This window comes from Nothoprocta perdicaria, unplaced genomic scaffold (genome assembly GCF_003342845.1).
Source record: "Nothoprocta perdicaria isolate Ctin4 unplaced genomic scaffold, notPer1 scaffold_59, whole genome shotgun sequence".
Classification (NCBI taxonomy): Eukaryota; Metazoa; Chordata; class Aves; order Tinamiformes; family Tinamidae; genus Nothoprocta; species Nothoprocta perdicaria.
In genome coordinates, this window is record NW_020455854.1 from 3,441,885 (window position 1) to 3,508,132 (window position 66,248).

The following is a 66,248-nucleotide window of genomic DNA, read 5'->3' on the forward strand; positions in this document are numbered from 1 at the left end:
AAGTTCATGTTTTAAATATTGTAGTAAAACTAATATTAGGAGTGAACATTAGAGTTATGAGTGCAGCATATTTAAAAATAGACTGAGCTAATTTCGAGTTGCTGCACTAGCCAAGACAATTAGCTTGCTTGACCGTGATTGCTTAAGACAGTGCAAGGGATGGGCAACCCTGGAGAAGAGACACCTGTGCAGTTGAATATCAAAGCTAGAGGTGCTCAATAACAGCACCACATCTTCTCTGCAATTAAATTTTGGCTAAACTCTAATGCTGGTATAGTAGCAATAACCTGCATACCTCTGATGATTCCAAGCAGTGGAACAGGAATCACGAGCGGAGAGGAGGGACAGGAGATTGGAAGCCAGAAGTACACGGCCACTGTGGAGAGACAGAAGTTCTTTGGCAGGAGGCAACACTTTTAGCAGCACATAGACCAAGTAGACCCCCCTGAGAGCACCACCCAGGGCTGCCTTTGGTCACCAAAAACCTAGTGTATGCTAAAAAACAGAATATCAAGGGAGATTAATACACATTTATTTCCTCTGGAAGCAGTTTAGCACTGTCAATACTTTAGATTCTCTCCTTCTTGTCTCCCCAGAACTGATTAATGCCGATCAGGTTTATCCCTGCACATGCGGTGTATTGCTCAGCACAACAGTATGCGAAACAGCATCATTTCAAATGATCACCTTTTGTTTATTTGCACAAGTGTTGACAATAATGATTACACCCAGTAACAAGACTGCTCCAGATTAGGAGTTTGCAAGTCCAGGGCCCTCTTGCCAGTTATCAGCTTGTCCTTGCCAAGCACAGTCTTCTGCAGAACAAAACTGCTGTCAAACAGACATTAATTTAATCATTCTGCATGACACATTGCAGAGAAGTTAGTAATAAAACTGCTAAAGGGATATAGAGCTGATGGTAGTGTACTGCCTCTTTGTATGTGTTCACAGAGTCTAAGAGTTTAAACACAGCTCTAAAGGTGGATGTCAGTCCTTGACCATCAGCAGCTGCACTCTAATGCAGCCTATTTCTGTCCCCAGAAAGTTTCTGGAGGAGGGTACAAGCTGACATCTTTCCAGAAGGGTGTTTAATGAGTCTCATTTGTATGAAAAAAACTCCACTTCTACCATCTTAGCAAATCAAAAGATAACAAAATCCTCCTCTGCAGTAGGATGACCCATGCCTAGGGGCATGGACCTTCACTGTTCAAGTCACTTGACTTTATTTAGGACAGCCTTTAGTGTAAAAGACCATATTAAATACATCAAACATTTGAACACGAAGCACAGTTAAAGAAAGTATCAAAGACAGTTACCTATATTTGTGATGTAGATAATTGCTGTAATTTGTCCAGGATAACACTGAACAAAAGGAATCATTAGCGATTACTACTTTAAGCTAGTGCAAATCAGCTCAGTGGGATAAAAAGGCACATCTTAAGACTGGAACAAAGAGAAGCTTTTCCACAGGTACAGCATTTTCTGCTTTAAATTAATTTAAGCCCTAAGAAAGATGTCTCAGCAGCTTTGGAAAGCTCAGTTCTGCATTAATGCAGAGAGGTTCTCCATACAGCTCTGCCAGCTTACCTTCTTGCTCCCGCTGGAGTCTTGCCAGAGCAGGAAAGAACAAGTCACTCTTGGATCCCACTCAGTTTTTAGCTCTTATTTAGTGGGTGTTTCTCCAAATTAGACGGGGATCTGCTAACTCATCTCCCAAGTCTGACTGAAGTGTCAGCACTAGCAACCAGTGCCATTAAGTTCCACATTAATTTTGACACTTGCTTGTGCAGAGTCAGCATTTTATTTACTCCATGGCCTGCTTTCGCTTGCCATCTGAATCCAGTACAAAGGCCTGGGATTAAATGGTCTTTACTCTCTTTGCAGTATTTGATTCTTCCTTACCCTATGCCATTAGGGATCTCTAAATTGATCTCCAGGTTAGATATGAAAATAGGTGACTCGTTTGCACCAATTAATTTGTTCAGAGATGCAGAGCGTGATTAGAGGGCACACAGAAGCAGCAGCAGGGAATTTTCCAGGACTTCTCAGAATGAAGGCATCAGTCTTGCTATTATTCCTTTTAACCATCTCTAAGCATAGCTAAAAAGAATGCAAATAGCTTGATTAGCTAGTATAATATTTATAAAATACACTTTTATATCATGCTTTAATCACTGTTACAATATTTTTCACCATTAATTTAATATTTTGTTCAAGGACCTTAAATGTATTTATAAGTCAAGTTACTTCTCGATCCTAAAATTAGACACATTGCTGAGGCTGGGCCTACAGTCTGAACTTTCTTCTAACCACTGTTTTTCTGCCATTCTGCTTGGTACCTGGAGAAGAAAGTCCTCTTCACAACGAGGAACCACCTTTTTGGCAATAGGGATTCCTCACACTACAACTTATTCTAAAAGAAATCTGTGAAGAGTTTTGTCACAAAACACTGGTCTGTCAGAAATCACATCTTCCCTAAGCTTGATATTTTAGAAAAATATCTATATTATTTAAAAATGGGCTTCAACATCACCTGTTTCAGTCATTTTGAAAATAACTTTAAATGGTCTATTAGAGAACAGAACATTGAATGTTAATTAAAAGATTTGATTTCTCCCAAATTTCCTGCAATATATGCATCATATAGTAGGTCACTTCAAAAGCACAGTTACAGTACTTTAAAGGTCTGTGAAATCAGTGTGCACAAGTCTCCTTGCACAGTTCTCCCAGCTTTCTTAAACTCTTTTAAGGACTTTTAAGCATGTTAAATATGCTCTCCAAGTAGCTGATGCAACATCTCTCAGCAGCCTCCTGTAGTGGCTCACCCATATTCATTATAATTGGTACTTCATTTTGCTAAATAAAGCATTATTTTTCTTTCTTTAGGGCAGACGGATGGAATGTGTACAGCAAGTGATTTTGAAATGCATCTTAACTTCCAGATCAGCCTTCGAGAAATTAATTTCCACTTAGCTTTTTGGAGTCATTCCAGCTCATCCTCATGAGTGAAATATGGGCATCAGAAGGTGGAACAGAAAATACAAAGCTAATGATCTGATTCATGTTAGTTAGTTCTCTTTTAATCCTTTGAAAGATTGCATTTCCTGTCTCTGGAATTTCCCTTCACTGGCAGTTTTTAAAAGCAACATGGCAATATTTGCCATACGTTATATATCAAGATTAGCTCAAGAAGCAAGGATGATCATTTCAACCATCCCTATAAGCCTTGCATAAGTAGGTCTATCAGCTTTCAAGGACAGGACTATCTTGTCTTTAAGAATAATAATTCCCACTGAAATTTAAACAAGGTTTCTCGAAGCAAAACTAGAAAGTATGAAGGGACCTGGTTTTATATCCCTTTTGCACCCATCCTTCTTGCTGCTTTCAGAGCCTTGAGTACACAAGTGCTGCAAACCTGCAGCCACCTCACCTCTGAAAAGGGGCATTGCCCCTTCCCAGGCAGCCTTGTGCCATGACCTCCTCCAGTTTTGTGTGTCTTTAGTCTACAGCAGGGATGAATTCCCACACACTTCAGGCTTCTGAAGTGTTACAGGCTTTTCCTTCAGTTTTTGCATATCTGCATTGCTTTCAGCTGAGCCACCTACAAGATTTTGGCATGGAAGATCCCTCAGGAAGGGGAGCCAGGAGTCCACACTCCTTTTCAGTTACGTTAGACTGATTTTGCAGTACAAGAGGTGCAACAGAGACCTGGCAGCTGAGCTTGTGCAGATATATCTGGAGTTCTCCAAATTTGTCATTAGCAGGTTTAAGAGCCAGTGAGACAAGATCTGTTGGGAAGCTGAAACCAATGCACTGTGCCTTGGTGGTCCAGCAGTCAGATCAATATCCTGGTTCGATGAAAATCAAGTTTCCAAGCATTTCTCCTTCTGCCCCCAAATTTCCTTTTTCATCCAAGCAGCTCCACCAGCAGTGATGCAATAATATTGCACTAATGATGGAGTTATCAGCTGTTTTGCCAAGATGCAAATAAAGAATTGTTTAATGTCATTGAACAAACAGTAGATTTACAGTTCAGGCAAGGTTTTATCTTTACTTACAAATGGGTACAAATACATATTGGAAGAATTTATATTAGCACAAAATGATCCCAGATATCATTCTCTCCTGCCCCTCATTTACAATCTTGGAGAGTGCCTCTTAAAGAAATAGCATTATGTCAGTTAGGTAAAGAGTAAAATTTAAGAGATTAGTAGTAAGGAAGATACCGGCTTTTAAGTAGGTGAAATTTTCTTGTAAATAACTAAATTATTTCAGCCTTTGTTATTGGAGATCAAGATTTAGCATATAGACATTCATTACTTCTTTCAAAACATAACTTGTGTTCAGGTGCTCATCCTTCTTCCTCTCTTCTACCCCTCAGATTACATAGCTGGTGAGACTCTTATGCTATAAAAGACATTAAATCAGACAGCCTGTGCTTGTCCTACTTTCCTCAGTTTTCTACTTGCAATTCCATGTTTAGCAAAGACAGAGAGAGACAATTTCAACAACCAGGCCCTAATAATATCCCTCTGGGACTACCTGCAGCTCAAAAACCAATATTAAAAGTAATAGTCACATTATTTCACAATTCACAAACACAAATCCTTCTCTTTTCTTCAGGAGCTCATCACACACCTCTTAAGGAGCAAAACACTGCAACATGTACCCAAAATGGAAACACAAAGCAAATAGTGGAGGAGCAGCAGGCAACTTCACGGCATATTTGAGGTAAAAATATTGCAGGTATATTTGCTAAAAGAGCAGAACCATCCCTGCCTGCTATGATGCACTATGCAATAATATTCATCATCTCTCATCAGTATTTAAGGACTAGGAACTGGTTAAGAACCCAGATCCTCAGCATATTGCTTGAACCTTGATCTAGATGCCAAAGGTATGACTGAAGCCAGCATATGAGTATGGGAAGGGAAAATAAACTCCCTTAGTTCTCATTATAAATATGTACCTGGCATTAATTAAAAGAATGGGAGAGTAACATTGGAAAGCACAGGAGGAAAATTCTGCCATTAGTCTAAGACCATGTTTCGTAACTGAGCTCCTTTTTAACTACACCAGATAAAATAGTGCGTGCAGATATTCATCTGGTGTCCAGCTGGGCTTCATAATGATGCTCTGAGTCTTTATCAGCAAGCAAAAAAAAAAAAAAAAAATGTTCTTACCCTGGCAGTGGAATTTATTTTGGCATATGATTTTAAAGGAGAAAAAAAAAGTGGACTAAAAAAAAAGTGGACTTTCAGTTAATATCCTAACTTTATTTGTTAATCCAAATGAAGTCTTTTTCATGTGATGAATAAAATACAACCTCTTCCTTGACTAAGTTCAAGCTTTTTGCCCACCATCTATCAGAATAACCCTGCTTTCTCCACACAAGCAGCTTCAGGACTGCATATTATCTGATCTTGTATCACACTGCATTCCAAGCACACAGCTATCCACAGAAAACCACGGTCAGGAGGGACTGCAAGAATCCCTTTCAGGACCCCAGCCCAAACCCCCTCTCAGCCAGGGGTGGGTGAAAAGGCAGAGCTAATGCATCAACCCAGTGGCCAATGACCACCTTAAGCTTTGAAAGACTCAAAGCAGAGAAAACAGGGCTCCTGAACTGCATGCCCAGCAGCTTCTGCTCTATTGCTCCTCACTTAAACCCCTCGGTGTGAACTCCAGCTAGAGTAAACATGTAGGCAGTTCATACCACACTTACTGCAGAAACAGAAAGGAAACTTTTACCAGTGTTTCTCTCTCATTCCTCAATAAATAGCAGCATCTCCCTTAGAAACTGTATCAATATATGGTTGTTCAAATAACTGCTATTATAGAAGTAAATGAACTCTTCCGATAGACCCGTCAGCCTCCCTGCTGATGAGAAGGCTTCCATGCAATCCAAATCCACAATTGCTTTGGAAGTAGAAGACTGACTTTCCCTTCCTTTCCTCCCTCCAGCTATATTCCTGTAGCTTTTCTGGTTTCCTCCATCTATTCTTCACTTGTTTTCACAAGTTCCTCGAATTGTGACAGAAACTTTTGAGATATCCTGGTAATTGGCCTGACTGTGAGGAAGGGAGAGGTTGAGAGTGACACTGCAAGGCAAGAGAGCCCTGAAAAATCATGTCTTGAGCAGCTTGTCATAAATAGACTTGCGTTATGTGGGTTTGTGATATATGTGCAATGCTACGTAGAATTAATATTCCCTCCTGACCCAAAGTTTCCACACATATTGTAAGGTTCATGCATGAAATCACATCCTCTCCCTACTACCTCAGGTTTTCGTATTTTTTGCAACTACTGCAAACTTCGCGCAAGGTCAGAGAAGTCCTTAAATGCACAGCTTGTTTGATCAGAAGTGTAACATGCTCCCTAGATGAAGACTCAAATGCTTAAGAGGTAACCTAAGCGCAAGCAGCTTCATTATTTTACTGGAACTACCTAGACACCTGGAATTCATCATGTGCTAAAAAGTTCCATCATACCAAGGTTAAGCAAAAAAAAATAAAATAAAAAAAGTTGTATCCTTAGCTGCTAGGAGCCAAAGGTCCACTCATCAGTGGACTTATCAGTGGACCATCACCAACACATGGCTTATACTCTGGCTATTCTAAAGGGAGTTGAGTTGGTTTTGCACACATGCTAACTTCAGGAATTGAAAGCTGCTTCTTTCAGCACAGACTCAAGAGGAGCTGACACACACAGAAGCAGAGCACAAAGGAGAAAGGACCCAAGAACTGCAGGCCAACAGGCACAGAGGTGAACAGAGAGAAGATCTGCAAAACAACAAAGACAGAGATGGGCAAAAAGCTTTGGAAAGTCAGAAGAGCCATAAGGTGGCAGGAGAGAGAAGCTGTTCCTAAGCATAGACTCAAATTAATAAAAGGAAATGCCATAGCAGCAGGGGGGAGGGACTCTTTTCCCTACATTTAATAAGAACATATAAAATAATTGCACAATTAAAACAGGGTTCATTCTGTTGACCATAATCAAAGTCAGCTCACAATCAAGTTGTGCCCTGTCTGATTCTAATTTCACATGGCAATGCTCTGCCACTCCTTTGGTGATGTTCTTGTTACTACCGGTGCAGATGCCGAGGTTTTCAGTTTAACATTAACATCTCACTGCAGGTATTAAAATTAGAACAGCATCCTCCATAGGAAGCACTAAAACACAGTCCACTTCAGCTGCTCTCACTCATTCCAAGCCCATAGGCAAATGAAGGATATTTTCTAGAAGGATGCTTAATGCACCCAGCCCCAAAACAATGAAGGCTTTTATGCACTGGCTTAGTGTTAATTCCAGTGTACTTAATCACATACTTAAATTTAAGTCTCTACATAAGTGCTTTTCTAAAGCAAGTACTGGAGTGTGCATCCCACACCAAATCAAATCTATGCTAACTACATGATTTGTTGCTCTATTTTGGGCACACTTAATAAAACTCCTCCAATTCACATGCCTTTCTATACCTATAGCTTAAGGTACTTTGGGATCCCCATATAGAGGTTTTTCACATGAACGAGATTTCAGGCAGAGAGGCAAGTTCTCCACCCAGTCCCTGTCTGTATCAAGAGCAGTCTCACTTAAAAGCCAGCAATCCAAGGGCTCTCCTAGAGGCCCAGGGAGGAGAGCAGCACCACCAGACTGCAGGAGACACCTACATGGCAGGAGCGACTGGGAGAGGTCAACAAGAACTCCTGGTCTATTCTGTTCTTGGGCTTATTGTAGGGACAGAACCCAGATGCTGGGACCAGGCTAAGGAGCTGCTCTTTAGCTGGCCAGCTCTTGCTTCTTTAATCATTACATAATAATTAAAAGGGAAAGACACATTGCTATTCAGAAGAACCTTTGATTAATTCCAAGAAAAATAGTTGGGCAGACACCAAACCTTTGCAGCACATGGACACTTAGCTGTTTTACTGCCCTGCCCAGCAACTGCTCCAAGCCTTTGCCAGAAGAGAGGCAGGACTGGTAACTCCAGCAGAGTTCAGAGGGGCCATTCCTTTTCCCAGACAATAAAGAGTAGCACCCCAAAGCCTGACTCAATTCATAGTTTAAACCCCAAACTTGAATACAAACACAATTCTTGAATGAGAACTTCAATAAGAGCCTACCTGGATGTATCAAACCACTATCCCTAGGGTCAGGAGGCAGCAAAGGCAGGATTACTGCTTGAAAACAGGTGAACCAGGAGCCAAGGATGACAGAGCAGAGTTCCTAAAGGCAGCAGGCAGAGCACCAATAACAGGATCCAGTATCAGTGTAAAGTGATGAGCTATATCCAAAGCCTAGCTAGGGAGTCAGGAGCACCCAGAGGGAGGGACCCATCTGGAGCCAGGAACTCCTACAACTTAGCTCAAACCAGGACTCCCCCTTTTAACTGGGATTTATAGGCTACTGGGTGGGTGGCTGCCCCAGGTGCTCAGAGCTACCATGATCATTAAAGTGCCCTCAGGGTTCAGCCCCTAGCAGTGTGAGGAGCCACAAATGGGGAAAACAAGGTGTCCTAGACATGTTGCCATGTGGCAGAACTGCCAAGAGGCTAGGAAAGGAGGCAAAGGTCTTTTACTTCAGCCTGCATTTTGAAAAATGAGATTAAACATACTATTTAAATGTTATTGAATGAGTTAACACAGAAAGCCCTTGTTTTGTCTCTTTTTCCCTCTCTCTCTCACCAGCTTTATCTATAGCCCAAAGGAAGGAAGTGTTAACATAATCAATAATTACTCTCATCCCTTTCCTCTTCACAGACATCAGCTTAGAGAGTGAATGAGGAACAGAACCCAGGGTGCCCAAGTCCCCCCAGCCATGCCATTCATCCACACGTGAATCCACTTTCTCATAAACAAGGATGTAATAATGACATATCCCAACCTACTGTTGGATGCTTTCTGAAATGATTTCTGGTTTAGAGTTATGATTTCTGGTTTAGAGTTAGCCTTGCTTTCTGTAGAAATATCTCTACCTTGTTCAAAGTGCCACACTGTTACCCAGACTGGGCTTCTCTTGGCTGGACCTCAGGTGTGCTCTATGGTGGGACTCAAAGTTGTCTCCTAGCCATCCACCATTGTAGCATTTTGCTGGAGGAATGAGTGAAGAAAGAAAAACTTCCTGATTTCTTTGTTTTATTTTTCAGTTCACTTGGCAATTGTTTGAAACAGATGAAAAATAGTGAATTGTATCTGAGGACCTCAGTGAAACTAAGGGATGGGTAGAGATCAGCGATTTTTGGTGTATTCAATTTGGCTCCCAGTTCTGTAATTTATTTGATGATGGCCGTCACATATGTTATACATTACTGAGTGCTTGTTTGGGCGTGTATATATAATATATAACTTTTTAGTTTGACATTATTGATCGAAAACCCTTCAGTTTGATGAATGAGTGCATTATGCAGTGAACAGTGAAACCAGTCTTGATGAGTCACTGGCAGGATTTTCCCAACTTTTAGAAGGCATCCTCTCCCCTGGGCTAGAAATCAGAAATACCCTCCCAGTGTTTCTATAGCTGTAGATGAGTTTTTGACTGTGACACACCAAGACCAGGTACGACTTCAAGCCTGTCAGTTCCTCCCACTCCTTCATCCCCTCTGCATGCACCCTAATATACACATGGACGATCAAGAGATGCAAAGTCTCTCCAGGTTCTTTTGGATTTGCAATGCATTTCTTTCATGTTAGTTTTCCTTTTCCTTTTTTTTCACCTGAATTCACTCTGACGTCTTGCCACAATATTGTCAGTCTCAGGGAAAACAACAAGCCAAAGCAGATGTGCTGAACACATGGTGACCAACAGAAGCAGTTCCCAAGCAAAGTTAGCATGTGAAATCATTCCAAAAGAGAGATGTCTTATCCAAAAAATAATCTGCATCTGCTTCTGTTCTTTGGTGAGTTGGAGAGAAAACAAAAAAGCAAAAAAAAAGCACCTCCATGTCTAAGCTTACAGTTCAAATTTATACACCTCTGAAGTTGAAAGTGTCATGGAGGGATTTTAGGCAGTGCTGCTTGGTCCCATTTTAATGAATTTCTCTTTTGGTTGATAATAGAGATGTACAATGTTTTTAGTGCTTTGATAAACAGTAAAACATTGCAAAGGGCCCATTAGATTTAGGAGTCACAGAAGTTATAATGTGTAACTCCAAATTTCTACTGGTGCCCTAAGAATAAGAAACCAGATAAAAGTTATCATTCTTGAAAGCAAACTGTGAGTTTCCAGTGGGGGAAAGAAAAAAATTTACATTTTGCTTGTAACTGTTTCTATATACATTTTTTTGTCCCACAGATGTGAGATGACTAATCTCAAGTTGGGGTGTTGTCTGACCCAAAGGCCACTGACATAAATATATAGCAATTATATATTTATGTGGTTAATTCTATTCCCTTTGGGATCTGCAACCACTGACATGGGAGACCAGGGAAGATGCTCTCTGAAGAGCAAGACACATCTGGTGAGCTCTGAATCTATACTTGGCTCTCCAAGGAAGAGCACAGAGCAAAAAGCCTTGGATCTACTGACCAAAGAGGGGAAGATAACCGACCTAAGTTAATTTTTAGCAACAGTTTTATGTTGGATAAGAGCACTAGCTATTCCTCCTCAAAAGCAAGTCACTCCCCATTCTTTCTGCCCCTCTGTCAGTGCAGAAACCTGTTCTGGACTGTTTTGAGCTGTTCAATATAAATAAAAGAGGCACAGAAAAGAAAAGCCAAAACAGTTCACATAATATGATTGCAAAATCCATGCCCATGTCTGGGGGCAGGAGTGGCCAGAAGGCTCAAACAGTCAAAATATACAATCTCTGAACTTTTGACGACTTGCACAACTTCAACATAAAACCCTGAGAGATTTGTCCATTGCAATGATTTGATTACCCATACATTCAGATTGAGTGTGCACCACCTGTTAACATACAGAACAAAACACTTCCACTAAGAGCATTTGGTAAATAAATGACTTGGAAAATACTATTAAGCTCAAAAACAACATTTTACCATGTTTGATTTGCCACCAGATGCTGTGGGATCTGAAGACAGAGGAGGAAAAAAAAAAGCTGAATAGCAGCAATGAGAGGGTAAAATACAAGAAGGAGAGTTCTGTTGTGAAATTATGGCCAGGAATGAATGCAAGGCTCTCACTCTACCCTGGACAATGTCATTTGCAGTAAAATCAGTCCATTTGTGGAGAGGAAGCCTTTCTGGTAGCCTTTGTCACCTTTCTCGGGAAGATGTTGCACCTCCGTCAACCAGCCAAGTGTGTGCTGAAGTGATACGACTTGTGCACTGCCCCAGGGCTGGGCCAGGATGATGCACAGATAAGTGACAAAGTGGCAGCCTCTCCTTTTGAAGACAAGACTTCAAGGAGTGTTTCTTGTTGGGAAGACGGATGCAGGACTAAGAGTGATTGTTAATGATGCTGGCAACATTTTTATCATTTTTCCCCATTTATTTTCTTTAGTTGAGGAAGAGGGACTGTTTGTGTAACCAAGTAGTAAAAGTTCTGTAAGATAACATGAGTTTAGCAAGTGTGTACAGCACTTCTAGTCTTCAGAGATCACTCTTCTAACTGTTTAGCATATGTAGGTCTCCTTTGAGGATTATCAGTCTCTGTGATTCTGGGAAAATTTAACTAGAATTTTCAGTAGCTTGCCAAAGATCATGGTGAGAAATGAGTGAGAACCATAGAAACGAGATGATAAGAGTTGTTTTTGGCCAGCTGTCTTCTCAGATTCTCCTGATTGGCACTTTTTCACCAGCAGCTGGGTTCACAATGGGCTCAACACCAGCATCCCAGCCCAGAAAAGATGTTCGGGGGCTCAGTGTTCGTGGTCCAACCATTCTCCTGCAGACTGGAAAGAAAAGTGCCTCTCTGCAACATCACCACATATGTAGCACAGAGGACTCTTGCCTTTTCAAGCATGGAAATGCTAGCATCCTTGAGGGAGACCACAAAGCCTTAGTTTTGCAGAATTTTCATATTATTCTTATTCTACACTCAGACCCCAAATCCACACGTAGCTATGGACATATGTGGCAAAATGAGCTAAATCCACTGAACTCTCCCTCAAACTGAAATATGGACATAGATGTTACCTTTTAAGCTGATACTGTTTTCTCACTGTTCTTTGCACTGTTCTAAAGAGCAGCACCAAAGCACACTGCCCAACAGCGTGTTTCTCAGCCCACTGAGCTGGTAGGTGAGGCCCAGGTTAGTGATCCCACCAGCTTATTTTCTTGTGATTTTTTCATTCCTTTTCTCTGTGGTTTGAATCTAGCTTTACTCCAAATCAACCCGACTCCAGCACTAACGGGGCAGATCAGACCTCTTTCAAATGCTTCGCTTAGATACACGGATAAGTGCTGGAGAACAAATCTCGCTTTGTTACAAAAAAACCCACAAATCCTCACTGGAGTCTTTGGCATTTTTCCAAGTCATACAGCGCAATACATGGCATTCTGGTCCCCCAGAAAGATGAGGCTAAGAAAGCCTATTTCTTCAGGCACCCAAGTTCTAGTTATCTGGTGACCAGGGAGAGAGAAGGAGAGAAGGATGAGGGCTTGTTGTGGTGGTATTTTTTGTTTTGTTTCGCTTTGCTTTGCTTTTGCTTTAAAGTGAGAGCAGGTTGAGGTTATATGACTAGCTGGAATCAATGCAGGTTCTTAATGATGCATTAAATGAAATATTGCTGTCCAGTGCACAGTGAATATTCAGCGTTGCGCTTTATGATAGATACATCCGATGTTGATATGACAGGGGAGGAACAGCCTGCGCACCAGCTGCACACGCTGCCCTGCTCCCTTCCCCGCGCTTTGCAGCGAGCGGGCTGCTCTCCTCTGCTGTTACACGCTCTTCTTTAGGCTAACACACTTGGCAGCCAGTTAAGTGCTTTAGCCAAGAGGCAAACAGAAGCATTTTCCATGTTTTGGCTCCTGCTTTGGGAAAGCAAACAAACAAACAAAAGGATCTTACAGGACTTCTAAACAAAAATATGCCCTTATCTGGGACTTCTGTGGCTTATTTGTATGCTGCACTCCATTTTTTTTGCCCTTTTAAGACCTCTATAAACATTACCAGTTGAAGCTGAACGGAGATGGATTAAAACACTGCTCAGTCAAGCCCAGTGTATCTGTAGTTCAAAGCTTTTTCAAGTCAGAAGGGAGAAGCAGCTTGGAAGGGGCTGAGTTTACAGAAGATGGAAGGAACGTCCCTACCTTTAAGAGAGACATCCTGGAGCCAAGAGAAGGAAAGAGGCTGTGAGCAGAATATAAGCTGTCTGTAGTTCTGTGTTGTTTTAAAAACACATGATGGTCTACTTGGAATCATGGCTTCAACAGCTTTTATTGGGCCTGTTTTCTTACATTTCTTTCATCATCTCTATCATCTTGTGAAGCAGAATTTGGTGTAAGGAGGGGAGTGATGAGAACAAGGACTGAGATATCAGCTGGTTCTGAGTAACAGCCAGGCAGGATCGGGCCAGTTCTGGGAGGAGCACGTGGGGGAGAAGCAGTGGGTACAGGGCACCCACAGCTGCTGCCTTCTCTGTCTTGCCCAGATCCATCCAATACACTGTTTGAGCAGTCAATGGTTCCATACAACACAATAGGAGAATCAGTTCCTCGTGCTTTCATATTTAATGGAACTCACAGTCCCCCATATCCAACCTGTCCCTGCTTATAAATAATATGGATGCCCCTTCTCCTTGCTGTTGGGCAGGTACCCAGGACAGCACATGCTGCACGCTGAGCCTCAGCCTTTCCCCTGGTCAGTTCTGCTCAAGGTGACAATCCAGCCAGGGAGACGTCACCAAGGGTTGCTCATCCAATATTCCCCCTTGGCAGAAACCCATCTGGAGTGTTTGCTTGGGGGCACAGGATCAAAAGCAAGTCTGAAAGCAGGAGAGAAAAAACCTTTTTCCCCCAGAACAAGTGCAGGAAGCCGGAAAAGGAGCCATTCCTGACCCATGATTTGTGCTTCCTATCCCTTTACGATTGCATCGTCTAGTGTTTTGGCTGGTCTCTGCTAATCCTAAGTGCCTTCCTCCTTCCAGTAGCTCCTACTCTCTGACTTCAGCTTTATCTTCATCTTTTAAAGCAGCTTGAATTGCCATTTCAGACTCTTCAGATTTATGGTTAAAATTAAACTTTTGGCAAGCCTCTGTCACCACATTGCCCATTACTGTGGTACAATCTAATGTAATTAATGTTTTTATGTTTAAGGAAGAAGAGGCACATATGTTCTTCAGCTGCTGATGAACAGATTTATAGGTAACACATCTGAGTCGGTGCCCATGTTTAGACGTTAGCCTGACAGATCACTAATCATTTTCTAAAAGCTGTGCACCACTACCCTCCTTCCCTAGATTTGCAAGAAGGGCTGCGCTGGGATACCATAGGGAGATGATAGATTTGAGGTGACACAAGGGGAGGAAGCAAAACATCAGTAAATGTTTCAGCATATCTATCTCTTCATAAGCAGATGTTCTTGTTTAACACGTACCATTAAGCTACACTATACACTGTGTGCTTTCTTAAAGGGAACCCCGGCCTGCCCAGCTTAGGCAGGCTGCAAAAGCATCCTGAGCAGCCGGGGCTCTGGCCCCAGGATGAGTCCTTGCTGAAATAAATCCTCCCAGTAACGAGGAGAAGCTGTCACTGCCCTGCTTGCCTGGGAGGGCTGAGTTTTGTGCCTTGGATCCTTTCCAACCCTTGTTCTCTTGCCTCGGGAAGATCTTCTAGGGGGTGTTTTTCACAGCATTGCCCAATTTCTTTGTTACAAGAGCTGTATGTGTGCGTATTACTGTGTGTGAGTGCATGCACATGCATCCTTCTGTGGTGGCAAAAGAAATTTTACGCTGTCCTTGAACAACACTAGCTTTCACAAGGTCTCTTCAAGCCTATGCTCAGCTAGCCAAGATCGAGGCAGTCGATACTGCCTTTGCAAAATGGAACAGACTGGAACCCAATCCAGACTGGTAATTACAACAGCAGAAGTGGAGCGTAGAAACTCAAGAGAAGATCAAAAGATTCAGCTCTTTTGCAGCTTACACTGCTCGTACCGTTGTGCACTCAGTGCAGGACTCATTAGCAATACACTGATGATTTTCCCTGAAGTCTCTATAATAAAAGTTTGTATGGTGTGTTTGTCAGAAACAAATACAAGAGACTTAAATAAGGGAAACAAACCTCTTGCAAGAGAGAAAAATCTGGAGTTTGTGCCTCCTTTTCACCAGTCAAGGTTTTGCACTTATTTTGTGTGTTTGGGTGGACTCCAAGAGACTGAGTGCTCTAGGAATTCTCTTACCTTTGAGCTCTGTTTTTAGGGTAAAAGGGAAACACAGAAAATATAGAAAGATTAGGGCCCTAGCCCACCCTTTTTCACATCAGAGAGGGGGACTCCCCTTACTTTGAATGGTTCAAGTTGAAGTTCTCATATATCAGTGAGTTTTCTCCTATGCTTACAGCTGGGGGTAGTTTATGTATTTGGGTGAGTCGTCCTCCACATCCAAGTGTTCTTTCAGAGCTCAGAGTGCTCAATCCATTTACTACTGATTAAATGGCACTAAGAAAAATATTGCAGTTTAAGAAAATCTTTGCATAGAGCAGATTTGTTAACCCATACTAAAGCCCATCGTGGGCAGTCTCACTCAGAATTAAAATGGCTTTAATTCAAGTTAGTGTTTGAGTTAGATCTAAATTAAATTTGAATTTAAATCATTAAATCTGCGCAAGGGTTTACTGTGGTTTACATAATCAATTTTAAGTTCCTACCCTTCATTAAATTGTATGACTATCATTCAGTCTTTGCTTACTTAAAAAAAAATATATCTAATGCATTTATTAATATTATAATACTCAAACTGTTATTCTCAAAGACAGAAGAAGTTTGGACTTTAAAAGTCTTTAAAGTTTCACAACATCAGAGCGCCTTGCTCCAGAAATTCATTTCATTCTCATGTACACTGAGGGTAGGAAGGGCTTTAATCTCCCCTTAAAGACCTTCTGAGCCACCTCCACATTGTCCTGCTTATGGATACATCTCTGCCACAAAGATGGGAAATTACCTTTGGAAATTACGGCCTTTTCTGTGGAAGCCCCTGCTCTCTTTCCTGCCCCAGGAGATGCCAGCCATCTCTGATTAAAATCCCACCTGTCACTGCATTTCCAAGGAATTCAGAGTGGATTCATTCTACAGCAGCAGAACCAGATGCTCACCGAAATAGCTTTCACTCTCCCAAGGTCTACTAATCATTTCAGGAGACAAGCGCAGAAGAGGATATCTCTGCTGACACTGGAGAGCACAAATGTTGACAAAAATATGAATCTGAATTTTCTGACAGTAGCTGATTGTGTTGCTTTGGAAGGTTTAACAGACATGCCACTCAGCCGCCAAGAGCCTGTTTAATGCTTCACTTTAAGCATTTGTATGATCTTTAGGCTTGTCAATTCTGGGAATTGCAGTTCTTTAAAAGCAGTTCCTGTAATCCTCCTATATATGACACAGGTAAAATATAATGCCCGCTTCTTTTTCGAACTGGTCCACTGGTAATCCGAAATGAGGTGGCATCTTCTTTCAAGAGAGGTTGGTAAATCTTCTCCATACTTTTGCTGCTTTGTAATGGCCAGATTGCATTGGTGCCAAGTGCTGATCACGTCAGGCAGGCATGTGTAAAGCAGAGCTCTGTCACAGGAGGATGTGTCCCTGTCCCATGTGTGGTCTCTGGAACCACTGTCCCACTTCATTTCAGAAGAACCTTACTTCAAGGCTTGAAATCATATATTCACTGGTTTTGTATTGTTTTTAATTTTCAGTGTGTTAGCAAAATTTAGTTTTCAACAATTCAAAAAAATCGATACCTTTTAATATAGTCTTTTCTCTCTCAGCAAAGAATATGTGACATGAATTCATAGATAGTCATAACTCTACTAGAATTACTGTTAGAGTAAAACAGAACACTCAGGTGAAGTGCTAGCCTGTTTCCAGCAGCAGCAAACAACTCTGTTACCCTTGTAAGGCTGTGCTTGTGCACTGCTCGCTGCTGGAGTTGAGGAATCTGAAATTCCATGGGAATGCAATGAATATGATTAAAAATTAAATTTTGTAACTGCTTTATATGTTCAGCATTAACATTGTCTTTTGTTGTTTACTAATAGTGATAATTATGTGTTGCATTACTCTAGGGTATGCTTTGTAGCACCCCTGGGAGGAATTTCATGCACAAAATAAATGCTACTGTATACATAAAACTAAATTTTGTTGAGACAAAGTCTCTGTTGGTTTCTTTTCCATGTAGTTCAATTTCATGCTCTTCCTTGAGACCCATGAAGATCCTTTTAGAATTTCTGTTTAATCAGCATTTTTTATTCCTCCTATGTCTGAGCTGCCATTTATCTGAGACCTTTCATCTGCCCCCGTGTCATCCGCAGCACATGGGCAGACTTAACCAAGCAGCTAATGCTCTTACATTGCTGGGGCCACTTGTCCCGGGCTGCGCTAGTGCACATTACCCTCAGCTGGAAGAGGTGCCTGACAAGCACACGGGAGCTGTCTCGCAGGGACCGGTGCCTGCTGATCTGTAACCGCTACGCTCCCAGTGCCCCGTTAAAATAAATGGCTGTAAAGGCAACTCTCCCCACAGTAAATATGCCAGGGGACACTTTACGTACGCACGTGTTTAATGGCAAGAGTGATGGAAATGGCTTTCAGCCTGATGGAGGGCCAACCTGGGCTGTCTCGTTTTGATTGTCACCATCCTGGTGGGTATTTGTGCTCTTCTGTGAGGGGTAGAGGGGAAATAACAGTTTAGCTGCACGTTAAAAACACATATAAAAATTATAATAAAAAGATAGGTCCTTAGTGATGGAAATCTGCAAGTTTTCAGCGTGGGTCCTGAGAGAGTTTCTTAGTCTAACTTTTGATTTCAGTTCAAAATTCCTGATTGCTACATAATAATCTAAACTGGTCACAGACACAATGCTCCAAATTGAGAGAATATTCAATTCTTCCTCTAGAGTGATGAACAGAGTGAAACTCTCATCAGTTGACTAGATCAATTCCTATTTAGTAAAGCTACCAGGAATTCAGTAAGAATACTGCTGTCATAAATACCTGTTATAGAAATTTCTAGTTATGATTCCTGGATGTTTTAAAGTGGGTCATATTAATCCATTGTAGGCACAATGAGAACATTATAGGCGATCCTGTAACTTTCAACAATAACAAAATGGAGAAAGTGAAGATAAAAATAAAGCTGGAGGTAATCATTGTCTGAGCATGAATTGAAAAAGTGGATCTTCGTAATTCAAAACCCCCCATGAAAAAAATACATAGATTGCTGACTGTTACTTATTTAGTATTACATTATAGCTATTATTATGATAATCGATGTGAAGTTCTGGAGATGAGTGACCACCTGCAGTTTGCGTTGATGCTCAATTTGCAAACAGTCAAACACCATTCAGTTTGTGCCAGCTTGCTGCTTTGCTTCAGCCATAAAAGATATTGTGTAACCCAACAGCAGCTTTTTAACTAAAAATAGGTATGCTGCTTAGATCCAGGAGAAAACTGGTATTTAGTGATTACAATACAATGCATTCCGATTTTTTCAGCTGCTTCCAGCTGAAAGAACAGCTTTCTTGGCTGCAACAGCCGGGGCAAACCTCCTTAGAGGAAAATTTAGTAACACCAGCGATCTCAGAGACAAGGCAATTGGGTAAATTTACTACTGCCATGGCTCTGCAAAAGGCTCCCTGTATGACCTTTGGCAAACCTTCAGCTGTGGCTGAAGAAAGGCTGAGCACTCAGCACTGCTCATGACCAGGAACAGGCCCAGGATCCAAGCTGCTATGAAAATCAGGCTCTTACTTTTTCCCATTTGTCACTGAGGCCATGCAAGTCTTCCTGCTGACCTCAGGGAGCCAGATCAAGCCCTCACTTATGAGGTGCAGCTTTAATCGAAGGGGTTTTATTTTCCCTGTCATGACAGATCACCTGTCCAGAGAGAGAGCAGTTAGTGCAGCTACCTGTGGGTAGCGGCACCTTCTGCTCTGATGGAGAAACGGGGAGGCAGGACTCGTGGGAGCTGATGCTGTATCACCTTGTGGCTTTGGGCAAAAGGCTTCGCCTCTGTGTTTCAGTGAACCTGTCTGAAATACTTAAAGCACCCGAGCGTGGTGATACTTAATTGTCATTTTTAAAGTGCTTGTTTTTTGCCAGAGAAATAATCTTCCAGAAATTAAAACCACAGTCAGCTGCAGCAAATGTACAGAATGCGGATTCGGTGGCTGGGCAGAGAGAAAAGCTCTTCAGATCCCCGCCTCGTCCCTGCTCGGGTGTGGAATGTGTTAAACATCAGCACGTAGAGAGGTTTCTTATTCATTAACAGCCTTACTGTGTGATGAAAGGCAAGGCAAACTCTGCGACCATTTTGCTGATGTTAAGGATTTCATACACATAATAAATTATATGTGAACATTGTTGCCACGTATCCATTCCCGAATTCAGCCCCTCGGGGACTCAATCATGCTGCTCTTCTGTAGCTAGGAATATCAATGTGCTGAAACAATGAGCTAAATCGACGTGTATCTCATCAGCGGATGTTATGAAGATAACATAAAATGGGAGGGAAGGAATGTGGACCTCGCTCCCTACCTGATCGGGGGAGAAGGTTACCGACCTCATCATCTAATGTAATAAACACCAGCCAGGTAGCAGCAAGCACAGAGCCCTGAGCAATATGAAGCCCCGTGGAATGAGATACAGCAGAGTACATGCAACTTTCATAAAGATTTCCGTGTGGGTAGTTTTTGTTTTTCATAAGGAGAAAGGAGGAGGCTGCGTGCCCTGCCATGAAATATGGGCCGGAGGCAGCGAGCCTTTTCTTACAGCACCCTCGTGTGCTCTCAGCAGAAAATGTCACTGGGGGAGCGCAGGGTCTTTCAGCGACACTGTAACTTGCTGAAAGAACTCATTTAAATTAAATAGGACAGCCAGTACATATTAATTAAGTATCAATTGATTCTTAAAAGAGTACTTATTGAAGGTTCTCAAGTTGGGAAGGGATAAATCTGACTGTCATGTAATTAATTCAGAATGGCACAGGCAACAAATGCATATTACGTTCTCTCCCTTGGAATATTAACTTGTAAAGAATGTTTACATATCCAATTAACATTTAACAAGATAACCTTATACTATGTTAATTAGCTATCTGCTAATTAAAAATGTACCAAAATTAATATAGACATTAGGCAACTCAACTGCACTACTGCTTATGCAAAAGGAGAAAACAACATGAAATACTCAGAAAAGCTCTTGGAAGCTTAAGATGGGAGAATCTTGACTTGTTACGTCTCACTGCTGACCCTGGAAACCAGTATCTGGCCAGAGGAAACAAGGCGCTCTGGGACTTATTTAGCTTTTGTTTTTTGTACCTGGCTAATGAATTGCTCTCTGGACATCTTTAATTCCACTGCTGATGGTCCAAATGCTTGGAAGCCTTACAAAATTCGATTTGATGCTTCTGTTTGTGTTTGATCTTAAATAGGGTGGATCAGAAGAAAATGGGGATTTTCTGAGCTATGTCTGTGAGAGAGAAATACAAATGAAGAAGAAACTCAATCGTTGTTAAACTAAACGCTTTGCTTGGCCTCTTAGATACATGAATGCTGCAAGCATCTGACCAGTCGCTGTGGATATCATCAGATACCTCTCTGCAGACTATAATAAAACAACTTTGCAGTGAACAGTGAAAGGAAAATGGGTGCTTGTCCCTGTGTTTTGAAGGACGGAAGTAGTTCTTGCTTACTTTTACACTGAGACGTTAAATAATACTTGTGTTTCTGTCTTCTTCACTGATGCTACTGTTTGAGCACCTGCCTTAGCACCTCTAATTCTCCCTATGAAGAATTATACACCTCTGCTAAAGGACAGAAGAACCAGGGCTGGTTTCCTGAGGCAACCTATCTGGTTTATAAGCCCCTTCTGCAGTAACTGCAGCTAGCTGGAAATTCAGACCTGAGAAGGTTCTAAAACAGGCTGTGGCATTTGGAAAGCTCGCGAATTGCCCTATTTTTGCAAGAAATAACTCTGAAGAGAATGTCTAGGAAAAAAAGCACCACAGCTTTGTCTCCTCTATTGTCCAAAACAGACCTTTTGCTTACAAAGAGCCACATAACAGAAGTGCAGCTTTTAGCCAGCAGAGAGATGTGCACGGTTTTTTGTGAGGATACTCTAATGTACTGTGGGAAAGTGTCTGGCACTTACCAGTTTATCAATTGACTCAGTTACATCTGCATGTATTTTATTTGCAAGTGTGCATTTTCACACATGTATTTGCATATACACACCCACACCTACACACTGTATATGTATACACACACCTCAATGTTTTCATACGATTATTCTCCTAATGCAGAACTGTAAGACCGATTAAAGTATTTTAAGATGCAGTTGATCTCTTTAATACCACCATCAAACCATTTACATTCAAACATTACAATATTCATTTTCCATCTCAGTTTAATCATAGTATGGGTTTAATTTAATCCCTCTTGTAAGATTTTTAAGACCTATGTAGTTCAAAACCTGATAAATAATAATAAAAGTGCCAAAAACAAAGCACCGAGGGAATTAAATATATACATTTATATGGAGAAATTAAAATCCATCAGCAAACACTAAGATGTAACAGTGAAATGGAGAGGAGGAAGATGCCACTGAGAAGGAGCTGAGATGGGAACAGGGCAAAATGTGGAAGATGTGTGAAAAAAGTAATGGAAAAAGCTGAAAATAGAAAGTGATTCTGCAGCATTTAAGAGTGATCAGCAGAAAGACAAGGAGGACCTAGAAGGGAAAGACAGATGTCATGTTCTCGTAATGGAACTGACTGTGCTAATACCTCTGCTAAGCCTCTCAGCACACCTCTTGTAAATGAGATGTTTTCAGAAGCCTGAAAAGAATCAGGCCAAGTTTACCTATGTGGTCAAAAAGAAGGGAGAAGAAAAGAAAAAGAAAAAAGAAAACAAGGTGTACGCTGTGGCCTCTCTCTGCCTCCCGGTGCTCCCTGTGTCTTACAGGAAAGCAGAGTTCCTGTGTCCCTGCTCCAAGGCTTTTTCAGTAGACCTTGGTGAAGGGATCTCCTTCATAGGAGATATAGGAATTCGAGAAAGGAGAATAAACTGCAGAAGAGAAGAGTCTGAAGGAATCATAAGAACATTGATCTGTGAGCATATAGTTCAAGTGCACCGGTGACCTTTGAGCAAATAGTTTTCTTAAGACAGACAGTTTGCTTTGAGAAATATGGAGTCCACTCCACCTGACATGCAGTACACATAACTAAAATGGTCAGGAGCCATCTAACATCACCCATAGCGGGGAGATAGTGAGATTTAAGAGGAAGCAAGAAGTCTGGAGACAAAAAAAGAGTTCTGTAGATCCAGACCCCACCATAGGAAACATTGAGCTTCCAGACAAAATCTGAGTGCAAGCATGGAAGCAGCCGAAAGAAGTTGAATCTGCATATGGAAATGACATGGCAAATAAAGATGAAAAGGTAAAATAAACAATATTTAGAGAGACAAGAAGGAAGATTCCAATGTCAGAAGTTCTGTTCTGCCTAAAATACTGGGAAAGATGTCCAAACTAGTGAGCAGACAAAGAAAATCATAGAATCCTTAAGGTTGGAAGAGACTTCTAGAGGTCATCTAGTCCAACCTTCCTGTACATGGAGGGTAACCTAGAATACATGGCACAGGATTGTGTCCAAGTGGGTTTTGAAGATCTCCAGAGAAGGAGATTCCACAACCTCTCTTGGCAACCTGTTCCTGTGCTCTGTCACCCTCACCATTAAGAAATTTTTCCTTTAAGGAAAATACAGCATACAGGGTGGCTGGCCAAGAGTACCAGATCTAGCAGTTCCTCTGAATAGCAATATCATGCTTACCAGGAGAAGGATCAATGCAATAACAAAGCAAAAACTAGGGAAGATGAACTTAGTGGAACCAGGTGCTACTGCTCTAGCAGCCATGCTGCTGAACTCCAAGTGGAAAGGTAGCAAGAAGATGGTACAGGAAATGAAACCACTTCATGCTATCCTCTGCCAGGAAGACACCAGCAGCAATACAGGCTGTGGCTGTAACTTGTAGTTACAGGAGGATGCCTATACTCTTAGAGCAAACCTGAAGGTTCTCGGCATACGCATACTACAGAAAAGGCTGTCAGCCACTCCACTGCCATATTGTCATCTGTGCTAGCAAGCCAATGACCAGTTCAATTCCAGCTCTAGAAAATCCACACGGCAGGGATAAATAGCAGTTTGGAGTTGAAGGAATATAACCAGATGCTGGAAAGGTAACAAACTAAAGGCCAGTGCCTGGGCACACTTTGTGGCAGGAGTCACAAAAAGGAAGAGACATTGTTAGCAGTTTGGAGTACTTGACACATAGGAGCACTGCTCACTGCTGAAAAACAGGGACAGGTAAGCTTGATTGATATTAGTACAGCACCAACATTTCTTCAGGGTGAAGAAGGAGAAAGTCAATTTGGGCATCAAGCACTATATTGACTAGAATATTTTCTACTAGTATAGCAGATTTCTTTGAAGAAGGTGAAGAGCTAGAGGGCAAGCTGGAATTAGAAAGAGTCTCCACATGAAACCATCAGAATGCAGTAAGTCATTCTTGTAGCATTACTGTGAACAGTGAACTAATGAGTGCAGGAAAGGGGCACTGCTGCAGCAGCTTATTGCTGACAAGAGAATCATTTCAAAGTGCTGAGCAGCTATAGGTGCAACACGATGTGTTCAAAAGAAGACTAGGAGATCAGGAGCCCAGAGTATTTGTTACAAGTGTCTTAACACATACAAAAAGGGGATGGATGGATGGATGGATGGATGGATGGATGGATGGATGGATGGATGGCCTTGTGTGTAACCTTAGAAGGTTATGCTGCCTTCTAGGAAGACAAAAACAGTTTTGTCTTTTGTCTTCCACCAAAGCCACTTCAAAATTTTATGATGATTTGAATATGATTTTAAATTTTATGATTTTATGAATAAAATTTATTCATGATCTGTTCAAAAAAGGTCAACGTTCTTCTTTCATATGTGCTGAAGTATTTGTATCTTTCTTTGGGATGTTCTTGTTACGTGTATTTTGGGGTGAATTTCAGTTCTAGATTTTTGTTAGGTGCTTATATTTGGATAATTTCAGGTAGTGAGCTGAAGTAACTAAATCATAGATTAGTCATTTTTTGTTTTTAATCCAAGCCAGTCTGTTAACTTGCACTATATATTTGAGTGTCTGTCTCCCTGGATGCCATGTTTCCCATCTGAAAAACAGACATGATGATAGCTACCTTAAAGATGAGTCATGAAGAATGTTATGTTCATGTTTGTAAAATACCTTCAAGACACTTTCTTAGCTTGGTTTATGATCCCTTTGCTATTATTAGATGTTCTCTTATGCTCATTTCCAGAAATACGTATGTATATTTTCAAATGGATGAAGTAGACAGGCTGCTACCCAAGTTTAGCAGATAATGTATGTACATAAATAAACTCCTTGGTTCCTCACTTCTCAGTTGATCTGTCCGTATTCTTAAACTCCCACCAATAAAAAAAAAAATGCAGAGATTTTTAATTGTATCACTATTTTGGAGAAGATTTAAAATGACCCTAGAAACAAGGGGCCTAGAGGTGAAACAGAAAGACAGATGAATAACAGCACTTAATCCATCTACTGTTTTTAAACCTGGAATAATTGGGAGGAGTATATTGTTTGGGACTATTTTTTTACGTGTTATAATTGATTTTATACAAATCTGTGTAAATACAAGCAATCTAGGATTTCAGGCTACTTATGTGTGTGTGTCTTTTCCTGGAACCCATAATATATGTATGGTCTCTTGCACTGCAACACAGAGCAGGATGATTCCTGGTTGGAAGCTAGCTCTAGTCCCAGAGGAGACAATAGTTATTTGCTATTTATTGTTACAGACGGCTGCATTACCAGAGGGACTTAAGGACATTTAGCACAACACATGCACTCTGTAACTTGGTGAACATGCCCTTTTGCAAATACATCTTCCCCTCTCAGTGCTGCCTAGAGCACTGCAACTTTCAGGCATTCCCTTATCTGCGATTGCCGACACCTGTTCTATGGGAACAAATAATTCTAGGGGCCTGTCATTTTCTTCTCCAGCTGCCATCTCACCTTCCAGTCTCCTAAGGGCCTTGTCACCCTTAATTACAGTTTTCTTTGTGATGGAAACCACAGGTGAAGAATCAGACAGGTTCCAGACTTGCCCACAGCAGAATTCTTTTCACTTTATTCCATGAGAAAAGGATGGCAGGAAAAACAGGAAGACAAGGGTGAAAATGCAGATGTACTACAGCAGGCAACCACACTGCATGCAAAGGAACATCAATATCTCTCCTGTTTTATTTTCTTTTTCAGTAACTCATTTCCCTGTGTGGAGTTCAGGTATCCTAATATTCCAGGCAACGATCGTGGTGTCATAAGCTTTGAGGTGAGCTAAGTATTGTCTCTGTAATAGTGAGGAATGGATTTTCATCCAAAGCTCTCCAACCCTACTTATGCTAATTGCAAGTTCTTAGCTCTGGTTTACCTCATTGGAGCCTGAGTTCATATCTATTCATTAGGAACAACTTCAGCCAGACTTTCAGGTGTTCACCATCACCATCTGTACCGCCCCTTCTTCCATTTAGGCATCTACATGGAAACAAACAAAAGAAAAACGAAGCCAGTCTTAGGACAGCACTCAAAAACATCCAACACATAAACCCTTGGAAATTTTGACTGTGCTAGCAATGCTAAGCCTATTGAGGAAGCCAGCTCTCAGTAGTAATCCTTTGGTTCTGTAATAGGACTTAATCTAATCTAAGGATATCAGGACAGCTACATGCTGCTGAGGTGGTGAAACAAGAAAAGATCTTGTACAGACCAATCACCAATGTGATAATGAATTCCTTCAAATTTCACAATGTGAGGGTTAGACTGGGCAGAAGTTACATTAATCAGTTTTCAGGTTCACTGTTTTGGCATCACAGCTCATACATTTTTTCTCTGATTGAGTCCAGCATTCAATGAAGGACTCCGCAAAACCAGCACACCTCACCTGATTGCTACTCAGAAGAATAATCAAACTAGGTCTGGCCAAGAGTGAAGTGTCAGTCACCATGTCCCACACTACGATTTGTAATAGAAGTTGAAAATCATTTTCACTGTCAAACTTTGTGTCAAAAAAGCTGTGCAGTTACGGTGCAGAGTGATGCTCTTCCTTAAACATAGTCAGTCTATGCCATTTTTCCCTGCTGTCACTACATTAAACAAAACAAACAAAAAAGGCGCATTTTGAAGTATCATATGCCTCATTTCAAAAACAACAACAAACTATAAGAAAATGTACCTTACTTCTACTGCAAATTATGTGCATATGTTGAAACTACGTTGTTCTTGTTTAGGACTTTTGCTTGTGCTTGGCAAAGATTTTTGCTACCTTCTCTGGTCTTTGGACAAAACACTAAGTGGGGCAGCATTCACAGATCAAGATTCAGAGGAAAGTTTAACTGTGCACCTTTTATTTTATAGCACTTTAAAACCAATATTTACAACAGCTAGTAACAAGTGATTCACCACTTAAATGCTTCCAAACATCCTATCGACAAACCTGCAATTTCCCTTCCATCTTCAAACTCTGAATGGTTATTTTTGGCCCTATCTTTTCTTTTATACATATTGACATTTAACTTTTTCAGCATAGAATGTATATTGACAGAGCTATCAAGAGAACAAACACATTAAACCTAAAACAACAAGCTAAGGCTCTAAATAATACAAAGTTGGACCTACAAGCATGTATGCTGAAGAGCTTTAGATAGTGGGGTCTGCAAACAGATCCTCAAGCTTCCATTTGGACTCATGTAGCAAACAAAACAAAAGCAAATCTTGTAATTAAACAGAAAACATCAATTTATGGTATTAGGTTAGAGCCAGACTCAGCTTCCCCGGCTCCAGCCATTCTGCAGCATATCTTGATGCAAACACTTGAGTCTGTTTAGAGCTACCCTGCTAAATTTGCACAGGCAAAATATTTGCTTCTTTTTTTTTTGTCTGGTAAAAATCAGGTATTACTGGTTTAGATGATCATTCTCTGAGCCCAGCCAATGGACAGACCAAAGTATCGCCCTGTTCTGCTACAGTCCTGCCTGGGGAGTCAACTTATGGCCTACGAGGCGCAGGAGCTGGCAGGCACCAGGACGCTCGTATACAGCAGCTGTGGCTCTCCAAGGCCCTACGTTCTTTGCCAAGACTTGTAGTTGAGTAGAGAATCTGGCCAACCGCTTCTGTCAGATTTCTTTCATCTGTTATTTGTAAGGAAGAAAACAGCTGCAGGTCAAGTACACTTAGGGCAGTACAGCAGCAGGAATCACCTTGACTGCCTCATACTATCCTTAGGTGGAGGTTTAGACATCTGAAATTACACATCCCTTAGCAGCACAGGAGCAGCACACAAAATGGAGAAGAAGAGTTGCAGGCAAAGGTAACATTATTTTCTCACAAAGTCTGAAAACGGACAGATATTCTCAGTCCTTTGCTTTGTCTTCTACACTATGATTCACTTCTATTTTCCTTCACTTCTTCACTCAGTTCGGCAATCTTGAGGCAACTGTTTTGATCACCAGGCTGTGTATGTTTTCTCTTTTATAAATCATCCCTGTCTCAGTAGGATGCAGCATTACAGCCCAGTCATTTGCTTCAGGAAAGGGTTTCCTTCCCTCTGGCAGTAAGATCTCTTCTCATGTTTGTGGATCTGGGCTTATGGAGCAAACATTGGTTTAGTAACTTAAAAATCAAAACCTTCCTGTTCTTGGGCTGCATGAAGAATGTCGGCCTGAATTGAGATATCTCAAAAGATTAGGACCATGGGTGAAGATTCCAGGATATTTTCTTTTGGGAATTTTCTCCCCCTTCTGTGACGGGATCTGCAGCAGCACCCAAATCCTGCATGCAGAGGCTTACCTCTTCACACAGCCAGAGCTGCACAGATTTCTGTGCCCATGCAAGCATTCCCAGCATGGTAAATAACATGGATCTGCCTTTCAAAGGGGCTTGGGGAAGCTGGCATCAGATTCCTCTTAACTTGAATGGGGCACTAAGGCGGAAAACAAGAACTGTTTTTCCGTTGTACTCAGACATGGCATTTACCGAAAAACTGGAAAAAAAAAAGCATATGTGATGAACTTTGGCTCGATTCTGCCCTTTTCGGGAATATTTCTGGGTTTTTAATGGCAAGGAACAGAAGCGGGAGCTTAGTGCTAGTTGGCTTATATGACTGGACATCATAGAGCTTTCTTAGGAACAACGTGCCCTCTAGAATATCATTATTCACACACCTGGTTTTAACTGCCTTTTAAGGCTTAACAATCATGATAAATTCTCAAACTCTTTAGTTCTGAAATTACAGTATAATCCTCCAGAATTTTCTCTTTATTTGAAAATGAGGAAACATCTCAAATCTCATTGGGTATACATTGCTTTTACAATCACATCTGGGCACCTAGTAATTTCTATCCTCCCAGAACCTCAGTGAAGCAGGGTAGTGCATCATTGTCGCAAAACCAAAGTACAAAGAGGTTTAGTTATTTGTCCCAAGTCATACAGGGCTGAGAGAAGGCACCAGACTGATGTCTTTGTCGGTCATTGGCCAGGGCCATTCTTTTTTGACATCTTTAAAGCAAAGAGATGGAAAAAAGACTTTCTGCACAGGTAAATGAAATAGCAAAAGAGGGTAGGTAAGGCCTCCCTTCAGCCCTGGAAAAAATTCCCCTTGACTTTTCATTCAGCTCCATCCCTTGGTCTGTTGCAGTTTCTTCCCGTGATTGAAAGGGATTGAAAAGACCGAGTCTACCAGTTCACATAAATGAGTGCTCTTGTGATGCCTCTGTATGGAACAACAGTGACATGTAGTGGCTACTCCATTAAAGCACAGCAAAATAGAACTGAGAATGTTGTACAACAAGGACTGTCACTGTACAGGAAATTTACATTAATACATAAAGCTATCAGTTGAGTGGCCATCTCATTATAATGGTTAGTAAGTTAGTTTGGTGAAATACCAAGTTATGCATTACAAAACCCAGCTCAAGCACTAATTTACTAATTTCCTCCTTTCTCATGCAACAGTGCTATTTAAAAGGTAATTGCACTGTAACCTGATTTCCAAGCTAGAAGAAAATATTTGTATTGACTAGCAGTATTTGTGTGGGTAGCAACTGAAAGGGCAAGTGGAAATCTCTGAGTATAATGAAAGAAAATCTGATTAAACTGATTCAATCTCTGAATGCATCATTGGGGAGGTTTAGTAAAATTATCTATCCAACTTTAGGCAACTGAGTAGGCACAGTCCCATCAGAAAAGCTGAACTATGGCAATGGATATTGGTTAGTCCAAGGTCACAAGGTTAATCTGTGGCTAAATAGGATTTTGGGAATACATTTGTCATTTTGGAAGACCATGCTGTTTTCTGAGGGCCTTCAATATTTTAATGCTTGTCATGTTGTCTAAATTCTGAAGGAATTAGGAGTTAAGGGGGGATTTGCTACGCAATCACTTTGCTCTCTGCGGGATTACTTTCTGAACTCCTCAGGGCATCTGTTCTCACAGGCTTCCCAAGACAGGGGTGTTAATCACAGGCCTGGCTGTCTTTGAAAAGATGCCGGCTTTCCTATATTGAATTCAATCCTCTTCCCAAACGGGTGAGTACACAGTTAATCAGACTTTCCGAAATAAAACGGCAGAAAGGCAGCTTTAGGAGTGGATGTGGGAGTTACTACCACAATAAAGAATGCAGGATTGCTCAGGGTAGGATTGATGAGCTCTAGATTGTGTGTAGGAAGAGGCTGGTGAAGTTAGAGAGGGCAGTTTGAATTATAGGACAGATATCCCAGTTGTTATGGTGATGCAGCTGTACTGCGAGGGTCCCTTTGCATTGCTATTATGGCCAAGGAAGAGGAGTAAGAGGGGTTTCTGAATAGGGCAGCTGGAAGGTGAGCCCACAACAGACTTGGAGAGGCACACTTGTTCAGGAGACTGTAACTCACAGTAGCATGTCCTGGGACTTAGGAGCTTGGAAAAACCACAGCAGAAGCATAGAAAATGAAGAACTGAGTATGAAACAATTCTGAGGGTGAAGTCTGAAAGAGGTATTGCATTTGGTTGGCTGAGAAAGCATCCATTGGACTTTTTTTTTTTTTTTTGGTTTCATTAAATACACCTGAATTTTGAGAAAGAATTATCCTGTTTACATTTTTTATTGTTCACTGTATTAAACACTTCTCTGCTTTGGAATTTCTCTGAATGAAACTGGCCTATTCTGGTCTATTCTGTTTCTCCATATGCAGAATTTTTCCATTTTCTCATAATTATCTTTGGACCAAATCAAGATCCTGTCACACTGCATGGGAATTTTGCGACAAACAAGAAGGAGATACAGCTGCCAAGTTTGTTGGCTACAGATGTTGCCCTGCTTGTAATGTATTGTGTTTCCAAAGAGAAAGGCACATAATGGAATTCAAAACACTTGGTTTTGTAAGTGCTACAAGTTTCTTTCGCTTCTATGGGTTTCTGCCCGACAGTTATAAAACTGTTTTATGTGTCTTTTTGCATAATTAAATGCTTCATTGTATAATACTAGGCAAATGGGAGCTGTGACAATAACAGGTTTATGATGCCAAAGGGTTTTCATAATGCTGATGCAGCCAACTCCAAAAGGCTGTGGAAAAGAGACTCCTTCATGTTCAGTCCCTCTGTAGGCTGCAGGCATTAAAGACAATGCTGGCTTATAAATATTTGAGGAGGCTGGGTTGGATGGAGAAATACGTTAGCCCCTTCAGCAACCAGATGTGCTGTCCAGAAGTATAAGCCAAGAGCAAATGCAGTTCAGACATTGGCAGCCAAATTCATTTTAACACCTAGGGAGCATTACACAGAGAGAGGCCATGACAAGTATTTGCCTTGTCCCTGGCAAAAATGAAAACAGCAAAATAAATAGCCAAGAACTCTTCAGGGAGCTGCTTGCCATCTCTCAACTCCCAACCAAGGAGTCTTCCAGCTAGCTCTGAAATGAGTGGTATAAAAAGATTAGCACAAGGGCTGAGGTGCCACTTTTAAACACACAGCTCATCAGCTCTGGTGTGCTCCAGTTGAAATGTTAAATCTATCAGCTTAAGCCACCACAGGCGTGGGCTGCAGAGCTGGTGCACTGAACAAACTTTTTAATTCTGAAGAGCAATGGGAGATGGCTTGAAAGAATACATATACTGAAGCATAAGAGCTTGGCTGATTAGCAGCAGCTCATTAACGGATGATAACTTGCAAGCTTAATATTCCATATCGCTTCTTTTCTGACATTTTTGCAAGTACTCACTTCAGTGCCTTGTTCTCAATAGCAATGGTATCTGGTTCCTTTTAGGTGATAGTCTGAGAAACTAGGTGATGCATCACAAGGGATTTCAGTTTATCAATCCTGCTTCAGTCACTGTGGGATATGACATTGCATTGCTCTTCCTTTGCTTGTATACTTCGTTCCTTAGGCCTGCAGACTGAAACTGCTTGAGAGATCTGCTTGAGGACTGTAGTACCGGAATGTGTGAACTACCCCAAAACACTGTTCGTGCAACAACCAATCTGATGATCCAGCACCACTTAACCACAGTTAAGAGCAGAAGAGAAGCTCTACTCTAATATTTTGGCTTTGAATCAGGACAGACATGTTTGAGCTGACTCTGCAGAGGAGTGTCAGTGACCAGGAGTGCACAGTGCTGCCACCATCCCCAAAAAAGGCAGAATGACTCTAGAAACAGAGTTAGGATTAGTTTCTTCTATTTGGAGCATTGTAGCATTCAAAATTCAGTGAAGTCTTGGTGAAATTCACTTAAGTCAGACTGAGTTGAAAGCAAAACTTTCTTTTTTGTTGTTTTTCTTTATGTGTTGTTTTTTTTTTTTTTTTGAAACACCCTCTTTACTGGAAGAGGTTAAAGAACTAGGGAGCCGTAGAAGACAGTGCCATGTTCTGGACCAACACTGAAGTCTGTTCAGCTCATTTGGTCAGTTTTTAGATAGCAGGAAATAGGCTAAAATATAAAGCTATCTATTTTTCCCTTACTATTTGAAGCCTCAAGTGCATTTCAATTTGATTGCTTTGACATTTATGCCAAAAATGCAAATTAAAATCCATACTGTTTGGTCTATTCAAAACTTCATTGTCTGTAAAATGGCTGTAGGCTCTTTTGCTATAGAATAAAGATTTAACAATGTCTTGTGATACCTTTTAAAAACAAGAAAGATCAATGGTATGTTTCTCATCATTTGACAACTTAAGGTGGCCAGATGCTGGCAGCTGCATCCTAAAGCAGTAAGTGATTTAGCAGTTGCTAGATGAGATTCTGCGCACTACTGAAAAAGAAAAAAAACAAAGGGGGGGTCCAGTGAGCATAGAAGTGTCTTCTGTTCTTGAAGCCGTACTGATAATTCCAGGTATAAAAACGTTCTCTTTCCAAATTCAGCCAACTGCTCAGTGGTGCCACAAGATGTCAGCAGAGACTGCTGATTCTGTGCAAATCAAGAAAAAATACAAATGATAAAATAAAAGTCTCTATAGACTGGGAATTCTAGCTATGATTACTAGCACTACACATGTTTCACCCAAACAAGATAAGGTCCATCAGTGCTGACTGCCACTGCCAACAGTAGTATCTGCCACCACTGCATTTTCTGACAGTGGAAGGTAACAGTAACATAGCAGTTAAAAGATCTGTCAGGAAGTGGGAAAGGGAAGGTTGAAGGCCCTGTAGGTCAAATCTGGCCCTCAAGGTAGCACTTTTTGGCCTCCGATTTTTTTTGGCCAAATCACTGAGTGTTTTCAATTGCTTGGTTGATAAACATGTTTGTCCAGTCAAATTGGGAGCACTGAGGGCCAGGGGAGACCCTCTGGAGTATGGTTGTGCTGATTCCAGGGACAGTAATACATTTTTGGGAAAATGTAGCAAAGAACTGGGTATTAAATAACCAATAGTTTCAGCACATTTAAAAAATTGGTGAGAACATTTGTATTAAATCAGATGAAATTCTCTCCAAAATATTTTCCCTTTCTAGTATAACTCTTCAAAACTCATAAAACTATTCCATATCTTTTCCTTTTGGTATTCTAAAGGAATTTAAGAGAAATTCAGGGATTATACAAACCTACACTGCAGGAAACACTCTTTATTACTATTGTGCTAGGCATTGCATAAAGCCAGAATGAGAAATTTAGGAAAACCACAGAAATGCAAATAACTTTAATTCAGTGAGAAATTAATTGGCTCTTTGTGATCTTTCTGATCATCTGAGTATTTTTATTGTAGCTGAATACGTATATGATAAATACCTACCATATGTGACACAGGCACTTCAAAAGTATCGCATTATCTGTAGAATAGATCTGCACAAAAAAAAAAAGTTAAAGAAAAATAGGTGGTTTAGATCTTTCATATTTTTGTAAATAATTCCCAGCTGCAATATCATTCTATTTAATTTTTCATCATTCAAAACCACTATAAAATAATATCTATAATAAACATTAGAAAATAACTCAATGATACCTTACTATAACAGCTTATAGTAATATCTGAGTAATATACAAATGGCTTAATAATGTTAAATAGCCTCAGCAGCAACTAAAACACAGAGTTTACATTTTACATAAGACATGTAAAATAATTCATTTAAGCACATGCAATTTGTTTTTCTTGGTAGAGCTGATTTAGTTTGCTTTAACTCATAAACTGACTACACTGTAGTCAACTGGTGATTCTGACTAGAATTCTTCAAATAATTTGAAGTATTTCCTATTGCTATCTTTACCTGCAGTCTTATTTTATAAAACAAAGCTGCATTAAGGTGTGAATTACTCATTGACAATATTTACCTTAACATGGACTCCTTGGTTTCCAGCATATATATATACACATATATATAATTTATATCTCTGCAGGCCTCCAAAGGCAGCAGAAAGTCACACATAGTTAACAATTTCCAAGTATCTCTGATGGACAAAGGCTGTCAATATGTCTGAGATCCTGGGCCTTAATAGGAGCCTCAGAAAAGAAAGCAAAACCTAACTGAACTGTGTAGTCTGGTCTACTCTGAGGCACTTTGCTAGGATAGTAGAAAGGAGAAGAGAGCAATAAATCTGTCATCTTCTAAGCAATGAATGGAGATGTTTCATGAGTTGTCAGTTTAAATTGTTTTGGAAGTATTAACAGTATAATATACTTTCCTGTAAAGTCACAAAGCATTCCTTATTGAGAACATCTGAAATGTTTTACAGCTTTATCAGAATCTTTGTGTTTTGTGAGGGGAAGAGTTTACGTCAGTCGGCAAGACTCTCGGTCACAGCCTAACCACTTCATTATCCCTAGGGAGCAGACAGACCAAGTGATCCACATTTCTAGGCTCTGCAGCATTCCTTTGTGCATTGATACCTGTTGTTCACAGTGTCTGCTCACGTTGCCGTTTCAGGCCCACTACTCTTGCTGCCAGGAGAAACACAGCGCCGGTGAGCACTTCTGCAACAAAGGAGATCCACACTAGTGCCAAAGACCAGCCAAACCTGATGTCGATTTCTACCAAGAGATCCTTACTCCTCAGCAGGCAAACTGCTTCTTTGAAGGCAGCAGCTGAGTAGGCAATATAGACGCTGATCCCAGTAAGTGTAACAAGAGCTAGGAAAGAAAAGCATATTCAGCTAGTTAGGATCCCCCCCACAGAAATTAAAACAACTTAGTCTGACACCTCTTGGGGTTCCTTTAATATTCCATTTTTATTGACTGAGGCAGGATTCCTGATTAGCCCCCATTTATCTTTCAAATCTAGTTGAGACTGTTCCTCTGGGAAGGCAAGAGGAATGGAAGTAAAGTGAGAATTAGCTCTGCATTATAGTCTAATACACTATAATTGTTAAATACTAACTCAGAATGTTTAAGAGTAAGCCTATTAAGTGCAGTCTTTTATAGATATCTAATGTATATACAGATCTGCTTGCAATACTGTATTACAGTGAATGCAAATTTCTTACTGATCTGCACTATATACAGTTGTGTCCTTTTATGTGAGAAATCCCATGGACAAAAACATCCTTGCACTTTAGGTTAGTGATTTGAATTTAGGTTGGTTTCTAATTTGAGGCATCCTAAGTTTTGGTTGTTCTGTGTAAACATTGGTCTTTACTGTCAGGTGTTATGAGATCCTGGCTCTTCAGTACTTGCTAATAATTGCTCCAAAGATATCATTGGAGCAGATTAGAAATAAATTATTGAAGGCGATCAATCAAAAAGCCTGTTGTTTTCAGAATGAAAGGGCTGTGAAGAAGATGGCTAAGGTGGGAATGGCAGATTTCAGACGGGTAGGTGCTAGATCATGTGCCTGGCATCTATGACAGTCAAGAATATGAACCTAGCACCTGTACTGCATCACAGGCAGGAAAGAGCAGTTAGAAACATCCTGAAATAGCAGACTGGTCCAAAGCAAGCAAGAGATACTGTAACGCTTTTAGGACAAAAGAGTGCCTTATCTGCTAAGAGTGATCTGGTTTTATATTAAAGTGTAAACCAAGTTGTATATTTTGTCAGGAAGATAAATTCAAATAGAAGAAAAGTAAGAGTACTGGATCATCCAAGAGTCAAAATCCACTTTCACATTCCCAATTTACACCATGCTATTATGACTGTGCCTTTCTCTAAGCTTCTCCATACTTCATGACAGCAGAAATGCAAATGACCATTTTGCTGAAGTTTTCAATAAGGTTTGTTGTGTTCTGTGATCTTCCTCAAATGTGGTTGTATTTAGGAGATAGCAAAGTAGGATATCCTGGATTGTGGAATATTTCCATTCCAGTATTTTCACAAAACCCAAACTGAAGTTTCTGGAACTGTACCATAAGGTATTTTTCATCTGGGAGAGCATTATTTGATCAATGCTGCTCCCCTGCAGACCGCGCTGCTCGAGCAGGAGGATGATCTGGTCTCTCATCAGAGGCTACTCACCAGTTTTTCCATGCTGTCCTAGGACACAGCACTAGTTGCATCTTCAGAATAAATCTAAAACCACTCTGAATACCATCTCTATGTCTCTTGACTCCTTGCAAACCAAGGGCCTTGGGAACATGTGCTCCTCCACACCTCAGCGGGATAATTATGCTCTATGCTTCCCAGCTTTTCATCTGACTTTCTATTTATGTCAGTTTCCAAATTGCTTAAGCACACCTTTTTTAGTGGATATAGCTTTTTGATGTATTAAGGAAACAGAGCTTCTATTTCTCACAAAGGAAAAACATAATGGGAGTGCTTGGTCTTTGTAAAAGCATTTCAGATTGCAAAGGCCAGGCAAGACTTTGAGACAGCTGCACATTTATTTCCAGCAATCTCGAGTCTTTCTCTTCACAGAGGCAGGACTGTATGATCAGGTGATAAGGGCCAATACTGAGAATTCCATTTTCTGTTGGAGAAAACTTCTATTTCAAGTTTCATTATGAAGTTGAAAGTCTATTTGGCAAAGAAAATGGAGACAGATTTAAGCCCAGTTATCCTATTTTGATGGAATGCTTTTGGTTTTAATTCATAAGTGCCTTTCTAAAACACAGAGGTTTTTGATTACAGCAAAAATAACAAAAACACAGATTTTAAGAGAGTTTCACTTGATTCAGAATGAAATTTTACACTTTAACTAAAATAACTTTTGGGGGTTTTTATTTGTGAGCATTTCAAAATATTATATTTAATTTTACTAATCTGAACAAAAGCAACAAAAATAGGAGCAAAACGGACTTTCCAGCCCCAACAAAAGGCTGGTTATGTGACAGTGTCACTATCAAATGAAGACAGGAGAGTCAGGTACCAGCAGATAACAGGTAGCTGAAACAGCAACACATGGGCAGATTTCAGTGGATCTTGAGTGAAGCACAGTCACCGCACTCCTCTTCCATGTGAACAGCGCTGCCATTCTTCACCCAGCTAATGCCAAAAAAGATGAAGGGGTTAATGCCTAGTGTGACTTTACAGAGCAGTATTTTCAGGATGCCTGTCAGGGTGTTATGGGCTGAGGCAGACTCCTGTCACACCTGTGTTTGGAGCAAGGATTAGGACGCAGTTCTGTTGCTGTTATGAATAAAGTCCCATCGCGCTGGGATTAAAGAACTCTCATGTTATTTTACAGCAAAGATAACCTATATTACATGTACAAAATTTCATCATATTTGTCAAATAAGATGTTGTGCAATTGGCCTTTGTGAAAAAAAATCAGAAAAAAAAACAGAAAAATGTTCCTATGACTCAGTCCCCAAAACAGCCTTACATAAGCCACCTTAATCACTGTTACACTTTTACGTAGTGGCCAGGGAAACTTCACCTTCTTCCTTGGACATTGTTTAGCTTTCTTACAAACCACTGAAGTCCTGAAGCCTGCTGCTGCTGTGCCTCAAGGCTGTCTGTGGCAGGCTGTGCTGGGATGGTGCAATGAACTTTATGACCCCTCAGAGTTTGGGGACAATACTCTATTTCAAACCTAACAATTAAGCTAGTCCAAGAATCCCTAACAAGACCCTTCTCAGAAACTCAGTGCAAATGCCTTGGAAAAACTATCATGCATCTTAGTTGTAAGATCAGTGCAAGGTCATTGAACCCCAGCCTCTCCTGTTTCTAAAGGTACTTCTGCATTCTTTCAGATTTAAAGTCCTGTCTGTGAAGAGTTGGGCATTGTGCTGAGAAGGTATTTAAGCCTTTGTGTTAATGGATACAAGAGACACATTGGTTCAAGAGGTGCCTAACTCCACAAAGGCATATTTCTGTGTCTGATCATTTGCATTTCTTGGCTGTAAGTGGCAGCTTTCTATTCCAGAAATCCAACAGGAAAGGAGGCAGACATCAAGTGAATGAACACTGGCATTATTCTGACAGAAGGCTCTCGCCTAGCTCTTTTCCCTAAAAGGCAAAATACTGTTTCCCAGATGTAGCTTTTTGCTATCTAAAATGATTAAGCCAGGAGTTTGATATAGTACCTCCAAAAAGAAAAAGCAGCCCCGTCATTAGAAGCAGTGGGTAGGCCCTGGCAAGAATACTGACGAATCCAGTCATTCCTCCAAAAATCATCAATATCAGGCTGAGGGGCATCAGGATGACAAATGTTCCATGCATGTCTGAAAAAAAAATGAAGAATGTTAATTTCATATTATGGTGTCATTATATGCATTACTTCTGAATGTAGAGCCCCTAATCAGGTTCACAGTCTTGCGCACAGGTGCTGCACAAACAGGAGTGGGACAATCTCTGGCGTTTTCAGTTTAAATAGGCAGAACAAATAATGTACAGAGAAAAAGTATCACACAGAGTGAACCTCTCACAGATCACAGTGTTTTAAATAGAGACGAGAAAGATAAAGGGTATGTCTACATGGACACGTTTAAGCAATTAGACTGTTCTGAAATATTCAAGCTAACAAGATAACAGGTGGTGCATTACCTCTCAGGTAGCCATTGGCAACCTTAGCCAAAAGTAACCCTGATTATCTGAATAATAAATATCACAGTGAATGGTGCTGCTCTGTTTGGGAGGTGATATCTAGCAGATGTTTTGGTTAAACCATTTATTTTCTCTTGTGTTCTCTGCTGAATTGAGCTAGCAAATTGCTGACCTCTTCCTTCATTGCAGCTAAACAGCAAGTTAACATTGGAAGAAAATTTTCCCACCCAGCTCTGACTCTCTGTATCTCTTACTCTTCTATACAACAGTTCCACAAAATACATTAACTTATACTGGTTGCTTCCTCCTATGCTGAATGTTTTAAATTTGTCTTTATTGATCTCTATAACATTTTAATAACTGTACAAACAGTGGGTTGCTGTATATTTTTTCTACCATGCTGTTATTTCCATCATAAACCACCTTTGTCTCACTGTTCTCTCTCATGCAATCAAAAGCCATCTATCCATAATGTTTTCACATAATAAGAAAAAAATATATATAGTAACTCTAGCTTCCAGCATACATTTATTTCATGCCAGAATCAGAGTTACTGAGAAAGGAAAATATAAATACCATTTTCTGAGGAGTTCTAGACTTCTACTTCCCATTTCATAGAGGAACAACAACACAACATTAGCTAGACCCCAAGGAAAAGGAGTAATTTAGGACATCGGAGTTTGTTTGTGATCAGACGATCAATTTTTTAAGTCACTAACTCCTCACTGAAGTGGAGATACACCCAGTTTCCCCGGCTAAGGATCTAGCTTAGCATTTTCAATACCATGTTAAAGATTTGACAGAATTGTAGATCAGCTTGTGCTGCCTCTGTGCTTTGTCGTTTTGGATAAATTAATTTACTCCATTTCTTTGGAGCAGTGATCTGTTAAGTACTGCTCTGCAACACCAGCTTGACTTTGCAATTAGGTAAAGACTATTACCTTGTTAATAAAGGTAAGGATTATCCTCCTGTTACTTTCTATAGAAAGAAGAATCTGCAAATTCATCTTCAATTTTCCTCTTTCTTGGAGAAAGCTATTGATGCATGAAAGTAACTTCTTCCCCATATGCCTCACAGCTATTACTGTAAATCCACTGAAGTGATTTGAAGAAGGTTGGTGTAAATTGAAAGAAAAACTGCTCTATGTCTAATAAATAAAATGCATCTCAGTTCAGTTCTAGAACAAAACAATTAGAATGATCTTAGCGTGCCTGAAGTGCCTTGCAGTATGTCAAGGTCTTATTTATGTGTTTCTTAATGGAGTAGGAATCCTTTCAAATATTCCCAGGGAGTTAACAAAACCTATAAAAAAGAATATATTCTCATAGCAAATGAATTCCATATACTTCCCCAACAGCGTCAGCTGATGTAGAGAAAGCAGAACTCTGCAACAGAGAGAACACTTTCCTTGGTTCTAAATCCAAGGATACTTTCTGAGTTTTCCTTCAACACAATTACCATGGCTCCTGTTGTTGGCTAAGGAACATAACATGCTAGTACTTCTCAGACACTAACAGTCAAATCATTCTTTCGGCTTAGCAGGTACAAACCAGTATGTCTCAACAGTCTGCAAATCTTAGTGGGCTACCAAAAAGAGAAATAGTTATGGAAGTTAGTTCTGGAGTTTTATATGGTTAGAACAGTTTGTCAGGGATATGATGGGACATAATATGACAGAACAGAGATCTGCCAAACAGTTTAGTACCCATTTTCCTCAGAAAAAGCAGGCTCCTCTTCAGCTCCATTTATGCTTCCTAATAATATTAGGCTTGATTTTGAACCCTTTCCAGAGTCCAGACTATTTTGATATGCTCTGAGATTGGGTCATGCACGGAAGAGGTGAATAGACCTTTGAGGTGGAAAAAATCCAACACAATTGGGCATCTCCATCCTCAGACCTGACTTTGCTGGGAGGCAGCCATATAAACATGGTCAAGACTGGGCCTGTGCTTTTATTTTCTAGATGCCCCTCACTAGTGAGGCAGAGTTGCTGATAAACTGTATCCAGGAAAGTGGTACTAGCAGTTGCTGTTACTTGGAGTGTGATTTTTGTAGATGGATGTCAGCTAATGCTCCTAGCACCATCACTTTAGCTAGCACAAGAGTGGGTAAAGATGTGGCTCTACATGTAACCTTTTCTTTTGTACCACAGGAAACACAAATCCATACTAGATCACTCTCTTGCTTCCAGGTGGTTTAGCAAAGTGACAGAAGGTCTTAGATTAGACTTTAATCTACGTCACACATATGACCGTTGCTTGCAAAAATCAGAATGACTTTGATTTTTCTTCCTTCTCCACTGAAAGTAAATTTCAGAAATATCCTACGATTCACCTGCAGCTCTTCTGATATGAAAAATTTAATTGCACTATACTTGGTTAGAGTACTCATCACCTTCATTCATTTCATCACCTTCATTGTTCTGGTTCAATATCCAATACCTTCTCCTGCCTCTTCTATGGAACCTGCAACTGGGAAATTTATTCCGAAATGCTGCCATGGAAACAATTCAGGAATCTGAATTCCTACCATCTGGCATATGATATTATGCCATTACATTCCTTGATTAGAAGGTCAGAATTAGTTTATGGAAGGACATGACTTAAAATATCTTTACTGTATTTCTGTCTTCAACAATCATCTTTTAGAGAAACACAAATATAAATTCTGCTGTCAAACATTTTCTTTCTTGGAGATTGGGTTGAAGTATATCAGAACTATCTTCGTTCTGGTGACATAGATCTAGTATTGAAAAAACATAAAGCATTTTGCACATGGAAGAGTATATGCACTCTCCCATAAAACAGTTCTGCTTTCCCACATCTATTTCTGAATAATACCTGACTTTGTTTTCAATGTAATCCACAAGAGGTAATAGTTTAACTTTGAAAATGCTGGAACAAGATGACAATCATCCTTTTAAACCCTTTTTTGGTAGCAAAGAATACTTTGCTAGATTTGAGTTCATGAAGCTTTACATTAACTTGCTAAGGCTGTTTTACTACAGCTCTGACCAGCTGTCTATAAGAATGTCATCTGCAGTTTACATCTAGAGCTCTCATGAATCTGGTAGGTATTTCTAAACTACCTTCCAAGAAAGTACTTGATGAGAAGGGGCTTATAACAGAAAATTGTGGAAAGGGTTTGAAAAGTAGATACTATCAAAAACAGCTGACTGCAGACCTAGCAGTCTTGCTAATCTCCTGTTAAGAACATGCTATAGCTTTGTTGTTCTAAACTAACTTCATATTTGTGTACCTTGTTATTGGAATTAATCTCTAGAAATCTGTAAAATAGTCTCTAAATCTGTAAGTCACCCCATCACAAATGCTCTGAATGGAAGCAGCTCAGAACAGCTAAATTAAGGACCTGTTTATCTTCCCCAACTCTAACTTAAATAGCCAAAAAGCTGAACGAAAGTCTGTAGCGCAAAGAGAATCCAGACAGTAGATAAAAAAATAGTGGGTCTGTTTTGTAAAGGACTATGAAAAATAAAACAAGTGTACTCAGAAAGCCTGACCTGCTAAGAAGAAAGAAAACAACACAGAGGAACTGAGAGCAACAGAAAGAACTACTGTCTGTGGTCAAGTGCAAGAGCAAGGATTCCGAGCTAGAATCCCAGGGACACCAATGTCTCAACTGCCTTCTGTTCAGTAGAGAAATGATGATAGCAGAGGAGAGCTCACAGGATTAGGGTATTCCCAGATGCTCAGTTGGCTTCTTGGGTTTTGGGTTACATGTTTCAGTTTTCTAGTCTTCTCTAGTCACAAGTCCCTAAGCGAAACTGAAACCTAACTGCAGAAAGCAAAACTATAATTACACTTTCAGTTGGGCACTGAAAGAATCTTGGATACATGGAGGAATTATCAATGACAGCAAAGCCATATGGATCTTGTTCTACTGCTGTTACACTATTTTCATTCATTAAGAACATTCATCAGAAGTTGCCAGTCATTAGTGCTCAATTGCAGCAATGCTACAATCATCTCAGATTTCTGTATACACACACCACAGTATCTTCTGTAACCACTGAGGTAGACGCTCACTGAAACCTCTTTGAAGCACCAATCCACTGTTGCTCAGAAAGAAATCAGATCATATGAATTAAGCTAGAATTTCTATGCATTTCATTTGGGGCACACTTAACTTGGGACTCTGAACTGGCTGGTGCAGCTGTTGCATTATAATACCTGAGGTGCTGATAATCGTTGCTACAGCAAAGATCATTTTCTTGCAACAAATGCTGACCTCCCTGCAGCTTTACGGCTCCAAGAATATCGATGTTGAAAAACAGAGTACTGTGGGGAGAATAATTCAAGCAGTGTGCACAGTCTTGGTATCATAAGAGAAAAAACAACATTTTCTTCTAGTTCTTTGTAAGTGAAAACCACAGCCATTAACTGATCATCACTGGATGGCTAAGGCTAAGTGAGAGCACTAAAATGTGACGTGTATCAGGAAATGGGCCATGGTGTTCATATCATTAACCAAAAATACTAATCAGAATTTTCAGGGATTTAATTATGCCTTATAGGTAACTAATGCAGTTTGGTTTGTGCATCAGGAGAAAAATCTACTAAGGCAGCCATTAAGAAATACCAATATTTCCTTTCTTATTATTGTTTTTAGTACTGCCCCAAGTTCTGCAGTGCATATGGGCTCCCAATCTAGTTTGGGGTACAAAGATGAGATCCATAAGAAATAGTCTGTATCCGTTCGCATTTTTGGAACAGAATGGCCTCTGGCATACCGGTCAAACAATACATTAAAAGTGTCTTTGATGTGACAAAAGAAAAAGAAGAAAAAGCTGCAAAGCTTTTTTTATTTGTTTTTAGGCAACAAATGTTGGGGGAAGAGAGACGAAGCAGCTTAAATTCCAAGATGTTTTGCAGAGAATCAGCTGCAGCTAGGAAAGGAGATGGAAGGATCTAGATGAAAGTGATTTTTATGTTATCAGTTAGGAATCATGCTCCTGCCATAAGTGATACATCCAGCAACCAGTCTCTTGAGTTCTCAAAGTCAAGTTCATAGGAGATTTTATGAAAAGGAACATTCATATCCAGCTAGATAGACTGAAGCAGTGTGGCTAAACACAAGAATATTTCAGATCTTTCAAACCTGCTGCTGTTGGTAAAAACACATTTGTAAACAAGCGCCCAGAAACATAACTGGCTTTTCAGTTTCTGCATGGAACTGGCAGGCTTCCATTATGCCAAATTAACAGAACAGATGCAGAAAAAAGAAATAATAGTCATTTTATGTCCTCAGAGGGATTTCCATTGAGAAATAGATCTTTTCATGTTAGTTCATCAAGCCTTACATTTTTCCCTTCCTTGTTTACATCCACAGTAAACAATATATTTTTAAAGGCAGGAAAGCTAGTGGAGGATGTCCACCAGCATCTTTCTTTAGGCTATGGCTGATATTTTAAAAGAACGCACAAGTATCCCACAACGTATTCTTTAGTGTGATACTTTACATGCAGTGTGATGCAACCTATGTTCAGCTAAAGAGAGCTGAGAGAAAAGAAGTGAAAGCCTGATACACAGGCCTGCTTATGTCTAAGCCACTTGAGAAACTGCTCAAAAGCATTCTAGCAATGAGAAAATACATCACATTATCAAAGTTAACAAGACTTAGCCCGATTGCCTGAGTAAAGCCACTGCTGGCACAGAATTAACTTGTACACCCAACTTCTCCAGTTTGTCAAGAACTCTATTTGGGAATTGCTGGGAATGAATGGGAGAGAAAGTGGAAGTGTGACAGGACAAAATGTGAAGGCTTTTCATTCCCTAATGAAGGGTTTGTCTTCAGGCAGTGACCAGCACATCTGTTTCCAATGAAAGTGAGAGTTCAGCATCCCAGAACTGTCCTCCAAAATTTTTGTAAAACTATATGTTAGATGAAGGTCTAAGAGTGCCATGATCTACACAAGTATCAGTGATTATTGTGAGAAACTACTTAAAGAAGTATAAGGTGGAAGCAGATATACCTCTGCACTTGATAAATCTTGACTCTTGGAAATCACCTATTCTTCCTAAAAGTAGAAATCCTGGCACTTCCTGTGTTTAGCAGCTATTGCTGTGGGTCTGCAGCCTCACCAAACTGAAAATGTAAAAAAACCCAAACCGTCAGGCTGTGGGACATTTTAATGAACCTTAATAAATCTTTTTAATTAAACTATCTCTGACCTTTGACCTTTTCGTTTGGAGCAGGTTATCTCTGATTTTAATAAAATATACTTTTATTAATAATAAGTGCTTTTGCAGGCCTGAAGTCTTTGTGCAGGATCTTTGCCAGAAGTAGCACTTGATGAAAGAAAGAGCTACGAATTTCTCTGAGGCTTCAAGGAGTCTGTAAATGTAGTTTTGAACCCAGTTTTTATTCATAGTCAATATTTCCTTACCATTTCATGACAACTGAAGAGCTGTCTTTTGTTTCTAAGCCAGCACCATTTTAATAACAAAAAACTCTGTATAGCCTCTGATTCTGTTTTGGCAGAATCCAACATTAGCTGAACAGTTGCAATCTAAAAACTTCTTCCCTAAGAAGAATTACAAATGTAGCTTTTGCAAACATGAACACAGCTTTTCAAATGCTAATACTTTTGTCCCAAAAACTAGACTATCACTAGCATAATAGTTGATACTTATATCTCACATCTGGTTGGGTTCAATTAAATGCAAACTGTGAACCTCAAAGGATTAAAGTAAACAATCATTTTGACTTATCCTCCTCACTATTGCCAACAACACCAAATAGCAACAACTCTTTGTCCTAGGCAAGAACGATTAAAGAAATTGCACCTTTGCATTTGAAAGCACAGAGACTGTGTCATCTGCCGTGAGTCTGTCAATATGTTTGTACTGCTGTCCCAATTGTTTTCTACAATTTTATTCCTACTAGACTCCAGTTCCTAGTGCGATAAAACTATAATAGCATCCGTATCTCAGGCTTTTTTAGTCACATTTGCTGTATTTGTAGATGTATCTTGAGATTTTACTCCAAAAGCCTACAGAAATGTCGAAGGCTAGCTTAGAGAAACAGCTGACTTTGGGGGAAATAATACAATTTTAAGGCACACAACAAAATCATATATTCTGCCTAAAAGGGGAAAAATTACCAGAATCAGAGAATCTCAGAAAAATCTTTCCCTTGAAATCAGAAACCTTGTAAGTGGCTAGGAAGAAGAAAGAGATGGATGAAAGTATAAAAAAAAATTTATATATAAAAGTTACTCACATAAAAGCTGTCTGTGTGAAGCAGTGATGTTTACACCGTCATGCCAGAAAGGGTTTATCAAAGGATAACACTTGCTTCTAACTGATAGAGAAGGAAAACAAAAGTCAAATACTAAAATATTTTTTAAATGTACATAGAACAATTCCTTTGATATTGTCTACTTTATTCAAAGTCCTTTGCAGGCAAGGAAGGAGGGAAGGGGATTTTCACTACTCAGCATTGGCCAATTGCTGCTGCTGTCAGGCTAAGCCCTAGCTACTAAAGTCTCCTAATTTCCACAGGTCCCAAATCACAGGGAATTGGATCATTCCTTTGACCTGCGCCTTCACTTGCCCTCCACTGAAAGTCTTGACTCTGTCTGTTGCACATTACATTATATAATTAATATTTCTTACATTACCTTGTACATATAAAATTATATGCTACATAATATATAGCAGAGAATATTATTTCTAATTTTCAGTGATTTAACACAATAGGAATTTTGCTTAACTCAACCTAATTCCCTCTTCAGTCAAACAAAACATGACATCTATTTCCTTCTAAATATTTAATGCTTATTAAATTAGTTTGAATTAAAATAGAAAAATGAGTTTACAGCAGCAGTAAATTTGCTGAACCCATGTCTCCTTTGACAAGTAGGAAGACTTAGAGATTTGATATACAGCAGAGAGAGGGGAGAGAGAGGGGAAAAAAAAAAAAAGAAAGAAAGAAAAAGAAAAAAAGTCAGAAGCCTGGACTGTTTTTCTGAGGAGGCTGTGACTGCGGAGCTGCTCGGTATTTACAATAAGGCCCACCAAGTGCTAACCCCCGCGGAGGCTGGAGGGCTGTGAGCTCTTTTTCTCCCCCCGCCGTTGGTTTCGGGCAAGGGCCGCCCTCCTCCCCGGCTGCGCGCCCCGCGCGACTCACGCCGGCAGGTCCGCCAGAGCCCTGAGTGCGAGCTGAGCGCGTCCGTGCCGTTGGCGGCCGCCTCCACCTTGGAGGCGTCGATGATGTACCAGAAGTCCGTCCCGATGGCCACCACGAGGAACACGAAGCTGGAGGCTCCCACCAGCGCAACGATGAGGGAGAGGGCGCTTAAATTGATCTTCATACTGCCGCTCCACGCCCGCGGCAGCACCGCTCCGCAGCGCCGTCCCCACGGCCGCAACTAGCGGCCCCGCCCCAGCGGCCCCGCCCCTAACGGCCCCGCCCCAACGGTCACTCCCTAACGGTCCCTCTCTAACGGTCCCGGTTCCTCCTGTTCTTTACCATCCAGATCCCTGAGAAGGAGGGATGTGCCATAATCTGCCATAATCTGACAGTGCGAGGGCACACGATAGCATGGCAATTGCTGTGTGTGGCAGCGCCGCTTGGTAACTTTTTCCCGGCAAACTATCCAAAGTGTCCAAAGTATTATCAGGGCTCTTGACTGAGGGAAGGTGACAGGCATTGAAACTTGGGAAGCACAAGCACTTAGGTAATTCCCAGTGTACACACATCCCCAGTTGTTAGTGCATTAGCCTCCTGCTGCTGTGCAGCCCGCTGAAATCTGCGGGAGAACAAGATAAATCGCACTAACCTGGCTTGATTTGAAGGGAGGGCAGGGCGTCTGCACTGCAGTTTTACTAGGTCACTTTGCTGGCATAAAATACATTGTGCAGGTAGTACCAATAGTGCAGCTTGTTTTATGATTTGTTCTTACACCTGATTCATTTCAGGCCTTCCAGGAAGTTTTAAGAAACTTACTAGTCTCTAAGAAACCCATTCACATTTATTTTCTGGTTCAGATATAAGGCAGAACGTGTCACATCGGTACCATGCCATAGCAACAGGCTGCCACGAACCACTAGGGTCTGAGCAGTAGGATCACTTAAAAGGAAAATACTCTTTAAGGGAATGTGTTTGTTTAACTACGGTCATCCTTAGTCCTACAGACACTTTCTGCTCCACAGCAATACCAAAATGTATATGTTGCTGCAGTTATGGTAGCCTTTCCGTTAAGGAATATACTGTTAAAACAGCTGTAGCACTATTTTGAGCTCTTGATGTATGTACATATAAATATATACATGTACGTATCTCCAAGACATAATACATGAAAGTGCCAGTGTAGTTATACAAACTAAGCAGCTGTTAGGTGTTTGTAGCAAGCTTTATGGAGAAATATAAAGTGTTTTGTTAGAAAAACAGAGTAAGAACTAGGCAAGCTTTCAGGTGCATGAGTATTGGGACCTTACAGCTTTGTCTGCTTTTTTTTTCCAACTATATTTGAAAGTTTACTTGAAAGATTTGCTTGACCCACAAACACTATATACTGAGCAGATATTTCATCAGTTCTTGGGGTTTTTTGTTGTTGTTTGTTTGTTTTTTTTTTTTTTTTTTTTTTTTTTTTGGAAATTTGAATCAAAGACACACAGATATCATGCTAGCAGATTTTTATCAAGTTACTCTTGGAATAATAAACCAAAAGAAAGCAAAGAGTGTCCGAGTGTAGAAAAGCAGAGCTGTTTAATGCAGACACAGTACAGCTGCTTTGATTTGGTTGTGTTTTCAGTGTTGTCCAGGATCTACTTTTCAGGGAAAAAAAGCCTCCATTTTCTATTATGCTGAAAAAAAAAATCCATGAAAATAGTTTCTTCTTTATTTTTAGTACTAAGCTGTGGTACTTGCCTCCCACACAGTAGTTTATTTCCTTTCCTGAGATAACTGCATATTCCATTCCCATTCCCCTATTTTCACGGAATATTTTGGGTACTTGCAGCAGTAGGCAAATTTGATTCATTCCTAAGTATACAGTGATAAACAACAAACTGAGGAGTTCTCAGCTTGAAGATTTAGTTCTTGGGTTTTTTTCCAATAATTTGGACAGTGGCAGGATCCAGCTGTTAATGAGGAAATTACCAAGGGTGATCTATGTCCTGGACATAGGGGCTCATAGAATTGTCCGCAGATACTCATTTCTAACAATATGAGCAATTATTTCCTCTTAGCCATCAAGTTAAGGTACATAGAGTTCTTTCTAGGACCTGTCCAGATTAACTTCACAGTTAAAAAGCAAGAGCCTGCTAACTCCTTATCCTCTTGTTATGAGTGTGATAGGAAAGCTTTTATCAAGAATAAATCAAGTCTACTTGTACAATTAGTTTCCACATCAACATTACCTATTTTGGCATTCATTCTCATTCATGCTGAGGAAAATATAATTCCTACAAAGTCAGAAAATTAAAGTAGTTCATCAAAATATCTTCATGTAATCGGTAGGAAATGTTTGTAATGAAAGGAGAAATCCAGTAGTACAAACCTAGGTTTGCCTTCTCCAGAAAGAGTCCAAATTTTAATCTATATTTATGTTTGTGGACAAGGAATAATTCAATTTGCTCAGACAGACTCTCTCTTGGTTAGATCTGCTAACATCCATCTGCTGTACAGAATATCAGAAACTGTTCAAAAATGCTGCCAAAGTTACAGTCAATTATTAGTCCACATTATTGGACTAATTAGTGCAATGTAGCAAAATTAGCTGTCCTCCAGCCCAAAAGACCGGAGCTGATGTAGCTTTTACCCCGGCCTTTCTGCTTGCAATAATATGTAGGTACTGAAGAATATGTATCCAGAGTATATTTTGCTCTAGAATCATCACCTTGGTTTCCCGGGCCCCTTATTGCTTAAATTAAATCTAGGGCAGAGTTCCAGTTAATGATTAGCAGCTAAGTCAAGTGAGCACCTCAAAGTGAAGTTGCTATAGAAGCACTGCCTTAACTAATTATGTCATTACTGGAAAAAGAATGATTGAAAGCCAGAGAAATTGATTTGGAGCTTTGTGGTCAATCATTCTGGAACTTCTAAATGGTTTCCTGAATATGAGTGCTCAGAGTAGGAAACAGCATGTAATTAATTCCACTGCAAACATGCTCGTTATTGGCAAAACGTCCACCTTCTGTCTGGACTTGAAAGAGTAATTCTCCTCTCGCAAACCCAGTGTTTGTCCTCTCAAGCTGTGCAAACTATCTGCTCAAGTTCGATCAGCAGGTATATCTTTGAGGCCTTCATCTTGATGACCTCTCCTTCTAAAAAAAAAACTTTTATGATAAATTCTTCAATTTTTAACAGTATTCAAGTTTCAGTTTTTTAGCTCATATAATCCCAAGCATTTACATGTTGTTAGGATACAAGTGAACTTTGCCAATAAAGTGATCCATGGGTGAATGTAAACCAGTGAAATTAATTGATCACTATCACAAAATAAGTACTATCACATCAACTGTTGCCAGTTAGACTCTTTTTTCAGGAAACAATCACATTTTCTGTATTTTTTTCATGACAGCAGAACATAATAGAAAACCAGTTTACCATTCAACATCCCAACAAAAATAGATGGATCCTGAAATGTATTGTTCTTTTAAGCAGTTTCTGTTAATTAAATTACTTAATTACTCTGTTAATTAAATTACTTAATGACTTCCCCTAGGGATTAAGAGAAAAGTTGAGAGGCAATGTATGATTTTAAAACAGAGCGATTCACTGTCCTTTGAAATTGCTGGGTTTTGAGTAGATAATCTGAAGTGGCCTCTATTGTTTCTGCTACCATTTACTAAGGAAGAGTCTGCTCTTGATGCACCAGCCCTTCTACATGTAGGTAAAATTAAACTTTCTGTCCACAATGCTGCTTGCTCATGAAAACATCTTCTTTTTAACTATCCAACTGCTTCAGGGTCTCATGCAGGTATCTCATAGTCCTGAATCAATATAACATTAACAAAAACATACAATTTTAAACACTTGTATATATCTACTATAATCACATAGTAAAAACTGAATGAGGTTGTTCTATATTTAAGAATATATAACAAAGCCTTCCAGAAGTATAACTATTAGAATTATTCACTGTAAAAGTAGAAACCAAGTTATGCTAAACAATGACTCCTGTTGCAGCAAGTGACATTTTTATGCTGATAGGATTCATGGTTTTGGTCAGTATACCTTCTTGGTTGTGATGTTTCCAAACTCAAATTGTAAATAAAGATGACTTGCTTTTTTGAAAGTTTTGTGACTTTCAGATCTTTCAAGAAGGTTCATAATTGTCCCTGAACTTCATATCAGGCCAAACAAGATTGAATTGACTTGATTCTGCTTTGTCCTGATTTTTATTTATTTATTTTTAATTTTAGAATTGGTAGAGTTTTATCTAACTCTTTTATGCAACTATCATAGTCAGACATGTTATTAATTTATGGAGATATCTATTTATTGCTTTGAGTTTGTTGCTTTGTTAGCCCCTCCATTAAGAAATTATTTTAAATTAAGAATTATTTTAAAATTAAGATTTTAAAATACATTTTTATATTAAAAAAAAAAAATCTCAAGTGGTTCCTAGGAGATATTGGCTGTAATTCTAGCCAAAGCACAGATGCAGAGAATTTACAGGCAGCCACTTCTGAGACCTGTTCTGTGCTCACGTCTTGCACTTTATATAATTTATCCTCCTTGCCGTGCATTCTACAGAGCCCATTTCTACTGACTGTGCTTGATGTAAACAGAATTAAGTGAAAACTAATTCAACATCTGTTCATTCTACAGTCCAGGTACACTAGCACTGGAATAATGGGGGCTGATGCATTTATTCCTCCTGACAGTCTTCAGTTTGCTTTTGCTGACCTAATGAAAGAACTAAATGTACTGCTGTCTGGTAGACAGGTAGGGAAAGGCAGGTCCTGGAAAATACTGAAAATACATCCAACGGGGATGTAGCACTGCACAGTGCAAGTACCAGAACGTGTAAGATCATGTGAACGGTGTTGCTTTAACTCATCTGGTCATTCCGCTTAGAATCAGCCTGTTTCTCTTAACCATTTCCAGGGAATCAGGTAATCTCCAGCACAGGCTGCGGTGCCCACGCGCCATCGGAGCCCCCAGGGAGCCTGCGGGGCTCCACGTGTGCTCAGAAACCGCCCGCCTGCTCCTTGGCTATCGGCTGCCCTGCGGACAGACCCGAAACTCCGGCTCCGAAGCTGCTCCGCTGCTGCACAACAGCACGGGGCTGTGGCGGATAAGAGAGAAACCTCCCCCGCTGCCTCCGCGCAGCTCTTCTTGAAGAGTTTTGCAGGGGCCAAAATACAACCTGAGACCAAGTAACTGTGAAGTTACTGCCTAGTAACAGGGCGGCAGCGAGACCGGCGAGCGCTGCAGCGCGGGCCGCCTCGCCGCCGCGGAGCGACCTTCCCCGAGCGCGCCCGGGCGGCGTCAGGCGCGCGCCGGAAAAGGCCGCGCCTCCAAAATGGCGGCGCGCGGCGCCGGGCGGCGGGGGAGGCGCAGCCTGGGGGCGGCCGCAGCGCCCTGAGGGCCCGGCCCGGCCCGCGACTCGCCCGGCCCGACCCGGCCCGACCCGACCCGCTGCAGGCGCCGCCGCGGGACACGCGCGAGATGGAGCGCCCTTGTCAGTATCCGAGAAGATCCTGAGATTCCCCGTGAAAAACAAGACCCCTGGAAACGGTCTTCTTGAGCACGCAGTGCCCCCTGTTGCTTTGCAGGCCTGCGCTTAGTTTTAGCGTATTGCCTGTTTTTTATTTGTTTGCCTATTTTTTCCCCTAACAAGGTAGTTGCAGCTTTTCCTGCAGACGCAGAGCGTGGCCGTGAGCTAACAACCACTAGCCGTGGTTAACCCGTTGGAACACGGTAGAGTACTTGTGCATTGCAGCTTTATTGAACTGGACACTAATCTGATTTTTATCTTTTAAAAAATACCAATGGGCTAATATTAATGCAGTATCTGAATTTGACTAAAAACTGTTTGCATTTGTTTTTAGGCTTAATATCCTGAAGTGCAAATTAAAGCCTAACTGGAGCATGCTGGAGCTTGCACAAATGCAACTTGCCAGAAAACTCAAACTCTGTCATGAAATAACCGTGTTGAACAAACTTCACTTGATGTGAACTAAAAGAAGAGTAACAAATCACTTCATACGAGCACTTCACAAGGGGCTGTTTTATTGTTGTAGATGTCCGTCTCACCAGTTTAGCATGGTGGATGTAGCAGAGAAAGAGATTATGGACAACCTCACATTTAAAAGTGATACTGTGCTCTCTGATGTTCACTTACACTGTCCAAACAAAAGGCATCTCATGGTGCGACTGAATGCAGCTGGACAACCAGGTAAAGGATGTTTTCTAGGCTATTAAAACTGTATTTTAAGAGTATTCAGCTTTTTATTATGTCTGAATCCTTCAAATTATTGATATGAATCATTTTGTATTTTTTCCAGTTAGAAGCAGTTGCTTCCTTCTCAGCTGTTTCAGAGCAGACTAACCAGATTTGCATTATGATATTAACCAGGCAAATTAAACCTGTTCATGTAGACTTCATAGACAGCTCATCCTAAAAAAGAAATCTTATTTATTTATTTTAATGGATTTCATACGAAGTTCAGAAGAGCAATGGCCTTGAATGTCTGTTACATAATCCAAGAAATCAAGGCTGTAGAGGAAATGATCTGCTAAACACTTCTAACCCAATGCCTGCCTTAGATCTCTATCAAATTGCCAAGGAAAATGATCTTGAAGTGATAGGAAAATGTTATGTAGAAAAGTACCTCTCCTTTCTCTGTGACAGAAGTGTTAACTGTTGTTTTTTCAAGCCCGTTTGTGACATTCAGATTAAACTTTTGCAATTATTTTGTCACATATCAATGTTAAAAGGCCGAATGTAGGCCGAGGAGCATGACAAAGAAGCTAATAATAGTTTTCCTTCGTCTGGCAAGGTCAGATCATTAATATAGTTGTATGTTAGCATACTACTTGCCATACCTGGGCTGTGATTTTGTTTGGTGCAAGGAGCATTTCAGTGCAATGAAATGACAGCATGTCGTGACAGGCCTGAAGTTACTTGATTGCCCAAAGCCTTCTGAAGTGATAAAAAATATATATAATGGGTTTTTTGTTTGTTTGGTTGGTTTTTTTTTTTTTTTTTTTTTTTATAGAACATCTTGCCTTTTTTTCTCTCGGGAAATAAGTGTTAACCCAAAAAGTAAACTTTTGCTGTTAGTTCTTCTCTGAGAAATAATTTGGAAGAAGCCATCCTTTATCCAAATTGTGAGCATTAATGTTATTAAATCAGATGAAAATGTGAGCTGATTCAAGCAATAGACTTTGAACATTTTTCTTTGTGTCTTCTGTAAGGACTTGTCCTTACAGAACTTAATGCTAGAAATTAGCTACCTGTATCTTTAGATTTTTAGTGTGTGAAACACGTGTGTTGTCATGCATTTGGAAGCTGCATATAGATTCTGTTTTTATTGCAGTGTTAACCTGCAACATACTGTTTTTCTTGTCTTCCTGTAGTATTCTTGTCACATTTCAAGCTCCTTTGGAACGCTTACAACTGGGCATCTGAGCAAAATGCAAGAGAAGCTACAACAGAAAAAGAACAGCAGTACAAAAGCAGAGGAGAGTTGTGTGACAAGGACAGGAATAATCCAAAAAATGAAGGAGAATTAAATATTAAAGGCTTAGAAGTTCTGCTAGATGAGGATGGAGACTTGGAAGTTGTCCGAAGAGCTCAGGATGCCTCTGATTCAGAAGAGGAGGATCTATTGAGGGATAGGGTGTGTCCGGTAATTCTGGTAAGAGGGGAAGATGATGCTTTCGGAGATGAAGAACAAGAACACACTTGCAATGATGTCATTAAAATAGGTAAGTAGTAGGCTTACCTTTAAGGGTAAATAAAATAAATACCTGTTTTGTAGAATAAAAATGGATTTTTACTACTTCATAAATGAAGAAATAACAGCTGTCAAATGAGATGTGATAATAATTTCACAATATTATGCTGAAAATATACCGTTAAAAACACCGTTTCTCTCTAGACGAGTGTTGGGCAATAGTATAGCAGAGAGACATGTCGCTGAGTGCTCCAAGCCTGAGTGAGTTAGACCTGCCATGTCCCTTAGTGGAGTTTTTAGCTTTCTTATGTTGAATGAGACCTTTAAGTCCTTGATTAAAATGAAAGAAAACGTAGAATTATTTTCAAACTTGCTGCTATTGAACTTATTTTGGAGAACATTTTAAAATACTTATTTCTGCTTTGCTTCCATATTCACAGAACATACTATGGCAACCCCTTTGGAAGATGTTGGTAAGCAAGTATGTGTCATCTTTGTAATATCTTGCTGTTCGTGGATTGTGCTCCAGAAGTTGCCCAGTTTATTTGCCTCTCTGTCCTGCAGGTCTGGCGTGGAGCCTTTCTTCTTGCTGATTATATCCTCTCTAAATGGGACATGTTCAGGTGTTGCACAGTCCTGGAGCTTGGAGGTGGCACGGGAATTACAAGCATCATTATGGGAACAGTTGCAAAGAGAGTTTACTGCACAGGTAAGACAGTTACTTTAAATATTATTCTGAAACTTAATTTAGAAATTTGTATGAAATTTTCATGAAGCATTGCATTCTTCCTGGGGCCCTCACCATTATTCATTTTTGGTTAACAGCTGTTTATTTATAGGTATAAGGTGAGAAAATTCTTGCAGTTTTTCTGTAAATAACAATCTGAAAAAGCAGTACTAATTTCAGGGGCAAAAGTTTGAGCAGGTTGTTTGTTTTTGTTTTTCATATTGGTGTTAGTTCAGAATGATATTCACAGAATAAAAGAGGTAATTGGTGTTTTAGTGGCTTTTTCTTTAAGCGTGACTCAGAATTCAGAACTGAAAACCAAAAGTAAGGACGATCCTAACAGTTATTAGAGAGAGTTGCTCTAAATTGTCCCTAAGCTTGAGAGAATTAACCTGAGAGTCTGGAGATGTATATAACAAATATTCTCCTTTTGACTGTCATTATCACCTTTTGCAGATGTTGGTGAAGATCTTCTGGCCATGTGTGAACGTAATGTTGCATTAAACAAACACCTGATTGAGCAGGGAAGTAAGTGCAATACAGTCAGTTTTTATGCATTTGCTTATATGTGAACTTCTTTGTGATTAAGTAGTACAAGTTACGGACAATCTACATGTTTACAAGTAAAATAAAACTCTTGTCTTGGTTGTAAGTGACTCACTTGTGAGTTTCACTGAGGTTCTTAGGAGAATCATAGACATCCAGAGGCCAAGAGAGCTGTTACATGAGCAGAATGTAGATGGCAGAGAGAACTGTGGAATGGGAAAGGATTTTGCAGGATAGACATGTAAGAGAGAACGTAAGGTGCATGTCTGCCCCTCAGGGTTGTCCTACCCTGAGATGAGGTGACTGTCTGATAAACAATTTGATGTTCAGTCAGGCCCAGCGTATTTCATATGTCTCATAATACATCTTAATCATTTGTTTCACCACAGACTTTGACTCTTTACTTCCACTTATGTATCTCCCCCTGCCTCTGTCCCCCCTCTTCTGCCATAGGAAGTGAAATTAAGGTTAAAGAATTGGATTGGATGCGAGATGACTTCTGCACTGGTAAGCAGTTATACTGGGTCCATTCAAATGGTTTCTGCAAAGCTCTCAAGAATGGGTCTGGCAGTACTCCCTGCTCTAGAAAGATAGCTTTTAAACACTGTGGGATGCTCCAGGCACAAGATAGTTTCTAGGAACATTATTATTGTGTGGACGGATTTATGTATTGGATGAGAATGGAGCAGCAGTAGCTGTCCTGTACTTTGGGAGGTGCAGACCAGGCTTGTTTATTATATGGTAATAACTCTGCTTTTTAGGCTTTTTGTAGCATGAGTACAAAAGAATCTTGATGTAATGCCTTCTGAAAAATAGCTCAACTATTGAAACAAATAGAATCATACTTTATACTTGCAAAAATCTTTGGACTTTAAAAATTTCTGTTTCCTGGAAACATTTGATACTGTCTGTAGAATGGGGTATATTTCTAAACTTTCAAAGAAAGCTTCTAAATTTTAACAAAGTTTAAAATTTAAAAAGCATGTCTAAACAGGAAGCTTGTTCAAAACCTAGATGGGCCTTTTGAATTTAAAGCAGTACTTAGTCTAGTTATTCTGTTTAGTCTAGTTTATTATTTTAGTCTGGTTAAAGTCTATAACCTTGCTACATGCTAGTAATTGCAAATTTTTAAGACAAAGAAAACTATACTCTTGCCAGTCAACTTTGGAAGACTTGGATATAAGAGAAGGCAAAGGGCATCAGGGAATGTCAGAGAATGAATAAGTTGAGGTTTTGATTTACTTTTAGTAGGGTGATGGATAACCTAAGAGAGAATGAAAATGTGTCTCTCCCATCTGTCAGGTATTCAATATGGTTAAATCTGAGTAGAGCTGTTCTCTTTGTTGCAGATCCTGCAGCTCCTTATAGGTGGTCTGAAGCAGAGATTGCTGATTTGCATGACCACTGTACTGTGATGATGGCAGCTGATGGTAGGAAATACAAACAGTGAGCTCTTGAACGTTTAAGCATCATTTGCAATAATTTAAACATATCTATTTAGCTTTTATTTTTCTTCCCTGAGAAATGAGGCCCTGTGAATTGTGATGGCTAGATTTTTGGAGGGGGACGACTTTTTTTTTTTTTTTTTTTAAGGTTTGTGGTAAGGTATTTCTAGGCTGAGAGATATTGCTTAAGTTTTGTAAGGTATAAGTTGTCTGATAGAAGTGATCCCATTGGCATGAGATAAACCTTAAAGAAGGCTTGATGTAAAGAGCAGCAGCCAGTACTGTTACGGAATCAATTGTTGCCATTAAAAATGCTGTAGGATTTAAAATAGTGTTTTGATTAGAGAAATCTAATTAAAGGCTGTTGTCGTTTCTTATGTAAGGTTTAAGTAAATATTGCATTTGAATGTAAATACTGCATGCTTGTAATCTTTTTATTGTAGTGTTCTATGATGATGACCTGACAGATGCCTTGTTCAGAACACTCTATAGAATCACACATAACTTGAAAAATTCTTGCACAGTTTATTTATCAATAGAAAAGAGGTAAGTAATTTCAAGAACCTAAACAAGCAGTAAAAAATCTCCATTGTTTGGAGATTGTAAAAAAATCTCCATTTTCCTTTCACCAGCTGAGCAAAAGCTGCCGTATCTCTTTGCGGCGAATTACTTTTTTCATACTTGCTTGATTTTTATGCATTTAGAATTTGAATTTCAGATGAGTTAATTTTCTATTTGTCTTGCATCGAATAGATAAGTCTGTGGTTATAGACCAAAATCTTCTGTAATGCCAATAGAATTTAATGTGTGAGATCAAAGATTTAAAAGTTTTGTTTTTTTTTCTTGAGCAGTGGTCTGTTGTAGTACGCTCATAAATACATTAATAGCCCTTGTTTAAATCTCTGGAGATGTGTAAGCAATAGCCCTTTGTGTTGTTCTTTTGGGGCAGAATTACCTACAATAAGTGGAAAAACTAAAAAGACTTATCCCCGAGTTATTGATGTGCTAATCTTAGTGTAAGTCCTGAGAGTCAAAACCAGAACAAAACAAAATGGTAAGATGAACTAATAAAATTAGGAAGTCCCACATTTTCGATTAGCTTAGGAAAGTTACATAGCTATTTAAAATGTAAGGATAGGAGAGAAACTTCTGGTGAATTATTTTCTTGCCAGGCTGAACTTCACTTTAAGACATATGGATGTTACATGTGAGGCCTACAATCACTTTAGAAATACTCTAAATGATCTCGAGAACCTCCAAGATGGAAAAATGAAATATATTGTGGAGCCCATTAAACTCGATTTCTGCCAGTTTCTCATTTATGAACGAACTGAGCAGTTGGTAAGTGACATTCATTAAAATAAATGTAATGTGTCAGGCTAATTATCTCAAATTATTTTTCTGCTGTTTACTTAACATGAAGTAAGAACAGAAGAATAAACATTAGCTCCTTATTTCTGTTAAGCTATTTTAAAATGATTTCTTGTTTTGTACTTACATAACCTATACTAGATTTATATAACATGCCCTCTTGTATCACTGAGCAGTATAATGACTTAGATTATTTCTCTGCCTTTGAGGAAATGAGTTCAATCTGCATTACTTTTAGAAAAAAACAAATTTTGAGCTTGACTAGAAAATGGGACCGATATCTCTCTCATTTATTTGCTTTTAATGAGCTCTTATTTTATATTGAAGTAGTTCCTTTACAAATTCAGGATTAAGGAAATAAGGCTTCAATGTTCAAGTCAATTAGCTCTACACTTCTATTACTTGGAAATTTCTGGAGAATGGATAATTGGTGTTTTTCATTTTTGTTATCCTGCAAAGGGAGAAGTGTCAAAGAAAGATATTCCTGTGAGCGCTAGTGTTGCCCTCAATAAATGGAGGATTTGGGGAGTTGTTTTTTTTTATTATTTTTTTTTTTGGGGGGGGTTCTTTTTAATCATATCTTTACAGGCATTGTTTAAAGTGTCTGTCAACACAAGCCAAGAAAACGAACAAGATTCTTAGTCAAAACTGCTGAAGACATTCAGACTAATGAAATTATTCAGATTAATGAAATTATATATAAAAAGGATTTTAATTATGCTGTTTTTATTTAAAAATACTAAAAGCATAAAGGAATTCACTTGTATCTCAAAGATATTTTTCTTGTTACTCTAGGAGATTAAACAAATGGATTTACTATGCAAGTACAGGGAATGGCTTAAAACTTGTCTTAGTGTGAGTGTTGAACTTCTATTCATAATCACAATCTACTGAGCTGAGAAAATATGTGTGTGTATTTTTCTTTCTTTTTTACAGGAACTGTGGAAGGTCTTTGCTGAACAGCTGACGTGACTGGGACATGAGAAAAATAAAACATAGTTTGAGAAAAGATAAAGGCTTTTTGGATGCCAAATTTAAAATGGATTCTTGTCCCAAGAAAAGGATTTTTTTCTGGTGGAATCATGTTCTTGGAAAGTGATAGCTTGCTTCAGTAATTTATATTTTCGTGCTTTGGACATGGTTTCTGTATCACTTTCTGTTATGAAAGTATTTCACACTGGTCCTCAGAGTACAGATCCAAAACAATTTCTCTGCCTGATAATACCCCATAATGTTGCATCTTGAACTGTGTCAAAGCTGGGGTGCTGTATGTTCTTGAGCTTTTGTGATTTAGTTCTTAAATTCTGACAAAGAGCTATCTAACGTTTTTCCATAGGGCTGGTTTGCAAATGTGCATTTTCATTTTTCGCTTTCTGAACTTAGGTGCTGTTTCCAGTCTCAAGCCAATTCCATGTTATTTATAGACCTGTTTGAAACTGTCTTCCAGGCAAGGCTTAGTTGTCTTTAACAGACTCTTTGTTTCCCTATCTTTTAAGAAATCCGTTTATGAAATACAGTCTTTCAATTTATCCTACCAATACCATTCTAGTTTAGGGCTACTGTCTTATTTGTAAGGAGACAAAATGCATTTAGGTTTAAGCCTCTCAAAAAAGATCTTGCAGGTATGTTTTCCTACTGGCAGTTTAAGCTCTTCTGCCCTTGCCAGGCTGAAGGTGGAAAGATTTCATACCAAAGGACTTGATTCCATTCTTTAAATGTCACAACTTTTGCCCTCGGTACATTTGAGGTTGGGGAGCAGCAGATGAGCGGTGTCAGAAATGTCTTGACTGTACAGATGAAGTCTTCTGTGTCCTTGGGTTTTGGGTTAAAGTAAAACATATTGATCAAATCTCTTCTGAGCAATTAAAGAAGCCAAAACTCATAATGTTTGCATTTTATATTTTTAATGCCTACTATTGCATTATATTACTTGCCACATGTACAGTTAGTGAAGCTTTTTTGTTGTTTTCTATTTTTTTTTTAGCTTTATGAGAGTGTTAATAATAAACATAATATATGAGGTGGATGTATAATGTGGGTAACAAGCCCGAAAATGCTAGACAGGCACAGGACTTCCAGTTCATATAGTTTATGGAAAACTCAAATAATTCAGTATTATGAAGTTGGACAGTCTTGGACTATAAGCTACTGGAAAAGAATTTGCACAATTTGTTGTGAAATGTTGAAAGACCCTTTTGGAAAATTCATATACTTTTTGATCTCCTTTGATTTAGCAAAAAAAAATAAAAAGGTTTTGCTTTCATTAGCAAATTACTAAGTGTCTCTTGCCAGTGTCATTCATTCCTGCAAGTTGTTTACTCCTGTGAAGAGGAAAAGACCATGCACACTGATTTGAAAACTTCTTACTATCTACTCCTCAGGGGCAATGAGAATGAAGAAGTTTCATTTAGAAAACTTTCTACACTGGTCAATTAAGCCATTCTGCACTGGAAATACTTCAAATCTGTAGTCTGATTGGTCAACAAAAAGGATCATGTTGAGGAAAGATAAAGACAGTGGGCGTGGGAAAAACCTAAACACTTTTGGTGCACTTATTTCTAATAAAAATGTATAACTTTGGGGGAAAGAGGGGGAGAAGTGCATATTGGAAGGACACACCATCAGCCAGTAGGAATTCATATTTGAAACAAGCTGATTTTCCTGTTTATGGCCCTGGTGTATATGGATGGTACATACGCTTTCCCAACTCCCCTCTTCAGATGAAGATTCCAGCACTCTTGAGGGATCACTGTTCTGCTTTTATCTTGTGAGAGGGACATGGATAACATGATGGAGATATCGGTCAAAAGAAGAACTAGATCTTCTTAACTTAGATTATTACACCTTAACTTGCCAGTAGTGCTCATTTTATTTCTTTGAACTGTCTGTTGCTGTGGAATGTGGAGAGCTGCTTTGCTGTGAACCTGTTTGTGTTTCATTTTGTAGTAGAAAGAGAAGTTACTTAAGATGTAATTGCATTACCTAATGTATTATGTATATTATCACTATTTGTTCTCACGTGTAGGTGGCTGTTCATAGACCATTCTTGCAGCTCCATCTGTTGTATAACACTTTGAGTCAAAACATTTTTTCCACAGTTTGTTAAATATCATGTTCCTTTTGGAGTAAAAAAGGTTTTAGCAATATTTTACTGAGAAATAACAGTTTCCAGCTTCAATATTTAAGACTGCACTTCTGATTTGATGATGGTAATGTGTGTGTGAACTTAAATGACCATGAAAATAAGGCTGGAAAAAGGGAGGTTTAATAATCACTTCTGAACACTGTTTTAGAGTGCAGGCTCCAACAGCTTGGCATTTTCAGGAAATGTTCCAGGAAAGGGTGGGAATAACTTTACTGTGTGTAATATGGACTTGTAATTCATTAAAAGACCAGGAGTTAAACTGGAGCTTATAAAGTTTTACAGCAAATCTATATCATGAGATCATCTCTACAAGGTTGAAACATTGCAGCATCAGCTCTTCAGGTTTTCACCAGAGACTCTAGGAGTCTGATCGTGATAGTTCTCTTTTTCTCTCTTTGTTCTGCTAGTAGATGAAATTTAAAGAATTTTGTGTATTTGAGCTTTCTAGCCTCTTCCATGTTAGAATCAATAAGCCAACGGCCTCCAGGGTCTTTTCTTAAGGAACCAGTGTAATACTTGACCTTCTGTAGCAAGTAAATGATTGACTATTTCACTGCTAGGGTCACTCTGGGAGTGGGTTATGTGCATGTTAGCGGTGGCCATACAGTGTTAAATTATTTTTGTGAACATTCGGCATGCTACTTCTAAACAGGGATCTACTTCTTGCTAGAGGTCTTAGATAACACAAGGGGTTTTTTTTGGGGGGGGGGGAAGGTGGTTTGTGTGTTTGTTTGTTTGTTTTAAAAGGCTTATTGTTCTTCACTTGGTGCTCTCCATACAGAATGAATTACTTACAAGGTAGAATAAAGAAGATTCGCAGAAAGAAAATGCTTTTAGAAAAATGCTTTTGAAGAGCAATTCCATTCTTAAGTGTGATTATGGTATTGATAAAACTGAAAAATACATTTGGCAAAGATGAGCTTGTTAATAGATTAATGCCCACATTTAGAGTCTTGGAAAATCTTGTTAGGACTCATGTTATATGAAACTTGAGAAGCAACAGAGTTGAGGAACAGCCCTTCCCCACCTCTTCCTGCAGTTTGTGTTGACAAGCTAATGACCATTAATAGAAAACAACCAGGTTCTGGTCTTTAATGGGATCTGTCAGAACTGCTGGGAAGAAGCTGTTTGTTTCAGATTCAGCTGAGTCTATTTGCAAATCCTACGCCTCTCTTCCCTTTTCCTGCCCTCTAAATTGACAACTACGTAGTGGTTTTCACAAAGTGCAATTCAGTGATTAATGTGTTGATAGGTAACTGGAGAGTTACATCTGGCTGACCAGGCGAGCACGTTTTGGGATGTGTAGCTAAGGAAAAAGGATGGAAGGAACTGAGCCAAGTCTTTGCAGGTTCAAGGCAAGTAATAGCATTTGAAAAGAAGCTACTTTGTGCTGTTCGTCTGTCTGTACTTGATCGCTTCAGTGTTTGGCATAGGTCAAAAGGCTTTTATTTTCTGGCAGGCTGTAATTAACAGGACTTTATCCTGCTTCTGTTTCACTCCTCCTGGCCCTGCCTTTCTGTGGGTTCCTACCTGAATCTGTGCTAAAAGATGGTGCATCAAGAGCCTAAAGGTTCATCTTGAAAAACATGGCCTTTGTAGGCTGCCAAAGAGCACAGTCACATGGAGTTGTGCAGCGTGTTTCCTAGGAGGGAAGCCTACCAAACCATGAAATACTCCTTCAGAAATAGCTTGCACAGGCTCTTCCAAACTATCTTGGGTTGCAGGAGGGGAAAGGTGTATCTCATGACCAAACTCTAAGTTTAAAAGCAAGAAGCTTGGACATAATGCCTGCTATGTACCATCCTGGAATCACAAAACTGGGCTATTTTTGTATATTAGACTGAATTAAAAATTTTCTATCATGTTTTTAGATTTAGTAACTCAAGGAGAAGCATGATTTTATGTACTCTGACCTCCTATTTAATATAGAATTTCTATAAAAAATAATAATTTGTTTTATCTATAGTACATTTTCCAGGAAGTCATTCAGCCTTCAGTACAAAGAAAGAGACAATTTATGGCTTTCCTTGGCAGCTTGTTTGGTGGTTAATAATTTCTCATGGTAAACACTTGTGCTGCGCTTTCAATTTGAATTGCTTTGTTTTCAACTTGCAGCTTCCAGCTCCTTGCTACCAGGGTCAGTGTGAGAATATAAGCAACTTGGATAATTACATAAGATGACAGCACACAAAAGCAGCAAAAATAGGCCAGACCTCAACTGCCTGAATTCACAGTCCACAGCAGCATTTCCCTGTGTAACAGAACACTGAGCATTTGCACACTCTTCTGCGCACACCTTTGGCTCTTTCCATATCATGAGCTTCTAAACCTTTCAAAGTCCTTAAATTGATAAATAGCTTATGGAAAATAAACCTTCCTTTTAGCATTTTGCTATTTTAGCATCAGATGTTATCCAAATAACTTGTTTTTCTTAAAGCTAAAGGCTCCAAAGCTGCTATAGGTCATGAGGAGAAGGCTTTCCATTTCCATAGCCATCAAGTAGACACAGACCGAGAAGAAAATGAGCTATATCATTTTGTGCAGCTGGCCTCTATTTTGTTTCTCCTTGTTTCTGTTTTCGTTAACCTTACCTATATCAAAACATGTGAATGTAAGAACTGCGTTTCTCAGATAAAGTTTATCCAAATGTAAACAATTTTCTTGAAGCAGTTTATGAATTTCAGTGGTGCTTTCTTTGGTTTTCCAAAGCACCCCTTCTTTCTCCCACCTTCACATCTCTCTAACCAGGTTCCTCGCACGTTGTCCCTCCTTCTCTATTGCTTCTAAGCAAGTTGGGTTACATTTACCTCCTATGCCTAAGGTTTTTGAGTCACGAGCATGGAAGGTAGCAAAATTTTAGTATATATTACCAGTAGTGAAGTATTCCCCTTGTCTTGAGTTCTTTGGGTATCCAGCATATTTTTGCAATGCTACAGAGGTTTTCTTCCAGCAGATGGCACACGGACTTTCCCTTTACAGTACCAGCACTCAAATGCTGTAACTATATATATCTGTGTGTTTTTTTAAGGCTTACTTGCCCATGTCAGTCGCAGGAATATCTGGAAGGGGAGATGTGAAGGAATATCCCTCGTTTCTACAGCAAGGTGAGAGCATTTTCTAAGTTTCTTTCTTTTGTATGCGGGATTTTCTTTGGTAATAGCATACTGGCAGTAAATTGTACTCTGCAAAAGATGCCCTTGGTTTGATGCTTTCTTTTTTCTCCTCATTTTCCTGTATCTAATGAATCTGAACAAAACAGTGTTCTGTTTATATTGCTAGGGTTCAAACCTGCTTAGGTAATGCAAGTAATACACAGCTATAAGGAAAAAGGAGTTATTTAGAAGAGGAAGGACAGAATTCGTTGCAGAAATGTGTGACCCCCAAATGTCTCTGCAGCTTTTGAGTCCAGTCTCTGCTAGAACAGGTGACTATACCTGTGGTTTTTGTCAAATGGGCTCCCTGTGCTATTCAGCAGATGCTGTTTTTTCTCATTGCAGCCTGATATTGATTAGAGAATCAATACGTAGTGACAGGTAAGAGGTTATTGTTATTAACATTAGCTCCTGCTTCAAAGAAAAATGCATGTGATGCGTTCGCCAAGAAAATTAAGAGTGAATTAGACAGATATAATACTATAAGAAAGGGAGTATTCGCTGTCTTGTAATGGGCTGACTCGATTTGTTCAGGAGGCTCTCAGCTGCAGGTTTATGTGTAGATTCATAGGAAATTAGGTCAGAAGGGACACCAAGAAATGGTCTGCTCCGTTTTTCTCTCTGAGCAGAATCATGTGGAGCGGAGAGCCTGAGGAGAGCTTGTTTTGCTTGTTATTAAAGCCTCTAATGACTGAGATTCTGTATTGCCCCCAGTAAATTGCGCCGGTGCTTTAGTATCCCCTTTGATGGAAAGGTTTTCCTAGTGGCTAAACCGCTTGTTTTCTAGCAATTTGAGATCATTAAATCTTTCTTACTACAATCAACATCAGTCGGAGGCAGCTGCGTGGGCTCTCCATGGGGGTCATCTGAGAGGAGCGAAGGCGCCTGCATCCATGAGAGAGGAGGGAGAGGAGCGTCCTGAACCTCTCTTGGCCTTTCACCTGGCCAGGCCCAGGCTTTGAAGACCTTGAACGTGGTCTAGAATCCAGTGGGACGAGCGTCAAGCCGGATCAGTGTGTTTGCAGTAGCTTCTGCTCAGGAGATGCACGCTTGCACTTAGTATTGCTTGGGGAAGGGTTTCAAGGTTTCCTTGTTGTTTCTGCCTGTTTCTTTTTGTGTCTGTAACTGCCATGTTGCTGTAGTTAGCTGAGATGTGACAAAGGTGCAAAGAACTGAGGCCCCCGTTGTTATTTATATAGGCATTATTGCTAAATCTTAATATTGATCCCATTTTTGGTTCGTATTTGTCGATTCATCGCTGATAATCTTCAAAAAAAGACTGAATTGCGGTTATAAAGTGTCCGAAACAGTGCCCCGAGGCGGCGGGTGCCGGCGGCTGCCCGCAGCCCCCCACTCCCCGCCTCACGCCGCCTGCTGCGCCGCGCCGCGCCCGCCGGGGGGCGCGCTGGCA

General features: G+C 39.9%; 3 protein-coding genes and 1 long non-coding RNA gene across 12 annotated transcripts in view; 2 read left to right on the plus strand and 2 right to left on the minus strand.

Moving 5' to 3' along the window:
* The window catches only part of LOC112955709, a 16,935-nt gene extending 8,578 nt beyond the window's left edge, over positions 1-8,357 (minus strand). For 3 of the 4 annotated variants that reach the window (XR_003250926.1, XR_003250927.1, XR_003250928.1), the window contains exons 1-2: positions 8,124-8,357; positions 296-376 (exon numbers count right to left, since the gene is read on the minus strand). This is a non-coding gene — a long non-coding RNA (uncharacterized LOC112955709). Of the gene's footprint in view, positions 1-295; positions 377-1,587; positions 1,775-8,123 lie in introns of those variants that run through there. The other variant, XR_003250929.1, reaches the window with a different exon arrangement.
* Positions 8,358-32,358: 24,001 nt separating this feature from the next.
* TMEM114 (transmembrane protein 114) lies at positions 32,359-46,908 on the minus strand. Of its 3 annotated transcripts, XM_026049062.1 has the most exons (7): positions 46,725-46,908; positions 45,816-45,896; positions 38,113-38,250; positions 34,703-34,783; positions 34,544-34,627; positions 33,452-33,501; positions 32,359-32,630 (listed from the first exon to the last, which is right to left on the minus strand). In XM_026049062.1, the coding sequence occupies exons 1-5, from the start codon at positions 46,906-46,908 to the stop codon at positions 34,551-34,553; spliced, it is 561 nt and encodes a 186-aa protein (XP_025904847.1). In that variant the 3' UTR covers positions 32,359-32,630; positions 33,452-33,501; positions 34,544-34,550. The 3 variants fall into 3 exon arrangements, with proteins under 3 accessions (XP_025904847.1, XP_025904846.1, XP_025904849.1); XM_026049061.1 differs by having other exon boundaries at positions 34,544-34,783; XM_026049064.1 differs by lacking the exons at positions 32,359-32,630; positions 33,452-33,501; positions 34,544-34,627; positions 34,703-34,783 and adding an exon at positions 36,866-37,069.
* A 3,470-nt stretch (positions 46,909-50,378) lies between these two features.
* Positions 50,379-60,705, plus strand: METTL22 (methyltransferase like 22). 4 transcript variants are annotated; one of them, XM_026049075.1, is made up of 11 exons: positions 50,379-50,429; positions 52,793-52,947; positions 54,132-54,482; positions 54,892-54,932; positions 55,016-55,160; positions 55,635-55,706; positions 56,178-56,231; positions 57,074-57,154; positions 57,613-57,715; positions 58,342-58,510; positions 59,477-60,705. In XM_026049075.1, exons 1-11 carry the CDS (start codon positions 50,410-50,412, stop codon positions 59,510-59,512), a joined length of 1,227 nt encoding a protein of 408 aa, XP_025904860.1. In that variant the 5' UTR covers positions 50,379-50,409; the 3' UTR covers positions 59,513-60,705. The 4 variants fall into 4 exon arrangements, with proteins under 4 accessions (XP_025904860.1, XP_025904862.1, XP_025904863.1 ...); XM_026049077.1 differs by having other exon boundaries at positions 50,415-50,429; positions 52,601-52,947; XM_026049078.1 differs by lacking the exon at positions 50,379-50,429 and adding an exon at positions 52,302-52,469.
* Positions 60,706-64,714: 4,009 nt separating this feature from the next.
* ABAT (4-aminobutyrate aminotransferase) overlaps positions 64,715-66,248 on the plus strand; it is a 47,726-nt gene continuing 46,192 nt past the window's right edge. The window contains exon 1 of the mRNA XM_026049049.1: positions 64,715-64,789. The gene's annotated coding sequence lies outside the window, so the exon portion shown is untranslated. The remainder of the gene's footprint in view (positions 64,790-66,248) is intronic.

Bases quoted from the DNA above. Each gene is read 5' to 3' on its own strand.
- TMEM114 (XM_026049061.1), bottom strand. From the start codon at position 46,908: ATGAAGATCAATTTAAGCGCCCTCTCCCTCATCGTTGCGCTGGTGGGA. The intron at 38,251-45,815 runs GTGAGTAACTTT...TTTTTTTTTCAG, and splicing joins TTCACACAGACAGCTTTTAT to ACATGCATGGAACATTTGTC. The intron at 34,784-38,112 runs GTACTATATCAA...TTTCTTTCCTAG, and splicing joins GCTGCTTTTTCTTTTTGGAG to CTCTTGTTACACTTACTGGG.
- METTL22 (XM_026049075.1), top strand. From the start codon at position 50,410: ATGCACCAGCCCTTCTACAT. The intron at 55,161-55,634 runs GTAAGACAGTTA...CACCTTTTGCAG, and splicing joins AAAGAGAGTTTACTGCACAG to ATGTTGGTGAAGATCTTCTG. The intron at 58,511-59,476 runs GTAAGTGACATT...TCTTTTTTACAG, and splicing joins ATGAACGAACTGAGCAGTTG to GAACTGTGGAAGGTCTTTGC.